Source organism: Camarhynchus parvulus, chromosome 1A (assembly GCF_901933205.1).
Source record: "Camarhynchus parvulus chromosome 1A, STF_HiC, whole genome shotgun sequence".
Classification (NCBI taxonomy): domain Eukaryota; kingdom Metazoa; phylum Chordata; class Aves; order Passeriformes; family Thraupidae; genus Camarhynchus; species Camarhynchus parvulus.
Window position 1 is genome coordinate 29,390,696 of NC_044586.1, and position 62,539 is coordinate 29,453,234.

Below are 62,539 nucleotides of genomic sequence, written 5' to 3' on the forward strand. Positions count from 1 at the left end.
TTGTCATATACTCAATTGCTGATATATAAATGACACTAAATCTAATTTCATTTCCAGGTAAGGACCAGCTCTTAAATCCTTGGCACCAGTGTGTTGCTCTCATTTCCAAGACCGTACATTTTTTCAATTGCCTCCACAAACTGTTTCTAAAATTATCTGAGCACAAGGTCTGGTAACAGGTCTTTGGACCATAATTTGGTTTTGGAGGCCTTTTTTTTTGAGGGAGGGGGGAGGAGGCTCGTTGGTTTTTTTTTGTTTTGTTTTTTGGGGGGTTTTTGAGCTGCTAGTGAACCTCTCTCTTATAATCTATTTCTGCTTATGTTGGCTGTTTTTGAAAACTGAGAACATTTTCTACCTCACACTCACTCATGTGTAAAAAATAAGAAAAAGCTGAAAAATTGTGTTTGTTCAAAGCAAGCATTAACTTAATGTATTTCTAATATCATATGCAAAACAATTAAAAAAGATTACAGACTTTCTGATCCCACCACTACTCTGAAGTGCCATCTAGTGTCACAGAGGGACAGTAACAAAGGTACTGTTAACTAGAGAAAACCAAAAGGAAAAAGGTTTATGAAGTTTATGAGAAGAGTGTACTCAAGTTCACATACTCTGTTGTTTTGGTTTTCTCTTTTTATTAAGTCAGAGATGCAGAGCTGTGAAATCAATAATCTTTTTGTACGCCCATAATCAAATACGTTGGCTTTGAACAAGGATAGGTTTTTTTCATTCTCTCTGTATGCACACATTGCTCTGAAGTCATTTTGCTTCAGAGACTTGCCTACGTCTGTGTTTTCTGGGTTGGTTTTCTTTTTTTTTGAAGAGTTGCCCTAATTTAGCTGAAAATAGTTCATTCAAGAAAAAGAAAATAAATTAAAGAGTCATGTTAGTGACAATTTGCAGAGCACTGAAGGGAAATATGGGCTGTGAGATAGAGGTTCCAATATTAACTGCCTCATCTTCAAAATGAAATTATGAGATTCAAAATAGTTGATAATTTTTAGCATAAAACTTTATCTTAAAAATGCTCCAGCAGCTCCATCTGCAAAAGAACAAAGTTTCTGTGGATGTCCTGAAAAGGCACAAAAACTGTTTAGCTGTTTGGATTACACTCAACACAAACACTCAAACAGCTAGACTCATCAATGGCTGCATTTTAAGTGACACAAACCAGCCTTTGGCCTCCTGCCCTGCTTCCTGCTCTGGAAGTTCAGGGCTGTTACTGTGCCATAAGAGGATCAGGCTGGATACAGGCACTACTGAAAGCTGTTTACCCTGCCTGTTAAACACCACACTTTCCTTTCTGAGATTTAAAGAGGTGGTTTCTTCATAACTGTTTTGTCAGGCAGTTTTCTTTCTCAGTGTGTACATCACACTGCTTGAAAGCTTTGGAGATTACCTCTGTGTGGGTGCCTTAAGTCAGCAGACCAGAAGAATGTTAATGCGCTGTTACTGCCTGCTTGAATTGGACTTAAGTCTGCAGGAGGAAGAGTGGGAAAAAAGCTATGAGAAATTTTATTGTTCTAATTATATATTTATTTATATATTTCACACATCTTTTTTAGACTACAGCAGAAAACTAATAACAAAATTATAACAGTGTGATGAGAAGCAGTGATGGTTGTGTTTCTATATCCACAAGTATTTCTGCAGCATGAAACACAGTGAAGAAGCTTTTGAAGAGCAGCAATAATTCTAGGCCTTGCATCTGCAAACACTTAGCCACACAAACAGTTTAACAGTTTCACTCAGAGGAGCTGAAAAAATAGAGATGGGCATCAATTTTGAAGGTAAACAAAAAAAGAAAAAAAAAGATGTCAACTCTTTAAATATAAAAGGCTCTTTTAAAACAAAAAAATCCAGAACTGTCTAAAACACCTCAATTCAGGAATTTTTCATGCCAGGAAATGTCCCAGGTACTTCCTTTGGCTCACTCCCAGAAGGAGAGAAGGTGAATACTTGAAAATTATGATTTCTAGTCATAAATGGCATGATATTTTGTTTAGATGCACAAATATTAATTCATAGATGGGATGGTGTTCCTAGCTTTTTGCAGAATGGACTGTGGAATACGTACTGCTTTATTCTGGATATTCGCTGGATGAAAAGATAGAATGTACCCTCAGAAATTTCACTGATGATACAAAACTGGGAGGGGGGGTTGCTGGCTGATCAGCTGAAGGGTGTGCTGCCATTCAGTGGGACCTTGATAGACTGGAGAACTGGGCAGAGAGAAACCAATGAGGCTCAACAAGGGCAAATTCAGGGTCCTGGACATGGGGAGGAATAGCTCAAAGTGCCAGCACAGACTGGGGCTGACCTGCTGGAGAGCTGCTCTGCAAGGACAGGCCTGGGAGTCCTGGCGGGTGACAAGGGAACCATGAGCCAGCAGCGCCCTTGCAGCCAGGAGGGTCAGGGATGTCCTGGGGTGCACTGGGAAGAGTGTGGCCAGCAGGTTGAGGGAGATGTCCCTGCCCCTCTGCTCAGCCCTGGTGAGGCCACTCCTGGTGCTGTGTCCAGTTCTGTGCTTCTCAGGACGAGAAAGAAAGGGAGCTACTGGAGAGGGTCCAGTGGTGGGCTGCAAAGGTGAGTAAGGGACTGGAGAATCCCTTTTATAAGGAGAAACTGGGGGTGCTGGGCCTGTTTAGTCTGGAGAGGAGAGACTGAGATGGGATCTCACCAACACCTGTAAATATCTCAAAGGTGGGTGTCAGGAGGACAGTGCCAGACTATTTTCAGTGGTGCCCAGTGGCAGAGAGAGGAACAGTGGCCGTAAATTAAACAACCAGAAGTTTCATTTCAACATGAGGAAAAACTTTACACTGAGGGTGGCAGAGCACTGGAACTGGTGGCCCAGTGAGGTTGTGGGATCTCCCTCTCTGGACACATTCACAACCTACCTGGACAAGTTCCTGTGCAACCTGCTCTAAATTGCCCTGGCAACTCTCAAGGTCCGTTCCAATTGTGATTCTGATACAAATTATTGCAATTTACAAAGCTTTCTATGTTCACATTTAACATGAAATCATGCAAAACTTTTCCAACTCTTTATGTTATTGTCTAACCAGCATTGCAGTATATATTTTGTGATAAATCTTATACCTTTTATTCATTTTCAACTAGTGTATTAAAGCATATATTATATTTGAATAAAAAAGCTTTAAGAATTTTGTTGCTATTTCTGAAACTACAAGTTTATACAAGTTACATTATTGTTTCCAGATGAAGACTTTAATTGAGATTAATTAGGCTAGTCCAGCTCTACAGAGTAATTTTTGAAAGTGTTCAAATCCCTAAAGTCATGGAAAATAGGGACCATGTGTCTGTTACTAAGCACATGTTAGAAAGCCCTTTCAGCAGGAAAACTCAGAACCAATTAAAGCTAATCATGTAGCATTCTGCTGCTGAATCCTTTAATCTTTTAATTTCAAGGTATTGAATCTTTGCAGGAATCAAAAGCTTGTAAAGAATAAACCAAATTCCAGAGTGCAGAAAAAAAAAGAAATTTCAAGATGCATAAAATAATATCAACATGAAAGACAGAATAATTCTAACTACTGCTTGCCTATGCTAGAAACTCTAGACGATTGAAATGCTTCAAAAGCATTTCATATTCTCTTCAGAGAATAAACCTTCAGAGGTTTGTCCCTACACATCATTCTAACGTGGAAGAAAAACATGGATACATTGCAATGAATTCCTGAAACAAAGCACTGACTTTGAAGTGTTGGCTAACAGAGAGAGATTGAGAGGTCCCAAACCTCCAGTGACTTAATATTCCATCATGCCATCAAGAAAATCAAGCAAAAAGATTAGCCGTTTGGCTATATTTTAGATTTCTATCCTTTACTGCTCATTTTCAGCACCAAATTCTTAAAAGACATGCCAGTCTTTTGTATACAGGGGAGCCTCTGCATGTGTAGATTACAGACAGATAGGGAAGACTGTGTGAATTTCTCTTTAACAGTTAGAGATAATTGGATTGTGATGGAAAAACTTAAATATATTAGCCCTTTAGTGCTGTCAAAGGACTAAATTACAATGAAGTGGCAATATTCCCTTTGAACTGCCTCGTTAGAATTCTGACACACAGGATTATCACATTTCCTACATCTTAGACTGTGAGAATGGTTTCACACTATGAAAAAGAAAAATGCAACAGCACAAGAATTTTAGATTATTCTGCAGATCTGAGAAAGAAATAGCATTAATAATATGAAATGAAGAAGACATGTGCCATTTACCAAAGCTCTGTCCTACAGAGGAGGAAGCTGGAGATGCTTCTAGCCCAGCTCCACGCTCCCTCACCTTTCAAGTGAGGAAGTTGAGATAAAAAGGCTTTCAAGTCTCTTGGTTAACTCATGGACAGCTTCTGGGCTGGTGTGAGAGCATGTAGTACCTGAACACATGCGAACCTCATGAGGATCAAAGCAATCCCAGCATTGGTACAGACTGGGTGATGAATGGTCTGAGACCAGTCCTGCAAAGAAGGATTTTGGGATACTGGTGGATGAATAATTGGATATGAACCAGCAGTGTGCACTTGTGGCCCAGAAAGCAAAACATATGCTGGGCTGCATCAAAAGCAGCATGGCCATCAGGGAATCCAGGGAGCTGATCCTGCTCCTCTTCTCCACGTTTCTGAAGAACCCCCCTGCAGTTTTGCCTACAGTGCTGGGGTCCTCAGCACAGGAAAGAGCTGATGCAGTGGGACTAGAGGAGAGCCACAAGAAGGGTCAGAGGGCTGGTCAGAGGGCAACTCTCATGCAAAGAAACTCTGTGAGTTGGAGTTGTTCTGAGGAAAAAAAGACTAAGGAGAGACATTATTGCAGCCTTTCACTATATAAAGAAAGCTTATAGGAAAGACAGAAGCTTTTTACCATGGCCTATAGTGACAGGATAAGGTGCAATGGTTTTAAGCTGAAAGATGGTAGAATTAGGTTGGACATGAGAAAGATTTTCCTCAAATTAAGGCAGATGAGACACTGGAACAGGTTGCTAAGAGAAGCTGTGGCTGTCTCATCATTGGCAGTGTTCAAGGCCAGGTGGGATTGGGTTTTGGGCAAGCTGGCCTCATAGAAAGTGTTGCTTATTACAGGGAGGTTGGACTACATGATCTCTAAAGGTCCCTTCTAAACCAAATCATTGTGTGATTCCAAATGCAATATCAGAGCCCTGAGTACACCAGTGGGCTCCTGCTGCCATGACCATCTCTTCCACAGCCTCTGTCCTAGACTTCCACCACTCATTGTCCAAGAGCTACATTTAAGCTCAATTCCTTGTCTTTTCCCTGAGCTTACAGCTGGGTTTCAGCAGGAGAGAGCAGCTGTGCAGGAGGAGAAGGCAAGCTGGGAGCCCGCAGTCACACAAGGCAGGGAGCAGCCTCAGCATTGAGGTAGCAGTGCCCCAGCATCCCATGAAGCACAGCAAAGCTGTTTGGGTGACTGTAACAGGTGTCCCCTGAGAGGGCAGGCTCAAGATCGAGCTCAGATTGCAAGTCAGTGATATAATGCCAGGTACAAACTAGGAACAGCATACCCAGAACAGAGCTGGGACTGGGATTCAGCTGGAATACAGCTGCTTGACAAGAGGTGGAGGCAGTGTGGCTGGAGAATGTTGATGAGGCTGGACTAAAATCTACATCACCTGACTTAATTAGCAACCCAAACTCTGTTCTCTAAAGCCTTGGAAGGCACTTCTCTAAAAATGTTTTGATGTATGTGACAAGTCATTAGCGGTGGCTTTCAAAAGAATGATTTCCTGCTAATTGGTAAAGCAAAGACCTTCCCTTCACCAAGATTTGAATCAAAATGTTGTGGGCTATCACCCACACATCTATTCCCTACTTGCTTGAAAGAGCAGCTCTCATGTGGGCTCCCTGGAAAAGTAACCATTCTGAGACAACACATACCTGATGGGTCTCAGGATTATTCAGTTATGGTTGTGTAAAAAGGTCCATAATAATGGCAAAGATTTAACTGCTAAAACACAGTGTAAAACCCTTTATGAGTGAAGTTATTACAAATATGTGATCCTAGGTCTCATTCTATTTTCATGAAATTGAATAGGAGCAATGGGTTTGCTATACCACAACTGAATAGTTATATTATCTGTGTCTATCTAGAAGTTATCTATGAGGTAAGAAAATCTACATTATAATGTTCCTCTGGTACTGGTACTGCTGTAGCTAAGTTTGTGTCAGCAGTTCTATGTGAAACCAGCTTTTCCACTTAAATATTATTCCTCTGCTAAATCTTGGAATCAGAACTTGTTTCTCAAGCATATTTGTTTCTCCTTTGAAAATTAAAAATAAGCCATAGTATCTTCTTTAAAACCTCAGTGTAAGGCAAAAGTGTATATAAATACAACCACGTACATGCAATCACACATAAACTTTGAGAAAATGGTGGAAATAATGAAATATTAATTTGATAAAATTCAAATTGTGGATCAGGGTATGTCAGCAAACCTTAGGACCTGAATGTCTACTTTCTTATTGATGGCTTAGGTTATGTTTTAGAGTTTAAAGCTACATTTATGTTATTAAGTGAAATCATGCCATTTTTGAAGCCTGGAACACGACTTAGTGTCATCTCTGTTGTAAGACTTTCTTGCCTCATGAAACACAGTGGCTTAATTTAAGTTCTCTGTTGAGAGTGATAACTCCCAAACTCTGGCTAGGAATTGTTTAGTTCAGACTAGAATCATGCAAAAAAGCCCATTCTGATATACCAATACTGCAAAGAATAACTTGCCAGTGTCGGGGACATTATGGGATTTACTAGTGTAAGTAAAGCCTAAAGAGGAGAGAAGTCATCAATTTCCTTTTATACAACTTTTTTTTTCCTAACATTAATATTTTTCATTTATCTACCCAAATATCGAAAATGCTGTTAATCTGCCTGTTATCTGAATGCTTTCCTTATTTTTTCTTAATCAGTTGTAATGCCTTCTGCAATCTTTCATGGTAAAGTTTATCTCTGGGTTTTTATATCTTTGAACAGCTGATAATATGGCATTCTGATCTGACTGAGACTTGGGAAAACTTACAGTATTTGACTGCAGTACTTTACTTTCCATACCTACAATGCAGAAGACATTCCAACCCAGTTGAGAAGAGAGAAGGGAAGGCATTCCCTCTGAGTTAGCTTTCTATCACTATTCCAAAAGATGCAGCATCTTTCAAAATGCTGTTCTGTTTTGTAGCATAATGTACTTATGTATTTATATATAATATATATATATATATAAAAATTAAAATATTATGGAAGCATTAAAAGGTCTACTGGGAAGCTACAGGGCCAGATGTTGATTCCAGTTTTGGTCCAATTCAGTTTACCATTTAACAAACAGACACACACATAAAAATTTACAGACACTGAATTATCCAAATACAATAACTAGGTGCTTGCTGAAGTCTGACAAAATACAAGATGAAGAAAAAAGGGTTAGTCTAAGTAGAGGTCTGAAATCTATGGGAGGTGAACAAGTTTAGTTGGCGAATGCTGTATCCTCCTTAAAACCTTGCAGGATGAGGGAAAAAGTGCAGCTGGGCCATGCTTGACTTGGATGAGATCAGCTTAGACCTTAAGCACATTTGTGTCCATTCAAAATAAGTTTATGAACACCTGTGACACAAAATGTCTTTAATAGTTTCTCTCCTTTCCAATGTATACAACTTATACAGTTATATATGAAAAGCTTTTCTTGACTGAAAAAAAGAAAACTGATCAGTGAGGCCTCAGGTGATGGTCTAATGGAATAAGAGAACTTTCTTCTAAGTTTTATTTGACCCTTCAGAGAATTGCTTATTTTAGCTTTTTTTACTATTGCGATTTTTAGAGGTGGTAAGAAAATGGAAAATACCTGTGGGTCATGGCTGCTTCCAGTCTCATACATCCCATTTTGCTTGGCTCTATTTTTGTGACATTTCATTGCAGATATTCTGCTGAATACACAGCTAAGAGAAGACTGTGGACAGAATGGTTGGAGAGTACTCTTCAGACAGTTTACACAAAGCGAGGCTATTACTTAGGAGACTGATTATTTCCTGGACTGGAGCTCCAAGGGCACAATTTAGTTTCCAAAAGATAAGGGTCTAATATCATTCTGGATTGCTTATATGTGCCTGGCATCCTGCTGCTACTTCAGGACAGGAGAGATCCCCTCAGAACCCCGAGTGACAGTAGCCAGACCCCCTTGGCTGTGCTGTGCAGCCCAGGCCATGTCAGAGAGCAGTTAGATGGTTTTGCACTACCTCACTGAAACCCCTTGACCACAGGCAACTGCCTAAATGCAGATGTCTTGCTATTAAGCAATGGGAGGTTTTTTGCTTTGCCATCAGCTACCCTTTGAAAAGTTAAAGTCCTCTTCCATAATCTATAAAGGTGAACACCTGAGAGACTCTCAAATAACTCTGGATGCCTACCTTGAGGTAAGTGAGTTCTGTTATAGTGTCTGTGTTGGACAATTGAATCACCCCCCAGGCCCCACAACTGTTTATTACATCCCCACTGATCTTGAGCAGTGCCTAGACTCTTATCACACATGTAGACACCTGTGTTTGCTGTCTCTCAGGACCAAAATGTCAGATACATCACATACATGACACTGTTTATAATAATAGATAGATTGCATCTTGCAGAGAAGTGGAAGCAATCTTGTGAGATACAAGGTGGAGTAACTTAAAAAAAAAGTAAGTTTTCAAATGGGAAACTTGATTTTGTGAGATGCTTTCAGCAATGCCATGTGGCCATGTAGTAAAGCATTTGTAGAGTTTCTCGACACTGCACAATTCCTAAGACAAAAGGCATTTCATACAGCATGAGGTTAATCCACTCTGGATCTCCTGATAAAAATAAAGACAATTAAATCACTGGATTGGAATCTGTGGTTGCCAAAGCTGACCATTTAATATGGCCAAAAACATGTTTCCAGCCAGCTCTGTCAGAGGAGGTCTATGTCTCCAAACAGGAAAAGCAAGAACAAATTTGTCTGGAAGGAAAAAATTGTAAGAAAAATAAAAATGCCTCTTCATATACCTCTTGTTTCTTGATATAATACCCAAAAAAGGCCAGGTTTAACCATAACTTGCTTTATTTCACTTGATAAGTAAAATGTAAGAAGAAAGGAGAAAAATGATGAGACATAAAGAAAAAAAAAAAAGAAAGGTTAAGATTAAGTGTGTCCCTGTACATATTATTAATAATGAAAAAATAAATCATTTGCATTGAATTTGTCAGTGACAGATCCACAGATAGCATGGCAGAAGATAGCTGGAAGAAGATGGAGATTTGATGAGGAAAAGAAATTCTAGTAATGTTATCTATAATAGTACATATTATACTCCTACTATACATATATATAGTAGATATATCTATCTTTAGTACAACTAAAAAGACGCAGGCCAATGGTTAGCAATAGAATATGAATAAAAAATAATCATTGTTTGCTGCATTTGGAAAGGAGTGGATCTGCTTTTTCAGACTGATGCATTTTTATTATATCATGTTCTTTCTAAAGGAAAAAAAAACCAACAAAAATATTTGGTAGTGAGAAATACTTTTAGATTTGGTTGTCCCAATAGTTTGTACTTAAACATCTCAGGAAGACTTGTAAGAGTTGTTTGGTTCATTCACAGTCATGAACCTGGGAATACCAGCACACTGATGTGGTGTTACTGTTCATGTATTTTAAAAAGGCAAAAGCTGTCTCTACCTCAAGGCTATTAATCTGCCACCAGTCCTAGGGAAAATAATGCAAAAATCTCATACACCATTCAGGGGGTAATGAACTAAGTGACAGCTAATGTCAAAATAGATACTAATAGGTAGCCAATGATATGATAGATATCTATCAAACTTTACTTGCTGATAAGGTTTTAATTTTTGTAAAAGCATCTTCTGTCGTTGCAGTATATTTGTCCAAGGTGCTTCATTTTAGAAATGACAATGGGCAGTGTTTTTAAAAGCTGCATGTTAAATGGCTCCTAAAACTGTCCTACCATCATGGCAAAGATGATTTATGACTTAGTGGATCTGTTTAAGTCCAGGGTTACATAAACTAGCAGAAGGCCAAACACTGTATTCTCATTGTACAGCAGAATCCAGATGATTTAACATCCCTTCTGACCTTAATCTGTAGTGATCTGAATGCAAACAGAGATTGATAATGCTTAGATTCTGGGAAGGTGTTTAGTACCCAATGATTTTTAAAGCAGGTCTATGTTGGTACAACATTAGCATATACAAATAATAGATGGTCAACTAACCAAGTTGGCCAAGTCCAACTCTTCCTTTTCCATAAATTATCTATACTGTTTACAATACAGAAATACAGAGATGCTGCTATATTTTTTACCTGTAACCACAATTTACTCACAAATATAACATCTCCTTGAGATACTCTTGGATTCTTGACATTAGGAATCATTTGAATTGTCTCATGCTCCAAGGCCACCTAATTTTCTTTTATACATGGATCAGCAGATTTTAAATCCTATGACAAAACATACAGGATATATTAAAGAGTCTGGTTTAAAAACAGACTCTTGCCTTCATGTTTAGCCCTCATCAAAAAAAAGCTTTGATCAGACTTTGGATCAACTCAAAGAAATTTTGCTGTTGACCATTTGAATCTAATCAAAAAGAGTCTGAAAAGCAACAGAGAGGAGGATAACAGTACAAGAATACCGACACTGTCAAGTTTGAAGCAAAACAGTGAGCAGTCTTTCAGAAGGACAAAAACAAAGATTTGTGCTCAACTAAAATATCTGTTGCGGTCTGCTAATAGGTTGTAACACTGTTACCATTTTTGTAAGTTTCCATAGCTGGCATTTCCTTTTTAGGAGAAAGGAAAAGAAGGATTTGGATCACCACAAATTTTGTAATGCTTATAGTATGTGGTCTAACACTTTCCATTTAACATGTAAGTCCAGTGTAGAGACTGAAAAAATAAAATTTCAATTAGGAGGAATGGAAGTTTTCAGATGAAAAAATAAGCACCTACAGCCTCCAGAACCTGGAACTGAATTGTTTGTAGTGGAACTCATTAAATATGAGTCAGCCTTCAGTAATATTTTCAAAATGCTGCAGAACTTTACAGAAATACTTAACTAATTATTCTTGGAGATTTGTGCCAATATCATATTTTTGTTTTTTCTCTCTATATAGGCTAACAGGCTGTATATTAACTGTTTAGAGACATAGAAAACATCATGTATAAACACTATGTTGCCTCTTTATAATTAAGTGGCTTGCTGCATGGTGCCCATGGAAGCCTGTTCCCTTGATGGAGGTTTCTTAACCCCTGCTGCAGGTAGCCAAATAAAATGAGCTAACCTTCCTTTCATCTTGAGAGTAATATTTAGTTTAAATTCTGAGTGACCAGAGGAGAAACCTCATTGTTCACTTCATATGACAGTGTGAAAAGTTCCATGATGAATTTTTCTGGAGCTATGTGTTCCCATGGCAGAAACACACTGCTCCTGATATTGGGCACTCAATTCTCTTTGCTCTGTGCACCAGATGTGTGCACAGGTTTGAGATGAAAACAAAGCAGCAGTTGGTTTAGATAGTATCTATTAATTTTCATTAACCTCAGTCTTTTGGAGAAAAGGATATTAAATCCAAATAGATTGGGAGGCTCTTCCATTTATGCAGAAGTGCATAGAAGCTATAAAGAAAGCAGTTTTACAAGAGAGTAAAAGCAGAGAGGATACCACTGATGAGTGTAGAAACAAAATGGTGACACTGTAACTCAAGAATATTTGACCGCTAGATCTCAGCCAGTGTAAATTGACTTGCAGTGAGCTGTGCTTTCAGATTCTTTCATTACAAGCCATTAGACTTGGCCATCTCCAGCTATTAAAATATGAATAAAATAAAAAAAAAAAAAAAAAAAAGGAGCTTTGTATCACATAAAAAATATTTCTATTCATATATCACAAGACAAAGAAAGATTATAACACGTTTTGATCATATTTCCCATCAAAGAAAGATGAAATATTAAGGTACAAAAGAAAAAAAATTGCAGAAAAACTGGACTACAGTAGTTGTAAACATGAAATACTAATATGTCCTGACATCATCAGTGTGAAGCATACTTATAACCAGTTTGCAACTTAGATGACATAGGTGAATTTGCATATTATTTTGTGTATTCCTTAGAAATTAGCTAGACTTCATTCACATACTGTTTAACAGCTTCTGAGACCTACCAAAAGAACCCCTGCACACAACATAAAATAGGACCAGGAACAAAGAAATCACCCCACCACAGTCCCACTCTCTGTTGCAGAAGAAGCAATACCTTCATTTGCTGGATAGTAGCACCTACCTGCTCTCCCAAACAGGTTTATGAGGTGACAGCTTCATGAGTTACAACTGTAAGATTAGGAAAAGCATAAAAAATATGCCAAAGGGCAGTATTAAATAACAGATTGGAGAAAAATCTTATTAAAAAGAGAGGAAAATCTTATTGTTTTTTATCTTAACCTCAGAAGGCACGTGATTCTTCATCTTGACTGCGCAATTTCCATAGCTAATTTAAAACAGTCAGCAAAACAGGAACTATATGAATGAACAAGTCTCAGCTGAACTTTATGTGACCCAAGATTTTACCATATGTTAATTTCAAAATATCATCAGTTTGCTTAATAAGATTTGTAAGCTAAAAAGATATGCATGTTTTGTATTTCTGTTATCAGAATGAGAAAAAGGATGTGTACTTGATGTATAGAAAAACTGGTTCATAAATACAACTGTGCCAAAAGCATATTAAGCCTGGATTATCCTGTACTTGCAGCCAATGTTTAATTCTATTTCTACTGCAAATGCAAAACTACACCTATTACTGAGGGTTCAAAATATACATTAATTTATCATATTTGGCTTGTCCATCAAAACAAATTTATAGCCAGAGAAAGCACAATTAATGCCTTTCCAGTGATTTTTAAAATTGTCTTTACAAATATTATGCTCCATGCTCACCTATATGTTGCTATAACCTTGATATTGCCTTAAAGGTTATCTCTTTCTGCTTGAAAAACACTTTTTTATTCCAACTGATCTCTTGCTGAGAGCTGTTTGTTGCTACATTTGCAGTCAAGTCACAGTTGAGGTTTCCTTGGTCAACTAAAGTTAATGAAGTAGTTTTCAGATAAATATCATTCTGTGCATGAGAAACTCCATCTGGTCTCCATTTGTCTACATGCAGAACAACAGCAGCTTTGTCCACTTCTACATTTCTCGTGCTGATACCATGCAGTTTTTCACTTAGATTAATTCACAATTGTAATCCCACTGCTGCACATTCACTTATTGGCACCATGCAAGCAGTAATGCAGTAACAATCTGTCACCAACGTGTTTCCCAGAGTGTAAATCGTTCTCCCACACCAGGGAGGCAGGCATGATGTCAGAACATCAAAAGCATAGCGCTCCCTCCCTGTGGGCTGCACTGGCACTTGGCACTCTGTGTTGAGCAAATTGTTTGCTAATTGGGGCATTGCAGAAGCACAAAGGTCTGGAAGTGTTGGTTGTCTTTCCTGTTCTTGGTGAAGGGCACTGGCTTTTCCTGGCTCCCTTCACTGCTGTGAAGACTGAGATGCATCAGCAGCAAATTTTGGGAGAAGCTCATATCTAGGCTTCTCTTCAGGAAACTGATAGGGTTCTCTAGTCCAGACACATTCTGTGCTACAACTTTTCATAAAGATAGTAAGTTGAAAATGGACAAAATCCCTGAATTTCTACCCCAACAATTACAGTGCAATTAAACACACAAGATACTTTAAAATGGCTTGTGCGTGCTTTCTATCAGCACATTTGACATTTTTCCCTACCCAAATCTATCAAAAAAATATGTTTCTCATAAAAAGGAAGTCATCCTCCATTTAGAGATAAGAGAAGGTTCTCATGGGAGCATTAAGATCCACTTTAAACTGTTACTTTCTTAATGTAATTTTTTTCGACATTGCCTGGTGAAAATAACATCTCATCCAAGCCTTAAGATGCATTCTTGAACTATATCCATGGAATAAAAAACAGACAACATAAAGCTGAGTAGTTCCAGATTCTGAAAAGCAGGAGAAAACTGTAAGTGCAAAATGAATGAATGTATGGAGTGAGTTTACAGTAACTGCTCAAAACCCATTCCTGGGATGTGTTTTTATTAAATAAACATACATTCAACTACCAAAGAAAATCTCCAGACCAAATCAATTCCTATGATTTGCAGAAGAGTCTTTGAACTTCAATATGTAATCTTTGAACTCAGTATGTAATGTGGAAAAGGGTATGATTCAAAGATAGTTTTGAATCTGATCCTTAGGCTAAAGTTTTCATTAAGGATATTTTGCTGTGGTCATAAGACAGTTAAAGAAAAAGGCAGAAAAATGAATGAGTCACTTGGCTGAAGAAGAACAGCAGCATTGAGGTCTGAGTGCTATGTGTTAGCTCATGTCTAGCAGTATAAAATAAGTTGGAAAACAAAAGCCTGTTTGCAATTTCTTTTACAATATAACAAGTTTTCCCTCTGAAATACAAAAAAAAAATCTTGTATAAACCCGTGGCTTTTTAACTTTCTCAGGTTTGTGAAATATCATTCTCTGATCCCACAGGAGGAACAGATGGGTTGTCCTTGTACAAAATATGGTATCCACCTGCACTTCATTAGAGAGCTGCATTTTTGTACATGCCACACCACAAGATCACCATGATGACATAGCAGCTTCAGAGAGCAGCGTGACTAGGGCTTTTTTTTTCCCTCTTGTAACACAGAGGATCTGGCAGACTTTTACCTCCTGACACTGTTTAGAGCATATATTGGTCGATACAGCCTCTTATTGCATCTGCTCTGGGAATTAAGGAAAGCAGCTTGAAGGCAGTAAGGTAAGTGCTGCTGCATGCTTTAACCATAATGTTCAGCTATTTAAATGTAGCTGCAATGGGAACATGAAAACATGACAGGATAAGTTTGCCAATTTGTAAATTGAGCACAAATCAACAGTTTCACTGTCGATTCACTTTCTCAGTTTCCCTAAAACAGCTTTGCATGTTTTGTACATCAGTGGTGCAATTTTTCACAGTCTGTTTTGTTCTACACTGGAATAAGTTTTGACATACAGTACAAAGAAGTGTGTAAGAGTACTCACTGTTTACTTTTTCATTCATAATATTAATGAGAGCTTTGTAAACCCCATTTGCTAAATCATTTTGCTCCATTCTACAAAAAGACAATGTATCCTGATATTTAAATAATTAATCACATAAACAGTGAGAGGGAAACACTAGATATTTTTAAATTTCTAATTAATTTTAAAGCACATTTTAAATATACTAGTGAAACTTAAAAAATATGGTCTTTTGCAAACTGTGTAAGAAGTTAAGCTACAGAATTAAGGTTGATTGACTGTTAATTTTATATTTATTTTGTTGCATAATACATTAATGATTAGGGAAATATAGACACGGTCAAACATAATTTGAATAGTATTTCTACATTAATGTCGGAAGCGTTTTCCCAAAATTATGGATTTATCATTTAGTGTGTTTTGGCAAGTTGCCTGAGCAACTTCACAAATATTTTCACAGGTATTTTGCAACACAACTGCTTAGAACAGGCACAGGTATTTAATTAAAACATGTTTATGTTGTAATATAAAAATGTAAAAATGTTTTTTGATTTTGTATTTTGGATTCATGCAGTTCAGTGCAACAAACAAGCATGATCTATTAACCTTTTACACTTCTGACAGTAAGACATTCAGATACCTGAATGAGAAATGCATTAATAAAACAAGTTAAATAAATTTCCTATTTACTTTGCAATTTTATGGTGCACGCAGGCTCATATGCCCCTGAACTATAGAATTGTCACATAAATGCTCAAATGTTTTGATAAATTAATTCAAAACACTTGCCATCTAACATTTTTAGTTACTTGAAGGGTCCTGCAGAGCAGTAAAATTTTTATTTAAAGGACTGTAAGACTATGATATCAATAATGAAACTTAGCATTACAAATATAATTTGAAACCAGAAAAAAAAAGAATTTGAATTTAAAAGGTCTATGTTATTTTAAAACTATAAAATTAAGGAGATGTGTAAAAAATGTCACCATAAGGCCAAAGAGTGTAGTTCAAGGAGTTCATTACACTCTTTTTGTACTTTGACTACAGAAGTACTTGATTTCCTTTCTTTAATATTTAGTACCTAAATAGGACTGGATTTTGAGATGAATTGTGTTGCTGCAATCTTTGCTTTCATATAAGCTGTACTTATTTATACCAGCAGGGGACTGAAGGTCGAGCTCATGTTCATGTTGCATGTTGTCATGAAGTAATGAAAGACAGGCAAAGAAAATTACACTGACAACTAATATTTCAATGATTATCCTAGGGTTTGTAATTGGATAAATGTGGTGGGACCAACACCATGGAGATGATATGTAATCAGATTCCTTTTCTGGGGGACAGCAATTTAATATCTAGCAGTGGGACTTTATGGGTTATTGAGTAGAGGTAACATAACATTTTTAAAAAATTCTTTGTGCTGTACTACATGACATCAATAGGCCCTGCCTAGAGACGTTTTAAATGAGATTGTTATCTCACTAGAATATAGTATGGCTTTTAAGAAGTCAATAGAAGGAAAGACATTTAGAATTAGGGAAAATTTTGTTGCTATGGCCCTGTACTTTAACATTAAGTCCTCTGTGTAACAATTCCAATAGCAAGACTAACTTACTCTGCTGGAAAATTGCCCAGATCTGAGATCAATGCCTTGTGGTCTGTTTACAGGCTTCACATACTTTCTGAAATTCCTTGAGAAAAAAAAAGGTTTTAAGGATTTTCTTAATCCTCTCAGTCTCTGAACAGTAGTTGAGTAGTTGGAGCCTTGTCTTTTACTAGAGAATATCAAAGCTCACTGACTTTATTGCTACTTTTCCAGCAGGACATCTATCTAGCCAGTTAGAGGTATAAACAAGATACTAGTCTTCACAGATTAATTGACATCTTGTGGAGTACCTGATGAGAAAACTATGGCCTTAAAGAGTAAAGTGACCCTATGTACACTAAATCACAAACACCTCCAAGGACACCGAATGTCCTTTTGCTGTATGTGAACTGAAAAACTAACTATGTAAAGCCAGTGTTTTATTGTTCAATTAATTTAGAATTAATTGAACACCTTTGTTGTATAGAGAATTTGCAAGGACATTTTCACTATCTGAAATTCAATCACTTCAGGTCCACTCTCAGATTCAATCATTTCAGATCCACTGCACACATATGCAATACTGGTTGTTTGGCATGTTAAAGATAATATGCTTTATATTCCTATTAGTTTGCTCTTTAGGTGACTATGAAACTTAGTGGACCATGCTTCACAGAATATAATCCATGAGAAAAAGAACTCTCAAACTACATACATCTTAACAACCCACTATGCATGACAGCATTACCCTCAGTTTTAACTTCCCTGTCTCTTTCAAACTGAAGTCAAATAGCCACATGTTTGGAAATGAAAAAAATCAGCACATTACAAATGCTTGGTAGAATTTAAATGGTGGAACTGTCTCTGAACATGGCTTTCAGCAAAACTGAAAACTTCTGTGGCAAGTTTAAAAACCTTGTACTTCATCATCTTTCTTGTGACTTAACCAATGAATGCAGAAAGATATAAAAAATTTTACTTACAACAGCGAAATGGCCAGAAATTTTGCATTGCAAAGGAAGATTATACAAGATGAGCAGTAATATAGTATTAACAATGTAATACTAACAACCCAATATATTTTTCTCTTAATTAATAACTTTAAATAGGAACCATAATTAGTTTTTAAATATAATCTTTATGTGGTAAAATTTCAAATATTGCTGAGAGAGATAAAAAACTAAAGTTATATCCTGTTTATTCTCTTTCATTATGCAGGAACAGGACACATTAGAAAGATGACTCTAAACTCCCTAGCTGTCTTTCTGCTGTTGATTAGTGGCATTTTTTGCCAGTATGACTACGGTCCTGGAGATGATTATGGCTATGATCCTTTTGGGCCATCTGCAGCAGTCTGTGCCCCAGAATGTAATTGTCCTTTAAGCTACCCTACTGCAATGTATTGTGACAATCTTAAGCTGAAAACCATTCCAATTGTACCAAGTGGAATAAAATATCTTTATCTCCGAAACAATATGATTGAGGGAATTGAAGAGAACACATTTGACAATGTAACAGACCTACAGTGGCTGATCCTGGATCACAACCATTTGGAAAATTCAAAAATTAAGGGAAGAGTCTTCTCCAAACTAAAGAACCTGAAGAAACTTCACATTAACTACAACAATTTGACTGAAGCTGTTGGACCACTTCCCAAAACTCTAGATGACCTGCAATTGAGTCACAACAAGATCACAAAAGTCAATCCTGGCGCATTTGAGGGGCTGATGAATCTGACTGTCATTCACCTCCAGAACAACCAGCTGAAAGCAGATTCTATTTCTGGGGCTTTTAAAGGCCTGAATTCACTTTTGTATCTTGACTTAAGCTTCAATCAACTTACAAAGCTACCAACAGGACTGCCTCACTCCCTGCTCATGCTGTATTTTGATAATAACCAGATTTCCAATGTTCCTGATGAGTACTTCCAAGGTTTTAAAGCCCTTCAATATTTACGTTTATCCCACAATAAATTAACAGATTCTGGAATACCAGGTAATGTCTTCAACATCACATCACTAGTTGAGTTGGATCTCTCCTTCAATCAGCTGAAGAGTATTCCAATTGTCAGTGAGAACCTGGAAAACTTCTACCTCCAAGTCAACAAAATTAACAGTAAGTTAAATTTGCACACATCCGTTAATGTTTACCACTAGATAGACTAGATACTGATGGCCAATTCAAGTATCTGAAATAACACATGAACCAATCTGAAAAAATAGTACTGTTTAGACTGTTAGCACACTGACATTTACCTAACAGTTGTCCACATTCATGTTAAAAGACAGATATTTACTGAATCGCCACTCAATATATCCTTAAAATGAGAAATTTCTGCTTTCATGCTGAAGTGGATTTTTTCCTCAAACTCCCATCTTTTGTAAATTGGAGTAACTACATAGAACCAAGAAGTTGTCTTGTACAATTCAGGAGAAAAATGAAAAGTTTGATCAGTGCAAAAAGATGTTCAGAATTCTTAAGTTAACAAAAAAGAGAGATGTCAGGTGAGGATATGACTATAGTAACCTTACAGGAGCTGGTAATCCAAGTGCTGGAGGCAGGAGAAAGGGAGAAAACAACAAATTCATAAGAGAGCAGGCACAAGATGTAGTGGAAAAGGATACATCAGAGTAACTGCATTTGTTTCTTCCCTCCCTTGCCTCATGCAGTATTCCTCCAAACCTCTCTTGAAATCCAGAGAGCTGCCCCTGTTTTTCTTTTCATTCCAGTTCTGCTCATCACATGATCAGGTGGCAAATTTGTCTCCATTCACTTATAATGTGAAAAATGTTCCTTGTGAAGTCAAGAAATGCCACACCTTGCACGAGACCATGAAGGTTTCTGCAGAGACAGGGCTTTCACAAGGCTGTCCCCTTCCTGGGTTGACAAGGAGGTGCTGCAGAGCTGGAGAGGCCTCACCACCATGCCAGAAGTTCCCCAGCTGCGCCTCTATCAGCGGTAGTCCCTGATGGAGAGGGAGATATTCCAAATATGACTGTGGTTCTTCAGGAGGATTTACATCATCTTGCTTGTTGATATAAAGTAAGCCATTAAATCCTCCCTTCTGTTTGCCTGCTTGTATCCATCAAGGATTAAGAGTATCAGTGCTAGCTACCCCATACATAGCTAACTCCATGGAGACGTAGCCTTTAAAACCAAACATTTTTAGTGCAGATCTTACCAGATTTAGGGTAAGATATTTTGAAATGTTTTGTATTAACTCTGTTTCATTTTTCTCAGTGGCTTTTTTTTTTCCTAGAGCATCTTGGTTTCTTGTTTTGATGAGGGAAAACGAGTTAATGCTTCCCACCCAAGGCACCACATACAGAAACCTGTGGAACTCTACCAGATACTCTGCCACTCCTAAAATAGCTAAAAATTATTATTTTTAACTTTTCACGAGATATAAGCACTTTCCCCTACTTAGGATGATCTGAGCCTTCTGCAAGGTAACCAGGTACCAAGCTTGGCTGCCATTCACTTCTCAAAGGATGTCAGAGTCAGGGGCTATAACAATTTTAGCTTTTCAGGGCAAGCTGCATTTTCAGGGGGTTGGTGTGGGGAGTGGATGTTCACCAGCTACTGCTACACTGCCATCACTACCCTATGGACTGATGCAACAGAATTATGATTTACTGATTTTTTTTCTTTATCATAAAATCTAGCAGACTTCAACAATCAATTTTCTCAGCTATATAATTTTATAGGCATATTATATAGTTCCCTAAGATGCTGACTGACAATGTGGTATAAAAATTAATTAAAAATAATCATTAACATAGGGCAAACAAAGCCCTTGGATTTCACCATTCATGACACCTGACCTACAGCTGTGAGTGCTTGGTCTTTTGGGAAATTGAGTTGATTGGTCTGTGATTATTTAAGCCTCAAATCAATGATGAGTTCCTTTGTTTAATAAATTGTTATGATTTACCAGTGATTTATGAAAGTAGATTAGGCCAGCTTCCATTCCACGTGATGGTCTATGGCATCCCTATGCTGTGAGAGACTTCTGTCTAAGGAGTAATAATTTGTCCTCAGATGCACAAAAGGTATAATCTTTCAATTTGTGCTAACATCATTGTGTATTGTCATTCATGAAAAATAATCAGTTTGAGAAATGCCCTTATTTGAGTGACTGAGTTTTTTGAACAAGAACTGATGAATAAACACATCTAAATATATAGCAGAATTGGCTTTGCCTTAGTATGTGCTGTTTCCCCCTGTGTTGCAAGAAGCAGTGGGTGAAGCAGATAGCAAACTGTTGAGAAATCAAATTCAGAGTAACTCCTCTGATTTCTAACTAATAAATTGAAGCACATCCATTATATTGATTGTAGGCATCAAATCTACACTTTTATCTACTGTACTTGGTGCTCATTGGATCTCCAAGCCAGAACAGGACAATGGAAGACAGAAAAGCTTTCACTTTCTCCATAGCTCAGACCTAAACTGTAGTTTCTAAACTGAAATGCCTTTAAGATGCCATTATTATTATATACACACACACATGAATGTACACAAACACACACACACAGACACAGAGACTTGTGTTACAGACTCCTCAAGGCAAAAATAAACTCTGCAGGATGGAAAAAACCCCCCAAGAACCAAAGAGTTTCAGTGAAACAAGAAGAGGGTCCAAAGATGGCCTTCCCCATATATCATCTGTACTTGTAAGGGATTAAGGAGGAAATTGTTGCTTCCACATGAAACCTCAGGAAGTAATGGGGTTACTCCACATAAATGGAGTATGAAAGGGGAAATATGAAAATGTGCCAGAGGACAATTAAGAGACTATATATCAAATTGTGGAGGTGCTTTATGGTCTTTTATCTGGTTCACTCCAACAATTCCCAAAGGAGGTTTTTAACATGGCCTATCTAAAAATGTTTCACCTGTGATTAGTGGACAACAGACCAACAATAGTGGCTATGGAACTTCAGATCCTGTTAGGATTGCCCACTGTACTCTTAGATGAAAATCCAATTTTCATCCAATACTTCTTATTCTCTCAGTGTCTGGCTTATGCAAGAATTCTGTGTTGGGAAAATATGTGGGACAAAATTCCAGCTACCCTAGCTCTGAACCTGAATTTTATAAATTCAGGAAGACAATTTTTCACCTGCAGCATCAATAAGTGTAACAAAAGAGGAAGTAAACTACAGAGATATTTGATGCCACAGAACTCCAGTCTAAAGGATTGCAATTCCCCATACAGATCATACAGGTAACAGCTCATCAAGTGCGCTCACAATAACCACTGGTCTTCTGCTAGTAGAGACTGCAATTAAAATGAAACATTTTTTAATATGTTTTTAACAACTGAAAATTATATGAAGAGTATAAAAAATTGATACCCACATATAAAAGGTATGGACCAAATACTGGAACAAAATCCCACTGAGGTCCAGGAGTGAGTTCATTTGACTTCTGTGAGGCCAAGATCTCCATCCATTTCCCAAGTTGTTTTAGTCAGCACAGATCAGAGTTTTGTTATCACAGCTAAATTTTGTGATTTACATGTATGAAATTTATGTTCTTTGAGTAGTTAACCATAAGCATATCTTCTTCTGCAACCAAATGTTGTGCTCAAAAGTAACAATATGAAAAAAAACCCTAAAATTTAAAATTATAAAGTTTTTAAATGTTTGTAATCAGCAAAAATGTACTTATTATGTCATTCCTGAATGACAACAAGATGGAAAAAATTGATATTATAATTCATGTTTATTTTAAATTTTACAAAATAAATCCAAGTTATCTGAAGAAAATTGGAACTAAATACTCAATGACATAGCCTATAGCCCAAGAAAATGAGTTAAAATCTCAGGAATTTATGTTTTCATTCAGCAAAATTCCACCCAGACATTATCCTATAAAAATCTCTCTGATCATATGATCTTGATGAACAAGAATTATTAGTTTGCTTCTGCTGGTACATTCTGAACCAGAAGGGTATCAGAATTGGTCTGAAGTCTTAAAATTTTACTGTATTAAAACATGGACTGCCCAAAGGATGTCATTCACCTCTCATACTTCCAAAAGAAGGCTGCACTCTACACAACATTTAGGAAATGTCTTTGATTTGCTTTAATCAAATTGGTGATCAAGATATGACTTTTAAATTATATTTCCTTAACTCCTACTCAAAACAATTTATTTTGTTGATGGTACTTGAGTCTTTACCCACTCTTAACATCATATCTCTGTCCAAAATATTACCTAAGCTCTTATGCTCTAAAGAGCTGCCTGTGCATTTATACTTAGCATACAAAAGCAATGTTTCATTAGTGATAGAAAATTATTGTAAAGCATGTCCTGGAAGAATCCAATTAGAAGAATGTTAATCCAAAATTTTATGAGAAGGTATGAAAGGTACTTCCTCCACTTTCTTTAGTATTACAATTTGATAGTACTTTCTTAAATGAGTTAAGTAGCCATGTAGAAAAGATACATAAGGTGGCCTATGAAAGGTAATTCAAATGGCATTTGATTTTGACAATACTAACTTGATGTCTCAGAAATTACAAGATGCATGGGTTCATTGAAGGAGTCCCTTTAACCTTTTAAAGTATTTTCTGTGTGAATTCATCCAAAGTCAGTGTTCTGAAAAAGAACAAGTCTCTCAGACTGTTTCTTTAGTACTTATAGAGCTTTTCAATAGACTAATCCTCTGTCTGACTTAAAGGAAACAGTGAATGAAGACCCTCTTTGCAAAATTACACAATGTGGTATGCAGGGGACATCAGATTTATTCACCTATATTCTCTCCTGAGGATAGATCTTCTCTGCATGAAAGAGGTCTATAATATGGGTGGGTGTGTGCTCTTCATACTGAGCAGAGAACCTCAGTAATTAATGTAATTTCTACCTTACAGTTAATAGTGATCATGGGACACAAGAGAAATTTCCGTTCAAGGTCTATCTGGTGTTACGTGAACAAAATAATCCCCCAACTGAATAGAGACCATATATAAATGATATATAAATTACAATAAATATATATATTTTATCAGTAATTTTTGCATTCATACTCACCTATTTCTGATGTGAAAAGGTTCAAAAGCACAGTTTAAGTGTACAACTCTTCTCCAACCCTAGACCCAAATTTCATTCTGAAACATATAAATCAAAATGGCACATATAAAATACATACAAAATGCACAGACACCCATTGGACTGCCTGTTCTTTAGGGTAAAGCTGTATCATGATTTCAATTTCTCCAGAAACTTTTTATTTCCTTCAATATCTTATAAAACAGTTTTACCCTTTCATTGTAATGTAGACAAACTGACTGATTTCTCTCTTTGCATCTCTAGTTTTTTTAAGAGTGGTTTTTCCCTTTATCTAAATGTCAGATTAGACCTCTATATAAAATTTGAAGTCTAAATGTCAAACTTGTACTGGAAGAAAATGGCACTTGAAAAACTCAGTCTTGAAATTCTGAACCTCTCACAACTAACAGAAAGAACCTCTCCCAACACAAGTCCCTCAGGTTCCAATAAATTTACAGGGGTTTACATCAGTGTAAATGGAAAATATTGAAAATAGTATAATGAATTAAAGTCACAATTTTCAACTGAAATCCAAAAAAAAACAAAGGAGAAATATAATGGTTTTGTCGAATTTATCCTAATTATTCATGTTTTCCTCTTTTTTCTGTTCTCTTTGCTCCAGAGTTCCCACTGAGCAGCTTCTGTAAGGTGGTTGGGCCAACGACCTACTCCAAGATCACACATCTGCGCCTGGATGGAAACAACCTCACGCGGGCTGACCTGCCGCAGGAGATGTACAACTGCCTGCGGGTGGCCGCTGAGATCTCACTGGAGTGACACACCTGGCACCATCCAGCTCCCCTCCAGGGGCACTTGCTGCAGGAATAACACACCATGGTAGTGCTTTAAAATTAGGGTATGCCTTAAAGCAAGTGTCAATCTGCATATTATCCATTCTGTTTGTGAATATTTAGCAAGGACTTGGCAAACTTAAGGAAATGTGTGCATATTTTTACAAATCGTTCTATTTAGAAAGCACAAGAATTACTAAATCTGATGCAAAATATGTCTTTATCTGGCTAAATGAGTTGATTTAAAAGATTCAACTTCATAAAAATCTATATTCATGCATGCAATACGTGCCAGAAAGTTCCAGACTCACAGGGAAGTTAGGTGGGAATCACTGAGTTATAGTGAGCAGTAAGGGCTGGCCTGTGTCCATACAAGATTCCTGTCCAACTTTCCTAATCATCATGCCTTTTATATATTGTTACCCACAGCAAAGGAAAAAGTGATTTAACAATATACAAACAATTTAAAATTTGTGAAAATATGTGTTCAGAGTCTATGACATTGTTATATTAATGGAATACATGAAAGATAAGGAAAAAATATTCAGGTTAAAGAATTGTTTACTCTTCTTTTTGTCATACTTTCATTTAACTGTCATGGAAGATTTTTATTCATTGCTTGTATAATTGTTATTTCAAAATAAATCATATATACAAATATTTTTATTCAATTACTTGCATGCTATTTTTAACCAGACTGTAGAAAATAAAACATATCAAATAGTGTCCTTTTGTCCATATCATTGACAACTATGTTTCTTTCTTTTATAAAGTGAAAAAATAAAAACAGATTAGGACAAGACAATCTAAGCTATTCTATCATTATAAAAAATTATTGTAGGGTTAAATAAACTGTTTTCTCTACTTTGACATTTCAATATTTTGTACACATAATTTAACATGTGCCACTACACTTGCGTTGGCCAATAAATCGATGCCTTATGAAGTTTGCAGTATGGGAATCATGGCACTATGAAAACGTGCAAACTAATGTTTCAGTATTGTCAAAAGAACAGTGAAATCTCTCAGAAACCACAGGTGGTGAGTAAAACGCAGCTACACATGGTGAAGACATGGTAGTATGTTCCACCCAGGACTAAATAGTCCAAATATTGTCAGCATCTTGGAACACACTAAAATAAATGTATTAGTAACTGAGAGCTGTAAGTGGCTTGCTTGCAAGTACAGATCATCCCATGGGTACTGTTTTCTTTTCAACTACTAGACTATTAAACACTGAAACAGAAACTTTGCTAGTTTCTATAGCAAAAGCAGAAACTATCACCTCTGAAAAAAAACCCAAACCAATTCAAACCAAACCATTTAGTCAGCACAATGCCAGTTCCAGATGTTCAAAATCAAAACACAAATTCACAAAGAAACCTGGGACTAAAACAAAAGGCGAGATTGAGAAAACAACAGAAATATTTCCCTCTTTTATTTTTTTTCATTTTGAAATTCATAAATGTTGCTGTTCTTTTACCCATGTACAGGAAGGATTGACAGTAAAATTTGTTACAAGTTGGCTAGAATTTTCATTGCAGAATGAAGTGTAAATCTGGTGCTTTCTGAACACATCAGGGTGGGAATCCCTGTAGAATAGCACCCAGGCATTGTTACACAGAAAAAGAAGAAAGAAGTGCATGTAAAACACCCCAAAGAAAAGAAAATTGAATGAGAAATGGTATTTAACCATTTCCTAATTCTTCCCTTAATGTAAAAATATACTAAACACTAAGATCTCTAGAGCACAAACTGATGAGATATGCCAGCTGATTGCTCTAATCTAACAACACAACAGAAAAGCATTATTCTTTTCAGCTTGCTTCAGTACACTGATTACTTTTATGCAAAATGAAGGAGTGGGAACAGTGAGACTGAGAACAGTCCAACTCATGATAGAGTAGAACCAGTTAAGAGAACTTCCCTCAACCTTCTTCTTTCCAGGTAATGCCAAGGTGCTTCCCTTAGCCTCCCTGAATATACCATACGTCTCAGTCCATGTCTTACTGCAGTCTGCCACTGCCTAAAAGAGTGATACAGAAAAAGCACCCAGTTTCAGGGTGAATGGTGAAAGGGAATGGTGGTAAAGAGAAAGTTCCAGAAGGAGAAATTTCAGCTGGGCGTATAAAAAATTCTTCACAGAGAGTTCATAAAGTACTGTCACAGATTGCTCAAGGAAGCTGTGGACTCTGCATCCTCAGAAAATTTCATAGCATGCACGGGCAATGCCCTAAGGAACAGATTTGTCTTTGAAGCTAGTCTTAGTTTTAGAAGGAGGTTGAACTAAACAACCTTCAGATGTTTCCTCATGATTCTGTGAATCTGTGATTCTAAGAATACTAGTAACCAATGGTGAAAAATATCGGTTTTGCTAACCAGTTCTACAGCTGAAGAGTTTAGCATGAAATTCATGTGGAAAATTTCTTGTTTCAGGTTCCAGTCCATAATTCCAACTCCTATGATACTCACAAAATCTTAACTTAGCTGACATTTGGGTATAGATTCCACAGGCAGGAACTGTGGAATCTTTCAATACCTTTGCTGGCTTGTGCCAATCTGCTCCCATTTTGACTCTTGTGATTCACTGAGTAGTGGCAGTGAAATCAGAGATCCATCCCTTCTTACTCTCCCACGTGGGACAGCACTAGCAAACATGCCACCATCCTAATGGACAGAGTGCTCACGGAGGACATTTTGGGGATGATTTTTTTTCAGATTCTGATATTGGTTAAAAGGCTTTCCATCCGTAAGAAAAAGAACTTAATTTGCAGGCCTTAAGGCTTTCACGCAGAAATAACTCTCTTTTCTACTTAGTCTGAAAAGTTCAGCATCAGCTGAAATAAGAAAGGAGTGCTAGCTGCACTTTGGGAAACTCACCTTGAATGTAGAAAGGTCAGGTTCAAGTACCAGGGCAAATTATCACTTCATTGTGTAAAGAAAAGCAGCTTTAGAGGCTGTGGCACTTTTTATCACACTGTTCTGAGAGAAGATTGTGATTGTGGGCTAAAATGTACATATTGCTACTCTTTAGTGCTATAAACATGATGCTTTGTGGGTGAAACCCCTTCTACCTGTTTTAAGAGGTGAATCATCTTCATTTTCATAATTTGAATTCTTAATCTACAGATCAAATAACACAATATTTTTAACAAGTTTTAATTACTAGAAAAATTTCTTTTTAAAAGTATAATCCTTCTTTTGTGGTACATCTCTGCTACAGCTACCTTTTAATTCTTAAATTATTAAAGAAAAGCAGAAAATATAGTCTAATTAAGAAGGAATTGAAGAAATTAGGTAAATACATGAGAAGAGAAATATTATTTATGTTCTGCATATGACAGTGTAGAAACAAAGGGATTTGGTCAAATGCACCTGACTTCTGAAGATGAGAAAACTGCTGCACTGTGCAAAAAAAAAAGCAGCTTTGTCTTTGCTCTGTGAATCCCAGTGTGGGGCAATGCATACAAGTCTGTCACGGTATTTGGTCAACCTGACCAGAGCACATATTCAAAGAACTATGAAGACACTTTGGAACTCATTAAATAATACTTGTAAAAATATATTTCCATTGATGATAACACTTTCATTGAAACATGCAAAATATTTCAGACAGAAGTACTGGAAGTACTTACATAATTATAAATTATGTAAGTTATAAACCAATTTAATAATAAGCTGTCTTGAAGATAAACAAGTTTTTCAAAATCCCTATTGCCACCATCTTTCTGTAGGACATCACATGACTTTGCCATCCATCTTACTACACACACTGATTTCTAAACTACATGAACAAAAGTTTCCTTAACTTCATTTTTGGATTTCATCATTACAGACATTTTGCTGTCAAAAAAATAAACAGTAAGACCAGCAAGTTCTCAAAGTTATGTGCAATGCTTTATTGACTTGAAGAAGAGTTGTGATTACCTGTGTATAAAAATGAAGCATTTTTTTGTACCGGTTCCTAAGTTTGGATAAGAAGAACTATCTCCTGCACTATTATTTTTCCCACCCTCAATTCAGAAGAAGGAAAGGTGTGTTGCTCCTAATGGAAATCACAGCCTTGAGCTGAGGTATGTATTACACAGAAAATGCAGAAGGGAACGAGGCATTTATTGCTGGGATTCCCAGCTGCTACCATGAAGAGCACAGCATTATCTAAGAAAAGGGCAGGTAGTGTTGAAGAACACCCCTTTGATTATTTAGGGTTATTTTGGTCATTATTTAGAGCTCTGGAGCACTGCATGATGTTTGGACAGGGATAGGTGATGAATTCTCCCTGGAGCTGGGTTCCAGAGCTTTCTTCAAAGAAAAAGGTGGTGTCAGTTTGCATCAAAGTGCTGGGTGTTGAGGAATTTCATCTACACAGTAAAGACTAAGTTTCAACATGTTCCATATGAAAGGATAATCAGTGACTGGAGTAGTCATGGTGAGTGAGATTTGAGCTTGCAGTTGGGACTCTGGAAGAAAACTCAAGTGCTTTGGGAAATGCCAGCTCTCGAAAGCGATGACTGATATTGCAATTTAAGAAAATAAAAATCACATAGTCTAATGTTTAATTTCAGTATTTCCCAAGAGCATCTGCATTAAAAATTTAGAGCAAAAATTACTACAATTAATGGAAAATAAGAGCTGAGTTTTCATATAGCTTATGTCATTTGACTTTTCTTTCTAAACACTAAAAAAGCCCCTGAACCTTGAATTTCTCATGTGGCAAAATCACTGTAGCAGATCATTACTGTAAAGGATATAAAATATTTTTTCATTAAGTTGTGGGCATTCACTTTTATGCAACTCTTGTCACTCATTTTAGAGGACAGAACTTTGTGTGAGTTTAAACTTCTTGAAATCTATTGTCTTACTGTGGGGATCTAAAATGAAGATGAATTAAAATATTTTTGGGCTTCTTTAACAACAGAAGAAAATAAGAAAACAGAAGTTAACATTAAGGATAAGGATATAATTAAAGGATAGTAAAACCAGTTTGTTTTCACTATCCTGATGTTATCTCGGAATATTAAATCCTTGATGGTCTGTAGTTCAAAACTTCTGCAGGTTTACAGAATGGGCATCAGATCACTAATTCATATTTTCATTTACCATTAGTCTGGAAAATATAAATCATCTAAATAACTACACGTTGTCCCAGTAACTCAATATGTGTGTAATTGATAAATGCATGTTAGATATTTTAATTTGAGTTACAGTTAGCATTTTAAAAATAGAGTCCCAGGGTGGGATAGATTTGTTTCAGTGTTGAAGTTGTTGAAATCATGAAAACAAAGTAAAGTAAGACATTGACAGTAACATTTCCATAGTAATTAAAGTAAACCTAGCAAGCCAAGACAAATACCAGATTTTGGCATTGTGTCATGGAACCTTTTTGGTGTCGCTGTGGTAAAGAGTTCAAACCAGAGAGAAAGCAAATAGAGTGCCAAAAAATTATTTAATGAAGCATATTCAGGAGACCAATATATTTCCCATAAAAGCTGAGCCCTTTTCCATAGCTGTTCTTTTCTGAAATAATGTGTTGCTCTGCAATGATCTCTTTCAGCTAAGCTACTCGGTTCCCATTGTAGTTTTGATAAGGAAGTTGTGCAGAAAGTAAACTGCTAAAGTTTTGTTTCTGGACTTTTAGAATGGAATCTTATCTTCCTAAATCCTTTATAAACAAGTTAGGTGACATCTCCTTTTAACAAATTAAGGCAGTCAAACTGTTCCCCAGGGTTTCTTTAACCAATGTATTCTGATTTAAAGTGAGAGCTCCCCACATAAACTCCCTATACTTCAGCTGCCTGCATATGCACAAAAAATGCCTAATTAAATATGAAATGCAATTTCTTCCACTGCAAGGTCTAAGCATGTAATTCTAGACTTCTGGTAGAGGTGCAGCACTCCTGCTCCTAAATCTGTTTTGTTTTAATTTCTTTTGTTCACTAGGAATGATGTAGAGTAAAATGTATCCATAGGAGCAGGGTCTGGAACATCTGGGCTGTTCCTTTGATCTGTCTGCAGTGTCCCTTGGGCTAGCCTGAAGGGCTCTGTCATCTGCTTTCTTTTAAACTCTTTGATCTTGCTGACCTTTGGCTGTTTTTAAAAGGAGCAGCAGATATTATTAATTGAGCTATATCACTGTCTGCTGGTCAGGGAACTGTTTGGAAATAGAAGTTTTGTCTTTTTGACTCTGGGTAAAACACAGAGCAGCAATGCAGAAAGAGAGAGATCACTACATGCCTGTTATCAGAAGTGAAAGAGGCCAAATGAAGCCTGAGTAAAAGTCAGCAACCCCATGAAGATGTCTGGAGCTACCATTAGGAGTATAGGATGAAGGATACACAAACTGGACTTATTGTCTTCAGCTTTTGAAGCACTAGCTTCTCTCTAGTAACCATGAAGACAATTCAAGAGCCTGTTTCAGAAGAACTGATTGTCCTGTGGAGCAAGGCACATAGTTTTTAGCAAAGTACTGCCCAAATTGAGGCACCCTGGACTGCAGCCTTTGCTAAGTGGAGCAATGCACAGGGCTAATGAGTAAGCTCTGCTTGCAGTACACTCCTGGGTTTGCTGGTGATGAACTATACACATGCTTGATGCTTAACAGATCTTGCTTCAAATTCAATCTGAGACATATGGCAGCCATTACTGAAAGAAAGTAATGCATTTTTTCACTGTCAGCAGCTCTGATGCTAAAACAGAACAGCTCCAAACAGCAGTCCCAGTTGTCCATTTCTCCTCCCAATGGGTCTTTCTAGTTTGTCTTTTTTACTCTTCTAGTCTTTCTCAATTTTGTGAGCTGTTTTAGTTTCAAGCATGTACATTACTTCTCTCAAGGAGATGTTACCACCCCCTGCAATTGTTGATGCTCTTCACTTTATACTTTTTTACTTCAAATTCTCTTGATTAACAGTGTGGATTGAAAGGAGACATGCACAGTAAAAATCCTGTAATAGCTTCAGACATCTTTCTCAAACTAGAGCAAATCCAACAGCATCTCTTAGGAATTATCTCCAAAATTCAGGGTGGGTATCTACAGTATTTTTACTGTAATATTTTTTTCCACTTCCTTTTATTGTTGCGCAAATACCTTTCATGCTGTTACTTTTTGAGAGATTGTTCATGGTCTCAGGAGCACTTTGAGTTTCACTGATATTTGCCTTTGATCACTCAGCTTCTCAAGTTAAAAATTACCTCATTAACACAAAATTCTTAGCCCTTACTGAAAATAAGGTTCTGGAAAGAGTTTCAGGTTGGATCCACAAAACAAAAAGTCTCCCAAACCATTCGTCATTTTTGAAAACCTTGGCCACAGACTTTTATTAGCCTGTAAAACTTTATCACCATAAAGTGCAACCCTTAAATAAGAAATATTTTACACCAGATGATGAAGGACTCAACACAACAAATGCATGATATGTGCATAATCTTGAAGGCTTCATGGGAAGAAGGCTTTCTGCAAAGTCTGCTGAGACACCCAGAGATCACTCGTCTCTGCACAGATATTTCAAAAATTTTTGGGACCATGTAAAAAATACGTATGACAGTCATAAACTCTCTTGCTTTGTGATTTTGAAGACGTTTCTTGTCATTTTTTTTGTTTGTATCAGAAGAAATGGAAATTCACATTATTGAGAAAGTCTTAGAAAATATATTTTGCTATATTCTTCTCCTAGTGAAGGACTCCTCCTTTGAATAGAAATGTGTATTTGGTAAGGGCCAAATACCTGGTCTCTAAATCCACAAAGGGCAGATTGTCACCCCTTGCTGAATAACATTTCATACAAATAGTACCACTGCCTGCCACAAGGTAAACAGCAAGTCCTTTTGCCAGGGACTTCTGTGATAACATAATGAATATCTGAACATAATTAGCAGGTAAAAATAGCAGATAAATTCAGACCACCATGAAGCATAAGATAAATCAATCTTTTTTGCTGTTGCTAAATGTAAACATCTGGCAAGATGCATTTAGGTGTGTCACAGCAGATATCTGCCATGAGGACTTGCAATTTCAGTACAACATTCAGGATGGACTCGTCTTTTTCTTTAGTGGCAAAGAAGCTTCCACATTCTCTCTTCACACTTTGTGAAGATTTATCATAAAAAACCAAAGCAGTTTTATACTGCACAGCTTGCTGTTTACAAGAATCATAGATGCAATTTTCATGGTGAAACCTCCTTAAATGGAGGACGCTTGGACATGCAACTATTTTAAATTTCACACAGTGATGCCTCTGCCCCTCCCTATCTCCCTTGGATGGACTCCAGCCGACAAGCATCCTTATCACTAATGTGGGGGCCAGCTCTGCTGCAGGGGGTCCAAGTGTTAAACATTTTAAGTTATAGGTGTTCAAAGTGAAATCCACAATGAAAATTGGGGGTTTTATGGCTTTTGTCCTATAATTAGTACATCTGCTTAAAACTAGAACCTTTGTTTAAGGCATAGATGTAAATTAATTTAATCTAATTTAAATTATTAAAATATTCAGTATGCATGAAGGAATCAGTTTTACACCTGCTTTGTGAGAAATCCCTGATAATCTTTAAGAGGTGTTGAAGGGCCTGGAGTGCTGGTAGAGTGAAACACTTAAGCACTTGTTTTATTTTTAAGCTCATAAACAATGCGAGAATTACTGATGGTAAGGATGGATTTTTCATAAACAAGAAACATGGCGGTACAAACAAAAGTAATGAAAAAAGTTTATGACATGTTTAACATTAGCCTTACTGAAGTCAGTGAAAGCTGCCCATGTATTTAAGGTTTGCTTTCTTTTTTTTTTAACTACTTTTTGTCTTTTCTGCTTCTAAACTTCTTTTGAGACATTCTGAGTTTAAGAAGCAAGGGATTAAAATTATGAAATAGGCTGTTATAGGTTTAATGGTTAAAATCCAACAGATTAAAGATAATTAAAATAATTATACAACTAAGTTTTAAAACTAATAGAAATAATTTAAAGTACCAGAATATATTATATGTTTTCAATATTTTTCATTAACTTTTCCCTTAAAATATTTATGTCATTGTTCTGGCTTTGAACATGAATAGTTTTTCTGATATGAAGTTGTTACTTTAAGTTTGGACTAAAAAGGAAAACAAAAATCTTCCAAAATACATAATGTGAGAAATATGTGTCTATCTTTGGAGAGCAAGTTGTCTGCAAAGAGTTTGCTTTAGATCAATGATGAAAGAAAATTGCAGGAGACACTGAGGAATATTATAACTTTGTAGAAATACATGTAAATATCTCTCTGAACAAAAAGGAAAAGGTAAGATCTAATATTTAAAGAACTGAAAATATTAAAAAATTCTTAGCAAATGCATTTGCTCTCTTCTTCTAATCAAGAATTTTGTCTTTAAATGGCACGACAGCATCTGCATTTAATAAAAATCAAATAAAATATTTCCGTAGAAACAGATGGCACTGGTTTTAATCCTTTGTGGCCAAGTCAGGTATTATGAGAATGAGTTATGATGTAAGTCAGCTTTGCGTGTAAAGTATCTTGTAACAAAAATCTTGAATAAATGTACACTTTGGGCTACCTGTTTCATCTAGACCAGCTCCCCTCATCTGATAGAACATAAAAAATCAAATGCCTTCAGCTCAGTGGCTGGTTGATATTAAGGCCAGGTTTTCCTTCTTTCCCTGCCTAGGTGCTGAGGTGCCTGAGCTGTATCAGGGGTTAAAAGCTGTAAGCACTGATGCGTATATATGAGGCTGTATTCCTAGAACACGGCTTGTAGCCTGACTCAAGCTATTACAGTCTAACAACAGGGACCAATAGAAAGAGAAGAAGATCCAAGAAAGCTGAGGTAAGCCCAAACTCTGAAACAATGTCAAACTAGAAGCAATAGCTAATAAGGTGTGCATGGAAATACATCTGGGAATACTAGTACGTACTTCCAGTTTTATGTGCTGCTAATTCTTAGGAGGACAGGAAACAAACACAGCGGTTAGCAGCCAAAAGCGGTGAATTTACAGAGATTTCTAACTGGCTTCAGATAGCTCCAGGAACTTGACTAACAAGGTAAACTGCTTTATATTTATTTTTTAAAGTGTTATTAAGGTTATGAATATTTACAGAGTAAAAAGGTTGCAAATTCACTGTGTGAAATAGAAGCGTTATTCTCTAAAAATACTTTATTTGTCCCTTTCTTTGGAACACCTCCAGATAGCAGTTTCTGGGGCTGGAAAAGCTACAGCATTCTGCACTTGTTACTAATAACAATGTTGAATAATCACAATGTTGAAAACTATTAAATTACTACATATCATATGCAGCAACTGAACTGAGCTCTTAACCTTACTGATGCATTAATCCTATGAGAGAACTTACTTTTATTTAAATACTATTTTTGTCACAGCTAACCTCCTAATTTTTCCCAGAAATTTCAGCTATCAGTCTTTTGCCTCTACATTGCAAAATGCTTGTTAATCTTCATGAGCCAGTAAGCAAGATAACAGAGTTTATAAGGCACTGTTTTCATGCTACACAAATATTTCCTTTCTGAGAAAATTATCAGTGATAATTTTGTTCACAATTATAATTGTGGAAGAGGCTAAAAAAACCATATAATTAAGTAGGAAAAATAGTTAAAATGTGCATAAAGCAATATGAACAGTTAGGTCAGGATTTACTTATTGTGGATATAATTTGGTTAGGGCTTAATTTTTGTGTCATTTAGAGCAGGTATTTGTTTTGTCTGTTTGCTTTATGGAAGGAAATTTGTAACTTTGGATATGAGAGAGTGAGTGAGGCAGGGAATGGATTAGTCAAACATATTCCCTCCAAGCTTTTAAGAACATGCCCAACAAACAGCTGTTAAAACACTATTTGATCTTCCACTTTTAAATGAAGACAAAAGACCCTGGAAAATCTGATCCAGATGTCATTATAATTTAAGAGAGAGCAAAAACAGAAAAGAGGGGATGATTAATTTTAAAAGGAGGAACACTGAGTACAATAGTATAATACAAATACTACTTATATCATCATGGTAATGACATCTTTTCTGAAAATTAACCATTTTATAATGTAGGTTATAGGTCTGTACAGGAAAGCTTACACAAATGTACAAGAGGTACTGATTTATTGTCTGAAAATGATCCATATTTTCATATTTTTTGAAATGATACTTGCATGAACATCAGTCAAACTGGTAGCCAATGTGGCTAAGCTGAATCAGGGATATGTTTATCAATATACAGGACAGAATTGTTTATATTGTTTGTATTACTTTTCAGTTTTTCTTAACAGGCCATGGATATCACCCTAGAGGAAAGAATTTGGCTGTTTATAAAGGAAATATTATTTTATATGCAAAATTGTATTGTTAATCTAGTATACTACTAGGGAGTTTTATTGAGAAACAGCTAATTGTTTTTTTCCCCTTCCAAGGCAAACACCATGATTTTAAAAGTCTATACAAGCCTTTTGCTCTTATTCTTGGTCAATTCTGTGTGGACTCGAACTGTGAGACAAGTTTATGATGATCTGGATCCTGGCCACTGGTCTCACTATACTTCTGAGTGTCCACAGGAGTGCTTTTGTCCTCCTAGTTTCCCCAATGCATTATACTGTGATAACAAAGGACTTAAAGAAATACCTCCAATTCCAGCCAGAATTTGGTACCTCTATCTTCAAAACAATCAAATTGAAACAATTTCAGAGAAGCCTTTTGCAAATGCCACTCATCTGAGATGGATAAATCTGAACAAGAATAAGATCACAAACAGTGGGATTGAGAATGGTGTGCTGAGCAAGCTGAAAAGGCTGCTTTACTTATTCCTTGAAGATAATGAGTTGGAAGAGGTTCCTGCTCCATTACCAGTGGGTCTGGAACAGCTAAGACTAGCTAGAAACAAAATCTCCAAAATCCCAGAAGGAGTCTTCAGCCACTTGGAAAACCTTACTATGTTAGACCTGCACCAGAACAGTTTGTTGGACAGCGCTCTTCAAAGTGACACCTTCCAAGGACTCAACAACCTCATGCAGCTCAACATAGCAAAAAATTCACTCAAGAAAATGCCTTTAAGCATTCCAGCTAATACACTGCAGCTGTTTTTGGACAACAACTCCATCGAAGTTATACCAGAAAACTACTTCAGTGCAATACCCAAAGTGACTTTCCTTAGGCTGAACTACAATAAACTATCTGATGATGGTATCCCTTCAAATGGGTTTAATGTGTCATCTATTCTAGACCTACAGCTGTCTCACAATCAGCTCACTAAAATTCCACCAATCAATGCTCATCTTGAGCACCTTCATCTTGATCACAACAAAATCAAAAGTAAGTGTGTATTACCAGTGTGAAACCCTTCAAAGTCATGTCCATTTTAAATGTCTACTTAACTATAAAAATGGTCTTTGAGACAAATTGATTAAAATTATGGAATCATTTAATAATTTGGAAGGAAGGGATTTCTAGAGGTCATTTATTCCAACCTTCCTGCAATAAGCAGGGACATTTGATGAGGTTTCTCAGAGCCCTGTCCAGCCTGACCTTGAAATTTGCCAGTCATGGGGCATCCACCACCTCTCTGAGCAAACTGTTTTTGTGTTTTACTATTTTACAGCATATTTGTTCTATTAAGGTTTATGTACTTAAAAGTTTTCCGTGAGGTTTTCTGAGACGAGGTTTTCTGTACCCAAGGCAACAGAAGCCTGCTTGTTTTAAGTTTCATTTCCAGGACTGTTTCCAAATTCATCCAGGTATAGAGGGAGTGTGGTGGTTAGGGATATTACATACTCTATATAATGAGAGTATCTAATCAGTAAGTACTTCATTTCATGCTAAAAGCCAAAATAAAAATGATGACTTTTTATTTGCCACTGCACAGAAGGAAGCCAAGTTTCTATATTTATCTTCTCATCATGGTGATTTAATTGAATACATGGTCCTTTACTACTTTTTTTGTCCCACTGTAGTCCAAAAATATACTAAAAATAATGGTTTGGCTTTTGCACAAAACAAGGACCTATGAAATGAAGATACTTCTTGATAATTTATATTTATTCATTGCATTTGGCAAAATAAAAATGTGAAATCATATAAATAAAAAAAATTGTGCAACTGGCACATATTTAAGTGGCAAGAATTCTGTTAATTGGAGTTAAAGCTTATGACAGATGTTGTTTCTGAACATATTTCATTGCCCCTTGGTTACTAAGGGATTCATTTTAATTGCTTCACTGCAAGGCCTCAGGTGCAGACTTTGTTCCCTCACTTCAAGTGGACACAAAATTGAAATCAATGGAATGTAGTCTTTCCAGTTTAAGAATAGCTTTGTCTAGGTAGTATTTAAAGAGCTGTCCAGTCCTCTTCCTTCCCTGAATAAGTTTGACAAAGCTTAAGACCATGAAAATTAACTTTTGCAGTATGTACAAAATTAAATCTCATGTTCCAATGACACATAACCTGTGAACTGAATCATGATGCTTTTCTACAAATCTTGTATTCCTTAATGCCTTTACCACTTTTCAAAAATCATTGTCAACTTAAGCACAAGTTGGCTTGTGGCTTACTGATTTTAGACAAAAAAGCAAACCAAAAAAAACCCAAAAAACCCCACAAAAAATACCAAAAAAAAAAAAAAAAAAAAAAAAAGAAAAGGAATTCTTAGTAACTGAATATAAAATAGTTGCAACCTGATGCCTTAAATGAAACTTGTGTATCATGTAAGGGTATTTTACTACATAGAATAATTGTTCAAGAAGTAAGGGATAATGACATAGTGTCCATGAGACTTTGCTCTGATAGATAGTATCTTAAAGGGCCTTTAGGATTGCAAACAAGGAATGTAATTCCATCAGGCCAGAGTAGTAAGAGCTGACACTAATTCTACAGATTGGTTTTGTCTTCTTAAGCCCAGGTCAGTCATTATTTTGAGATAATCAATGTGAAAGGTTTGAAAGAAAAACAGCTGTAAAGTCCTGATCTGGTTCCTTCACAAAGGAGTTGTGCTGAAGGTTTACTTTTATGTGTGCAGTACGAGCCCTTTTTATAACATTAATTCTCAGGCATTCCTTCACAACTGCAAATCACTGCTTTATCTTCTCTTGGTGAATCATAGTTACACTGTTGTCATTGCAAGAGTTCAGACATCAACATTTCTACGTAAATACCATTTGACTATGTTTTATTATATGCTATTTTGGAATATTAATTCTTCATATAAGTGTGTGGCCTTATTTCTCCAGAGATCATTTATGAAGATACAAGGCCTTCTTCTGAAGCCCAGGAAAGCCAATGATAGCCTCATCATTTGTCTCAGTGGAACAAGAATTTCACCTGTAATCCCTTCCCTAAGGATCTCTATGCACAAGAGGGAAAAAACTATTCTAATTTTGGAAGTAAAATCAACTTAAATCTGAAACTAATTATGGCTCCAACAGATTTGCAGCACATTTGTTCTATGGCATTATAAAACACACATGGCTACATATTTATGTGGGAGATACACTTGTGAGGCTCTGGGGAATTGTTAAATAATGGAAAAGAGAATGTTAGAGTAAATGAAGAGAAGGTATGAAACGATGTACCAAGTGAGCAAGGGTTAGCAGGTGGTATTATTCCAGTGCTATCAAAGGGCAAATGAAAGGGAGTAAACAGTTAAGTTCCCCTGGGAGAACACCAGGAGGACGAGATAGATATTCTGAGCTAATATTATTCCACATTTAGAGAAAGGAAGAAATCCCTGGGCCATGTAAATTTTGTTCCTAAATTGTAAGTTTTACAGGGAAAAGGTCTTCTGCATTTCTTCAGCAGACATACAGTATTAGCCATTAATGAGAACTTTGGCAGTTTTCCCTTACAGCAGCTCTAGGTTTCATGTTTAAATATTCAAGCACATAACAATTCTGTTGACAAGTGGTGGAATTCATCTTTGAATAAACTATCCTGGATTTTTTTATCTAATTTGCAGAAGTCATACAGACCTCCTACTCAATGGAAAGGGATACACAATTGTATGGGGAAATTTATCCCATCTTAAGGAGCTGTCAGTCCCCTTTTGGAAGTATTCATCTCTCTCTAGAGTTTATACAAAGAGTTTAAATGGTTTACATAGGCTGACACAACTTCTACATGGATCACGGAAAGGTGAATTGTACCTTTGGAAGGAACAACCTCTTCCTCCTACTTAAACAAAACTCAGCCATATATCCATGAAGAGTATTGAAAGAGAGAAAAAAATAGAGAAGCTTTTACTCCCCTGTTAGTTTGGGTAGGATTTACTGTTTATGGGAAGAGAACAATAAAACCCAAACCAATTCATACCACACATCATCAGGAAATTACTTCTTCCTAGGTGGCCTGTGGTTAGATAACTGCTGCCTCACTTCAAGGCTGGAGTAATTAACTCAGTGAAAATGAGTGCAGTGAGATAGTTTTTAGTCAGAGAAGACAGAGATTTAGGATACACTTGAAGCCATCTTGTCTCTATGAACAGTAGTGCTGATAAAACAAAGCAGATATTTTCTGCTAGATAGTGTTGATTCACCTAAAACTTTAAATAGCTGCCTTCATAATGAAAAGTCTTAAGCTTTCTGTGTTGTAAATTCACACGTCAAGATAAGCTGTAGCTTTTTTCTTCCAAAAATAGCAAAAGCTTTGCCAACATTAATCAAATTTCACAACATTAACAAACACACTTTCCTATCACGGATATAACAAAAGCTTCGGTCCTTGGCCAACTAGATGTATTTATCTAGTTTCCATGACAAAGATAGAGTCCACTTCCAAGATGTTGCAAACATCTGGGCAGCTTTTCAAAACAGAGTGGAGGGAAAAAAAATGTAAGTGATGGGAAAAAAAAGTAAGTTATGTTGTTATTTTTACTTCATAACATTTCTCTGACTTTGGAGATTGTAGTCAGAATATTTGCTCATGGTATCATTACTAAATACAAAGGGAGAATTTTTTTCCTATCTCTTTGCTAATAAAGAAATTTGTTCAAAAAAATCTGTTACATGCATGTTCTCCAGTCACTTTTTTTTTCAGTTAGTCTAGGGCCAAGATCTTCAAGCAGTTAGATCAATCAAAAAATATCATAATTTGGTTGAAGGAATTTGATATCTTTGATAAACAAACACCACTTCAGTGTTTTCTAGAGGCCATTTTGAGGCTGCCTGACTATTTAACAACTAAAGACAAAATATAAAAAGCATTTTAGCCAAGTGACAGTGCAAAGGTCATCTAGAGGACACAAAAAGCCCAAGCTATTCAACACTTCAGAATATGGGTAATGATTGAAGCCATAGTTTCAAATTTTATCTGTACAGAAACAAATTATGCTTGATATATGTAGAATTTTGTGGATTGTTAGCTTTCAGATTAGGAAGAAAAATATCACATTGCACAAGTTATAGTCTTGCAATTAGAACCAAATCCACTTAATAATGTCAGAGAACAGAAAAGTACAGATGTTAAAAATTAAAAACACTATACAAAAATTCCTCTGATTCAATACTGCTATTGTTTTGAATGCAAGATCTTCATTAGGGAATATTATCAGCCTAAAACTAATGTACTGTCATTGAAATAAGATGTTCAAAACCCCTCAGAAGTAATCTTGCCTTGCTCACTCAGAGTGTAAAGAGCTATTTCTCAATGCTTACCATGTAGTTGTATAACTTAGTGTCCCCTTTGTCCAAGGATAAATTATGCATCTAATGGCCTTTTTTCATCATTGTACCACAGTAAATATGTGATTCACTGATCCAGATCGCATTATATGAAGATGCTTGTTTTCAATCAACAAAGTATTTAAATGGAAACAAAAGCAACAGTCTCCCATGCTAACATCAGTGGAAGTTTACTTTATTTTTGTCCCAGGTGAATTTTATCTTCATGGATTCTTCCCATGGAAATAACTTAACATGTTGATCTACACTTTCAGGTGTTAATGGTACTCAGATGTGCCCAGTTTCCATTGCCCTAGAAGAAGATTATGGTTATTATGGCAACATCCCTCGCCTCCGATACCTTCGTCTGGATGGGAATGAAATTCAGCCTCCAATCCCACTGGATATCATGATCTGTTTCCGACTACTTCAAGCTGTTGTCATATAAAGATAATGCAATGTCACTCTTGTACTGTGAGAGTGCTAAGATACAAGTTTTGCTGGAATGAAACTTGTTCTAACTCAAATCAAGAAGTAACAGCTTTATTTGACTTTAATTTTCTTCTTTGCTTGTATCTTTTCTACAACTGAAAAGGTTGTTCTTTCAGAAGGGATTTTGTATGGACCTGAAACATGTGCTTAACCCCTTATCCTATAAATTCATAATGTGAATATATTGAAAATCATCTGTGTAAGATCCCAAATATTCCAAAGAAAATCCTTACTTGCTCCATCTTTCTTCTCAAATGTGACAATGCCTACCCTGCTAACATAATTCCTATAGACAAGTTATGTGTCCTCATTTAGTTATATAATAAATAACACCATGAATTTGGGTGCACTTGGCCAAATACATATGCTAATAAAATCATGAGCCGCATGATTACTAGTTATCAGAACTGCCACTGACATTTCAGATAGTGACTCATGGTGAACAACCACTTAACATGCAATTAACCCATCAGCTGCTGTCATCCTTTGAAGATTAATATTTTAAGGTGAAAAGTACATGAGGCTTAGCATACAAAGTATACTGAATATATATCATTGTAGGGATTCATTCAGTGAATTTCAGAACTGGAACACACTGATCGAACTCAAATCCAGGGATAAGATGTAATCTCATCTTCTCTCGAAGCCCTAGTTTTCTGCTGCTTTATTCCATTTCTAATTTTGACACCATTTCTTTCTGCAACTTTGGGATCATCGTTGAATATTTGGGTTATTTTAGTTTGCAGAGAGATACAACCAAGAATAGGAATGATTACATATTTCATGGACTAGGTACTTTATAAAAATTTGAATGGCTAGTTAATGCAATGGTGATGAAGAAAAAATTAAGAAATTCAGAGATACAAGAAATTTGTATCTCCCTCCTAATTATTTGCTGAACTAGGAAAACACTTGCATAGAGACTGTATCATTTAAGCAAATACATTCAATTCAGAGCAGTATTCAGCTATCTGCTAACTCACACACATGCACACAATAATACTGGATTTTAGAGAAATACAGATTATTAGAATACAATACACTAACAATTCACTAACAAGGGAGATATCAAAAGGTAACTTTTAATGAAATATGACTGATTTTATCAAATCTAGTTGATTTTTTTTCCATTTTATCATATTGGCTTTCAATAAATGACTTGAATATTAGAGTCAACTATTCACTGACAGAGTATGCCTTTCTTATTTCTGCTAGCCAGCACAACAGACTATACATCAGTCATTATTTTACTCTTCTTGCATTTCTAGATAGAAGCAATTAGTTGCATCTATTGCTAACATTTTAAGACTGGTCTCAGTACCAAGTATTTAAAGACTATGCACATGGTATAATTTTACTTTGCTGTATTTTCTTAAAAGTAGATTTTTGAAAGTGTTGAGAACTGTAATTTCTGACAATCAATCCTTTTTATCTGAAAATCAGGCCTTATTCTGATCCAGAGAACTTGTGGAAACAACCTAGTATAGAAACCCAGCATAGGAATAACCCATTCAGAAATCTGATCACTCAAACCATTTATTTTTGCTGTTCTTTTTATGTGATTGCTGAGAAACTCCTGCCCTTCTAACAAAAGTATTTTCTGTACCTCTGTGTTCACCCTATATGAAAAAATATAGATTTAAAAAGTCTTTACAATATGTATGCATGTTTAGTTATGTTCTTTACTCAATAATAGCATAGTAATTTATTTTTTGGAAAAAGAATTATGTGACAATACTACTAATTAAATTATAACTAATTATGTCCTTGAACTTGGAAATTAATTTCTACCTTAAACAAAGAACAAATACAGGTACTTCAAAGTGAATATTCACAGGTATACATGCACTTATTAATCTTATTTACAGTTCTAATTGTACAGAAAGGATCTTGACGATCCAGTACAAAATTACCCTTTTAGGTAGCATATACACATTGAAGAAAAGACTAAACCTTCCCAAAGAGATATTAAGCTTAAATATGGCAAAGGTTGGTATGTAAAATCATAAAGGGATACTAGAGCATCAAAGTATTCCATTTGCCTGGATAGGGGCATTATGGGATGGAATCAAGAGCACAATTTGTGATGAAATAATTTTTAACAGTTATTTTCACCAGCTGTACTGCTATTTTTCCAACACAGTGTAATGTGGAAATCCTTATAAAGTGGTCCTTCAAATAGTCAGTACTATCCTATGCAGCAATTCTAGAACGCATGCAGATTGATGCTCAAGATTTGTTTCTGTCAAATCCCAGTTAATCTGAGTGAAGTGAAAATTCGTGATACATCCTTGGACAAACTTCTGTTGGGCTGAAGAGCTGCTGCTGCCAAGTGCTCTATATTCTACACATTTGATGCAATGCACTGACTCCACATCTGAGAATTACTTAATAAAGAGAAAATCTTAAGTATTCTCACTTAGGATAATTTGTTCCATCTTGAAGCTCTCTCCCAGAGCCAGCTCTTTGAAGCAGAATAAAAACCAGTTATGTTGCTGCAGTGACCTTCACAAAATAAATCAGTACTGATTGGGGGTTAAGCTTCATTACTGCATGTACGAGACCATTTGCAATAATTTTAATATTTTTAAATGTCCTGGGAAAGTTGGTGAAATTTCCTTTCAGGCCTAAATTGCATTATTGTGTGGTACTAAACAATGTAGGCTTTTAGCCACTACACAGTCAGTTCATTGATTGTGCCAGAAGACTATAAAGGAATATGTAAAACCCATTGTCTTTTTCCTAATGTTGAGATGCAGTAATACAATGCAAAAAGCATCACTGTGCTTAAATTCTGATGTTAATTCTTCCTAATCCAAGATTTCTCTAAGATTTCCCACAGATATTTCCTGGTTCAGAAACAATTGTGTTCTTTTCCTCTGAAAGAAGGGAGGAGCACACCTCTCAGCTGTCCTGTCTGAAAGTGCAGCTGGCATCATAGAGCAGTCATTTGCTTCCCTTACTTGTCAGAACACATTGCAATCAGTTTTGAATGGAATGACATGGAAACAAAGACATTTACAAGTATGACAAGCTGAGAAGAGGTCATCATAAGCGTACTGCAGCCGTGGTCCATCACTAATCAAACCACAAACATCCAGTGCTTTTTGCAGAAATCCATCCTACATAGTAGGTAATTTTGAAATTAGGGTTGTTAATACAGATGTGCTATCATCTCAGCCCAGGGTACAGACAGTTGCACTGTAAAGAAAAGTATTAAAGCAAAGAGAGAGACTCAAGAACTGAAAAATACCCAGACGTTTCTGACAAGTCTGCCAGCATGATTGGAGGCTGGAATCCTGGATCTATCAAAAGGCTGTGGGGTTTTATAACACAGCTGGCTCTGCAGGAAGAAAAGGTCTTTTCAGATGCTGCCAGCATAGTTAAAAATTTAGCCACATGTGTGGTTCTCCCTGCTCCATGTTCTCTGGCATTTTCTGTTTCTTTCTCAATAGTCCAGTGTGCTACCACTATTCTTCAACATTCTGAAGGAAAAACACCACCATAGCAATCATGCATAGATGCCAGTGACTGCAGCAGCCTGTATGACAACTGAACACAAACAGTGAGGTAAAAATTCAGAAGACAACTAGAACTAGTTTGCATTTTTGCAATTACTAACTCCAGCACATATCATGTGTCATTGGAGGGATTTCCAGTGACCCTTGCTGCACCCAAATGTTTTCCAATGTTTGCTACAAGTAGTTGCTGTTCATTTTTCCAGCCTAGAAAAATATTTGCTGATATCAAATTGCAGCCATTTTAATTACCTACTTGGAATCAGGTTACTGTAACATCTACATTTCTGTGTTGATTGTTAAAGAGCTAATATCTTCTGCCAAGCATGGCTGACTTTAACAGCACCAAGGATTCTCAGCCATTAGTGTCTTTCTCTTGACTGAAGGTCTCTTCCATAATTGCATTTTTTTACCCAGACTTGCTTACCCATTTAAACATGACAAAAGGCTCTACGGGGCACCACACTGTGTGTGTAGTGGTACTGAGGAATAGCAATAACCACTTCAGGTCAAGTGTATGAAATAATATCCATAATTCACATCATGTTCTGCCCTAGCTAACTTGCTATCTCACCCACTAGTAGAAGTGATATTGTTTCTAAGCCCTGTGCTTGCTCTAGTAGTGCTAGTTCCAGCAAATCTACACTTTAATGAATTCAAAACCTTTCCCAAAACAGTTTTTTCTTATACTCCCTGCACTGCTGCCAACAGCCTGTATATTCTTCTTACTGGTTTTGTTTTGATTTCTATAGCAGTGGGATGAGTCAAGAGAGGGGTCACTAAGTTTATCAGAAGGCTGGAACACCTCTCCTGTGAAGACAGAGTGGGCTGTTCAGCCTGCAGAAGAGAAAGCTGCAGAGAAGTGGTAGGTACCCTATGCTTGGAAGTGTTCAAGGCCAGGTTGGATGAGGCTCTAAGCAACCTGGTGTAGTGGAAGGTTCCGTGCCCATGACAGTGCTCTTGGAATTAGATGATCCTAAAGGTCTGTTCCAATCTAAATCACTTTATGATTCTACATCCATTTGACCCAACTATCTGACTAGCAGCTTTATTTAGCTTCTTCCATGTTTTTTTAGCTTAGGCATCATTATGCATGTGATGTTAATGTTTGTCCTGATGTCCTGCCCTTTCCTGGTCGTTCAGCTCCAACTGGAATTCCCCAGGGAAAGGGTTGCCCTGACTGCACACAGCCGTGGCAGCAGAACAGCCCCACTGCTCACAGTGCTCACACCTCCCCCAGTGTCTCTGTGCAGACCCAGGCTGGTGCTGCCTTGTAGGTAGAGTATATCTGGAAATCTATTTCCAAGACTGTGTCTCCCCACTCTCTTTCTTGTAGGAAAATTTATGAAGAAACTAGAACCACATCTTCCACAAAGAAAAGCTGTTCTTAATTACAGACAGGGGCAATGAAAGCGACATTTGGACTCAGCAGCTCTCAGTGAATCTAGGTTTTTTCAATAATTTTTATTCATTAAAATGGTTTATAAGCATTTTTATGAAATCTTAGCGGATTCAAAAAAAAACAAAAAGCAAATATTTTCAGCCAGAGGAAAGAAAAAAAATAATAATGTTCGTGTATCTTAATATTCTTGTTTCTAGGATGTCCATGCAGCATGATGTGCCCTTCACCAGTTACTGAAATCCTTAAATTTGTCTGAAATCATCCTCCCACTGCTAGGAAGCCTATTTTGAGGACGGTAATCTCCTTGTGATGCTCTACTTTGTTACAGGACTTCAAATAATCACCAATTCTCTCTCCTGGCAGTAAGGATAGGCTTCATGGTATTATAGGATCTAGGCTCAAGACCCTGTCTGAATCAGAAACAGATTGAATTGGAGTGCAGATGTTTTGTTTTTTTTTTTTTCTCTGAGGAGGCTGTTTTCAGCACCAGACTAGAGGTTCACGCTCTTTTGTGAATCCTAAGATTTGCTCCTTTCAGTGACTGGAACTGCTTCTAAATGAAGAAGACTGATAGCAAGCCTTCTCAACTCTGCTTAGCAGCAGAATAGAAGTGAGTTACACTTAAAATTTGCCAGAAACAAGGTACCCAAATTCCCTTCCTCTCAATTGCTGACCAATTTGGGAAGAGAAAGCTGTGTGTGAAAATTTTCTCTAAAACTCTCACTGGTTTGGATCTTTTAAAAAGCTAATTATTTATGTGTTTAGTTTGGTTTGGTGCAAGTTTTTTAACATTAAATTTAAAATACCACATATGAACATGGTGTGAGGTTTATTTTTCATTTTTATATGAAGAAGAAGACTAAAATAATTAATTCCTCCTCAAATAAATATAAATAATTTTACACTGGACTGACCATCAAATAAACAAACCATCAGAAAAGCAAATTTTCTGTTCTCAAGCCGAAATTTCCATGCTTTCCTCTTTTTCTCCATTGTTCTTTGTTTACATCTGCATTCTGTCTGGGATCAGTGTAGCAGAATTATTAGGTATTGAGGAACATTGAGAATTATTTCAGCTGCAGTATTATCCATGCTTCCCATTTCCCTCAAAGCACTAATAAGACTTAGGCCTGTGTTTTCCTACTTTTGGAAACCCTGCACTACAGCCCCCATTTTTTTTATTCAGGAAAAAGTGCTTCCAGAGATTCAAGGCTTTCTGTGGTGTCTGCTTTCCCCATGTTTAGACATCCTCTGCTTACGTCCCAACACTCAGGTGGTTTGATTTCCTGCTGGTTTAATACTAGCTCCATACTGGGATTTTTCCCAATGTTAGCCCTGTAAGGCATGGAGGGGGATAAGTCCTGTTGCTGGTGGGCTGCTTCTGACATGGGTCACCTGGGCTTGGTGAGGCAATGACAGACAGGGTCTCTTGTGTCTGAGGAGCTGAAGCAAATAACAAGCAGCTCATGAATTATATGGTAGGAATCAATGTAAAAATGGGTTCAACAACTATTTGAAGTCTATTTCACCACAAACATACAGAGCAGAAAATCATCCAGAGTGTTGATGCAGTTGGAGCAAACTGTCAAACTTAAAAGTATGTGCAACTACTTGTACAGGTCTTTGGAAACCTATCATGAAGCTTGGGCAGTTTGCTGCTATGGCATAAACCCAGAGGGACTTCAGAGAGAAGAAACAGTGGAAAGCTGTGAATGCAGAAATGGAAACACTTTTATCCCCTCTAACTGCCTCTTTTGATTGCACTGGCTGAATCAACACTCACAGAGCTTTCTAATAATGTGTAAGGATTTGTCTCTTGTTTACCTTCTCACAGGTAAACAGTAGGCTGTCAGTATGGCTGGTTTGAAACATTGTTTTCCTATACTGATCACTGAGATTGGGTCTAAACAGTCATCAGGCAACATTTCTAGATCTTCAGAAACTGTTTAAAACACACCAGTTTAGGAAGAGCCCAGCAGTCATATGTGTTGCTGAAAGCTCATGTAAATATTTAGTTTGTTTAAAACAACCCAGGAAACTAAAAAGAGTGCCTCTCCTTTGAAAGCTGCTATTGTTTACAGGGAGAATATACTAAGTACTTCTGCAGTTTGCATTAAGTTTTCATTATTTCAGAAACTATTTTCAGAGGAATTCATGTGCCTTATTTAGAAGAAAATAAACTTAGAACAAGTATATCTTGTCATTAGTGGACAATTTGAAATGTTTTAGATAAACTTTTTTGTGTTGATTTGAAGACACATTTTGTGGAATATCTGCCTCCCATTGAAGTGCAAACATTTAATATTTCTAAATTTTCCTGCTCTGTGTGTGTGTAGTGACGTATATAAAAATTTTAAGATTCTTTTAAAATTTAACAAAATGCCTGAGGTACTGGGAATTACTGGAGCTATTAACTCCAGTTAACTTCCTTGTTGGGAATATAAATTCCTATTCTTTCAAGAGACTTAGCCCTCAGACTGATGCCTTTTGATGTCTAACTTGTCTAAAGATGAGCTGAATATTCTGAAGCCTTTTCCCTTTTACAGCTGAAAAGAAAAGCTGAAATAAAATTAGGTAGTTTGTACTAATCCCGGACCAGGATTAGGTGAGACTTCCTCCTCTGCATCACAAAATCACAGAGTTATTTTGTCAGTTGTAGAACCAGGAGCAGATAGAAACTGTGATGAAGAGGAAGTGATGTGATATGAAGAAATCAGAAATCAGTTAACAGATCACAGTCAAAATAGCTGGAATGGCATTCTTTACTTAGTAAGGTATATCAAATTTAGGCCTATAGATGGCCTTTTTCCACTTGTAAAAAAAGTGCCCTTTCACAGTATTGTAACAATTTTTTGTAGAAAAACTGCCTTTTTAGGAGTAAATCCTAGAGATCTCAAACATATGTGCAGGAGCCTTAGTTGTTACCACTTTTACTCAGTACTTCCAGATATAGGAAAAGGCTCTTGTGGTCTGTGTCTGAAAAAGTAACAAAATAACTTTATCCTTCATTTTTCATGTAACCAATATAACCACACCTTGATAAGGATGAAGAAAAAAGAAGTCAAATACTAGAAGAGAGAAAATAAAAGACATGAAAAGGATGACTAGGAAGGGAAGAGGAAAAACTTGTGATGAGGGGATAAAAGAGGAAGAAGGAAAGACATTTGGAAAAGAAGGAAGCTTGAGAGCATTACTGGGCATCTCTTTTCGTGAGAGTAAAAGAATGGGCAAGCAGACACAAGATATGTGCTTTTAGGGAGAAAAACTGGGAGTTGGAAATCTTGGAAAATATCAGTCCACAAAGGTGCTTATAGTCTGAGATTTATAATCCTTCAACCTGGTCTAGAGTCTGGGAACTGGCATGACAGCAACAACTAAGAGAAGGGCTCAATATTTGTAATGCTGACTAAAGCACTGATTATTGCACAGTCCAAACACATAGGAAGTGTGCAGATGCGTGAATAACACCCCTGAGCTTTCTTCAGATCATGCATTGCTGTATTCTGTGTATTTCATGCTTTTTTTCATGCCTTTTAGAATGAATTCCAAAAGGAATATGGTAATAGGCCACAACCATCAATTTCATTAGTTGGAAACCACATGAAGAGGTAAAGTCAGTAACGTCAGAGGCAAATTAGCTCTGGCAGCTTCTCAGGTTTAGTCTTCACGCTGTAAAACATATGCTTCTCCATTTTTTATCAGCTTATATACTTAGTTTTATCAGCTGACATATCAGACACTGGCAGATGTAAGACCCAAGGTCTATGAATTTTCAGAGGCATGTTTACTTGTTGGGCTTTACAGAAGTGCTATGGCCCCCTAAATACTTACAGGTGCTGAATCATAGCTCAGATGTAGTACAAGATCAAAAGCAAAGTTCTGCTTCTTGCTGGCCTCCATTTCTCATCATGCAATGAAACAGTACTATTTTTGTCTAGGAATACTGGAAACAAATTGTCCATGCTGAAGCAGAAAAGTCAATATTTGATGGTTATAGAAAAAATATTTAAAGAAATTCAAAGAACTGTCCAAACACTGCTTAATATAAAATCTTTGGCCATCTAAATGGGATGGCTTTGTAAAGTCATCTTACTCCTGATGGAAAAACAACTGAATACTTAATGTTGATTGATATGGACCAAATTTAAATTTAAATTAATATTTCAGAATGTCAGAAATCCAACTTGATTTTTTTTTCACTGAAGAACAGGTTACCTGTCAAGATAAACATTTTTCAGTTGTTTGGTTTTTTTTATTTTTTAAGGCAGATAAATGTCTGATCTTACATCCTCTAGGGTTCCAGGAATGCAAAAGTGAATTTCTTACTATATAGATAGATTGGGTTACATTGTTCCTAAATGGCTTCTGGTCAACAATTTCACAGTGAGAACAGCAGCACTGTTTTGAAATGGCCATGACAGCAATAGCAACAAAATTCAGCTGTTCCCTCATTTGGGAAAATTAAGTCAGTGAAGCAGCCGTTCCCAGACAGGGAGAGTGATCTTATGGGTTCCTTTAAAAAAAAAAACAGGGGGAAGGAAGGGCCAAAAGGTAAACTGCAGATTTCCCTAAGCTCTTTTTTACCTTAATCATATATAGAACATTTTAAAAAAGATATTAATTTTGAAAGTGAATTTCAAAGGAAAGGGAAAGCTGAGAAGAAAATACTCAACAGCTCTACCACCAAATCCCTGTACCCCCAGAACTGCTTTTTTGGCTCAGCCTTAACACAACATATTTTTGTTTCAATACAAAATCTAATTAGGGAATAAAATGTTGGTTTGGATCATTCATTCCCTCTCCACAGTGACTCATCTTCTTGCCAGAATTCCACAGTGGCAAGGTTGTTCTTTGTGTCAATAGCTCCCAACTGAGTGATACATATGCTCATTTCAAGATGATTTTTTCCAACTAAATATGTGCAGCGCACAAAAGAAACATACTGCACGCACGTAAAAGACACAGGATAGAGGAAGAGGCACAAGAGTGAATAAAAGATACCATGAAATGAAGACTTTTATGAAACTGGTTTTAGTTAGAGGAAAATGAAGCTTTTAACCATAATCAATGCTTCAAGCTATTCTGGAAATAATCCAAGAGAAATGAAATGAGAATGAGGTACATGAAAGCTTCTGGGTTTGCAAAAGTAACAGCTGTGTCTAGAGAAGCTGGACAAGAGGGCTTCTTATTCAAATATGTCTATTTTAATAGTATTTCTAATTCAAGCATACATCTCAATCCATTAAAACAAATTAAAAAAACAGGGTAAGCGCACAGGACAAACACCATATTATTTTCAATAAATAGCCTTATAATCAAACACCGTGTAGTTATTTCAAGAATTGAGTGCCAAAATAATGTTGTGATTCCATGAAATGTACCCTTAAGGATTTGTGAAAAAGAATAGATATTCTAGGATCTGTGCCCATTTATCCCCTTTTGTTCCACATGAAAGAAATTATATTAAATCAACTGAATATCTGGAAAGAATTAAATCATCATCTCTCATTGGCAAACCTAAAGGAAAAATTCAGAAGAAAGCACAGTTTTATATAATGAAAGTTCTCATGTTTCATGGAGTAAAAGGGAAAAAACTAACTGCCAAAGGGAAAGTTTTTGCTGCCTTTAGTTATTCTTCTCAGACTATATATTATGGATTTCTCCTCTGCTCCCTTTATTATCTTTATTCAATGATATAAAATTCCAGACATAATGAAATGAAACCATTTCAAATGCTCTTGCATTAAGTCCTTCAGGAACAAACTTTTCTCTTCAGCAGCTGATAGACTGACAGTCACTGGCACTACAGAGTAGCAACCAAGGCTGAGTGGTCCCCTCAGCAGGATTCTTTTTAATGATAGACATGTCTGACTTACTAAATCACCCTGAATTCTATTTAAAGTAGCACATGGGCCAAAATCTGCCTTTGTTAATGGGGTTTCAGAGGTGTAAATGAAAGCAATGACTTTTGCCAGCAGACTAATCTCGCCACAGGCTCCAAGTGATTTACCTCAGAGATGGCTTTACTTCAGTAATGTGTTTTACAAGTCACTCTGCACTGTTCTTTAATTAGTTTTGGCCTATCATGCTTATGTATTAGCTATCATTAAACCACCATAAAATGTTCAGGCCTCAACTTTCATTAATCTGCACTCTGACAGGAAAATCTAATGGTTTTCACCAGCTGCAGCTGTGTCCCTCAAAATTTACTAAGGTAAAGAAAATCTAGGAATGCTAGAAATTACAAACGAGATGAACACTTTCATTTTGCATGCATAAAATTTCCTTCCAGGAAACGCTCATGTGAAAAGGTGGTGGTTCTGCATTTTATTTATGGGTTAAATAGCAACATCAGTAACTGGGTATGCTCTTAATTCTCAGGTCATTCTTCAGTAGCTCTTAGTCCTTCCCTCAATCTCTTCCACTCCTTGCTGATCTCCCTTTGCTCATTTTCCTTGGACGGGTTTATTGATTCACAGTACTCGATCTTTAACCTCTGTGGTAGGGATTCATTCTCCAGTCTCCTGCTGACAACTATATTAAAGAAACTGGAATTTTAGATGGGGGAAATGGAGCTTACTCTTTTTCTTCACAATTCTCCACAATGTCATCTATGTGTCTTCCTTACTGATACTAATATCTCACCCACTCTTCTTTTGGATACCACAATTCTGTGGTGTGAATATTTGCACTACATGGTATGCTGTTTCATATACCTGAACTGTTATTCCAATGCATGATTCCTGTCAGTGTTTTTATAAAGCTCTGTTATTAAAATATCTTCCTTCTGATCTCCAGGACAGCAATTTTTTCTTCCTTCTCTCCTTGTGCATGGCCATTCAGATACACTTCATACATTGTAAACACCCAGTTTCAAATACTCCTCCTTGCCTGCCATTTTGACTATGACAGGCTATGGCTGAATATTCCCATTTACTCCTTTTCCCCAAATGCTAAAAGAACCCATTCCGATCTTCATGTACAACTTTTTCATTTGGAGAAAAAATCTCCATTATTTGTTATCACATAATCTAATTAACACATTTTTGTGATTTTACACTAAAATGACCAAAGGCTTTTAACCATCATAGGACAATTGACCAAAGGCTTTTAGCCTTCATAGGACAATTCCTCTACTGCTTTTACAGTTAGGAAACTTTAAAGTTTCCACCTGAATTTTTATATGGCTGACAGAAGGCCTTTTGCCATGGTGCCAGCAGATAATTTTTCCCCAGTTACTTACAGTGGACCAACTGACTACCAAAGGAATCAGCAAAATAACTGCGGGCATCTGGGCAAACAACACTATAATCACTGCACTGCTCATCAAAGGGCAGAAACAAAAAGAAAGCACCATTTATACAATGAAATTTAACACTGTTTCCCGTGTGCCTGGATGTAGAATTTTTCTCTGTACAGAGTTGGAGTTATTCCCTTAGTCTAAAACTGGATGAATCTGGATTGCTCTGGGTTTACAGACTTCAGGAAACTTGCACAGGCTGTAAGTTCCCCATTAGTGATTCCTTCACTCACTCGTCAGCACAGCTTTGTATGAAACCAGGTATTGAGCGTGCTGGATAAAAGGCCTTCCCTCACCCTGTTCTGGTCCTGTTCCTGTTAAGAGCAACAGGGAAATGACTGAGTTTGCAGAGCAGAGACACGTGGTAACTTGATGCAGATGGTGAGCTGAGTAAGAAAACTCACAACAAACAAACAAACCCCCTAAAAGACAATGCCACTAATCAACAGTTTAATGACTATTTGATCACACTATCTTGAGATCTTTTGTAGCTACCAGGATCTCTGTGTGTGTGACTCTGTGTGTGTATGTGTATAAATTGGAAAAACACTTTTAGAAAACGTCACCTATATTCCAAATACAGCTGAAAAGCAATGTTTTAATACTTCAGTTCAACCACACACAGAATATTAACTTCAGTATTTTTATTGGATATCTGCATTTTAAAAATATGACTGTCTGATCTGTAAAATAGCAGAGAAATTCACATGCTGCTCATTAACAAATTATAGTTTCCTTCATTGTTATGCTCATAGCAACCTGCACTTTTGCTGGACTGCTATCTGCGTTTGTATTTTCTCCAAACTTTTAAACATGTTTTCCAAACATTTAATTTGCATAAATGATGGTTTGATAAAAAATATCTTTAATTCTCATTCACAGCCACATTATTTTATTGGTAATAAATAAGTCCATCGTCATTCTAAGAACTAAAGCTAATTAATAGTTTTCCTTAAAGCCTATGAAAAAAACCCAAGATTTTCACATTCTTTGTGCATTAGTGTCTCAAAGGACATGTTCCCACATCTACTCAGAAAAGAAACAGTTTAAAGCAGAAATTCAAACCAAATAAACAGAACTGTTGGCTGAAGGGTGATGTGTCTTTGGCACTTATTTACAGTGCCAGAGGCCCTGCAGTCAGGCTGTGGTTAGCCCTGGCCCACACCAGCTGCGTCTGTCTCACTCTGTGCAACAGGCTCCTTCACTTCTGCCCCCTGTTTTCTGACCACAGCACCCACTTCCCATGCACCCACTGTGTGCCACCGCTCCTTCTGTACCTTCAGCCTGAAATTCTGTGTTATAGTCAGGGCTGGATCATGTAACAGGACCAATACTCAATCATTGATTCCATAACAGATTAAGAGAATTAATATATTTCAAATATACTAGGTCCGAGCAACATGAATTAAGGTCAGTAGAGCTTCCCCTGAGATCCAAGCCCTCACAGCCACTACCCTGGCTCCCGCTAGATGAAACAATCAAAAGGAGATAATTCATATATGGCATTGAAGGGTGCAACTGATATTTTGAGAACCTGAAAATGGCATGTCTGACACGCTGGTGACTAAGCAAAGTTTTAACATGACTGGCTTATACACTGCACTAATAATTTCCAGATTGTATTCTACGGTCTGGAGGAATTATAACTTTTTGGGATCACAATGTTTGATAATTACTTGCTGGTGGGTTCTAAGACTTAAGATGCTACAACTTATTATTATCCATGAATAGTGCAACAAATTCAGTAACAGCAGAGAACTCCTTTATGTTGCAAATGTTGAAGGCTGTCAAAAGCAAATTATCATGCCAACTTCTTTATAAACATTTTTTAAACATTTTGGAAACACACATAGAGGGTATAAACCACTGCAATCTCTGTAATATAAAATGCAAACCTAAGAGTACACATAAAATTTCATAATCAAACTTCGCAGGAAACTGGAAAATATTTATGCCAAAGAGAAAATCAACTTTAATTTATTTCATCAATTTCAATTTTTCTCAGGATATTGAGGACACTATGCTACATAAAATCTTTTCTATTCTCTATCCATGAAATGTGTAGTATAATAGTATTCACAGTTTCATTTGAATAAATGGGTGTATGAACATATAACACAAAGCTCTGAATTCCAAATCCTTGTCTCATTGAACTTTGTTTCTGGTTTATTTTTCAACCCCAAGCAAAATATCATTTGTCTTCTAGAGATAAATATGATAACCCAGCTCTGAACTGTACTTGTTTAGCTAAGCAAAAAAACACTGAAATTTTCCATCTCTGGGGCCAGGAACTGCATTTTCCTGAAAGGGTCTAACACCACCAGTCCACAGGCTGGGTTGGAACAGCAGACAATACTCTGTATGCTAATAAAAACCATTTTGCAACACCACATGCTTGCATACTCAGCAGTACTATCTTATATTCAACCATGATTAAAGAAAGAACAGCAATTTCTTTCCCTGCTCCTTCTCAAAACTGATGTAAATTATACCTCTTAAACAGCAAATTGTAAATTTGGTTTCAGAAGAATGACAGTCTGTCTAATGTGAGTGGAATAGAATCCAAGTATGTGAGCCTAAAACTCTGACTCCTGCCTTTGGCCTCACAGGGAATTCCTGAAACTTCCTTCATGAAGGAGCTCTGGTATAACCTGCAAAGGTCTGCATGCATGCACATACCCGACAGCCCAGCCCAGGTGTGTTGCAACACAAGTAATTTCAAAAGTATGAAAGGAGTAGTAACAAGGTAGAAAAAATTGACCCATTAAGATTAGTCCAGCAAAATCCTCATAAAAAAATCATCTTTCCTTCTCTCATATATATATTTGCATGGAACAGGGAAAATTTTTATCTTAGGCACAAACATCAATTTAAGTTATATTTCAGTATTACCTCCCAGCTGTTTCAAAACCAAAATTACTAAATACCCTTCAAAAAATATATTTCTTGATACTTTTTAATCAAATAAAAAGAAGTGCAAAGAACATAATTTATTATAAACTGTATTTCAGACTTGTTTTAGCAGAGTTTGAATAATTGGACTTCTCTGATTTCCAAAGTGCTTTTCTAGGCTAACAATATAGTTTATTCATATACAATATGTAGTGGCAATCTCACAAGTTTTTAATCTGCTTTAAAATTCATATCATCCAGAAAGAGTGACTAGCATGCTATGATGGATTTAACTTGTGGGCTTATCATATAAACAAATGTTAGAGATGTAAAATTAGCAATGCATTTAAGGAGGATCTTTGAATTTTATATCAAGCCTGGCTTAAGGCAATTGAAAGTAATAAGTTTTGGATCTTGCTCACAGTTTGCCACAAAGTTTAGTAATTTCAGAAGTAGATATTGAAGGTTCTAAATCACGCTTTCTGAAAGTAAAGTGAGAGCTATCCATTCCTGTTGCTATAACTATGGATTTTTTGATTTGACTGTAAATGGGCATGGTCTCTGTTGAAACGAATGCTTTTTCTTAACAATTAAGAAGTTCCAAGCATATTGAATGCAATGATGTATCAGAGACTATATAGATATGTTCTTTCCATATGCAAAGAAATGATACTCTGAATGCTCATTTAGAAAGTCATCAGTCTGGTAGACCAGACTGCACGAAAATATCCTGAGATTTTATTGCTAGTAAGCAGTATTAGATGGATCTAGCATACACCTGACAAATTTAAAATTGTCATGTTATTTTTTTTTTTCTGAAAGATTTAAAAAACCCTGACGAAACAAAAAAAACAACTGAAAAACTCCCAAATCCAAAACCAAACAGCTGGACGGGCAGTACAAAAAAAGCAGCAAAATATATTTGAAGGACAGGGAAAAAGTCATATGCTATCTGCCTGCATCAGCCATGGAAGCAAGAGGTGACAATTAAAGTGAACATAGAGGAAGAGAATAACAGAGTTTAAGAGTATGCGAATTGAAAAAGAATCTGCCATCAAGAACAAAAATCAGGCAAACATGAGAAATAAGACACTTGAGTAGATCTGTATGTAAAGGGTAGTTTTTTCTGTGACTCATTAAAAAGATTCTTTTTATTGTTTGCATCCACTGTTTATGCAGAAATAATTAAATCTAAACAAGACTTTGCTAACAAAAACAGTTGTAGCTATCTCACATTTTCTGTTTAACTCTCTTTTCCCTGCTGTTTATGCTAATTTGCACAGGGGATGGAACAGTTGGAGCACTCTAAATCCTTCTTTTGTACTTTTAACTTTGATGAGCAAAATGGAAATGCTAATCCCTTCTGCAGACACATGATTTCCTTCCTTTCTCCTGCTCTCTGAGATATTTGTTTTTCTGTTATCCAGCCTTTGTTCGCTAGTCCCAGCGAGCTTCATAGGATGCTCTCCTTTTCCCAGGACCCTAGGGTGAACAAAATTCCACAACCAGCAATTCATGAAATGCAACTGGTACTGAGACAGGCAAGGGATCTATCAAAGCAGATTCCTACCTCTCCATCCTCTTCCTATGCCTACAGAACAAACAAACAAGCAAACAAACAAAAGACTCAAGAGTGTTCCGTACTGCAGAAGGAATCAGTCTAAAATACTGGCCTGAATTTTAGCCCTGGAACTGATTGTAGTATCTTCAGTGATTCCAGAATTTCACATCATTCTTTTCCTTTGTTCAGTAGAATTCTGACCACATATTTAAGATTGGAAAATGAATTATAAATAATGATGCAGGAAATAATAAAGTCATTAAAAACAAGGTGAGAAAAGCTTTTATTTGGACATGAAGCAGACACACTGGTACATCATATAACATCTGTGAAAATGTTGGAGGATTTTCATATTAAATGACTGGGAGAAGTGGGATGTCAAAGATGTTTGATCCAGTGTTCTTTGATATGTACTGTAAAATTCTTCATTCAGTGGGCCTAATCTGGAATACTAAATACTTTTATTTAGAAAACCAAAACAAATCAATTTGAATTAGGTAAAGGTATGTATATGTAGGTAAAAGGATATAGTTTGAAAAGTCATATTTTAAATCCTAATTTTTTTTTTAATGCACAATAATACATGTCTTTCCAAATAATTTAAAGTGTCTGTAGATGCAGTTACACCTACTTTGCAGTTACTTGTGTACAGTAAGCTCAAAGTAAACATCCATTTGCTTCCTCATACTAACATTACCAAGCTCATGAGTCATAGCATAGGTTGAGAAATGAATATTCATGGACCTCCCACTTCTGACCAAAACACAATTGTTTCTGTCACACGATATGAATGACCCAATTTTGTTTATCTGACAGGTGCTTTTGTGGTTACAGTATATGAAAAAATTGGAGGAAACTGAATGTGACATTCTAAGAGACTGCATAACCCAGCAGTTGAACTTACTGTCACCACTACAGGAACACTCAGGTATTACCTCCCCTCTTATGTAGGACTGGTCCCTGCCCCAGGAAAAGGTGATCTTTTATTTTGTTACTATTGTTCTAGATGAGAATACATCAACATGTTAACTTAGTTTGCTTTATTACTCTTACACTATAGCTTCAGACCAGGAGACTCTTTTAGCCAGGTGCCAAGGTGAAACAACAAACTGAATAAGTTATTTTGGGATTCTCCTGTTACTCTTAAATGCGGGACATACCTTTCTCCTCTTGTTAAAAATCAGTACTAACGTTTTCCAGAGCTGACATTGTAGACTGAAGACCTCTGCTTCTGTTCAGACTGGCAGGCCAAGAAGCTGACAAGAGGGAAATTACCCAAATTACCCAAGCTCTTTCTGAGATTCAGACAGGATTTTTCATTTTATGGAAAAGATAACTTTTTTCCCACACATTTTTTCTTATCATAAGTTTCTGGGGATGAATCTGTGAGTACTGAAAGGAAAGAAAGCAAAGAAAAAATTATAATGAGTGAATGTTGACAGTCTGAATCAAAGGCTCAGTGCTTTATAATCAAAGCTTTGGAAAAACAAGAATAGGACGACCCTGAGGCTTTGGCACTGAGTTCAAGAACACCCCTAGGAGTCATTGCACCTCCAAGAACTGGGAGAACTGAAATGGAAACAAAGGCCTCTCAAAAAAACAGGGGAATAAGTTAATCCATTTACTACTGCCAGAAATTATGCTGTGGGAATACATTCTTCCTAGGAATGTGTTAGGCAATGGTCACAGCTGGGTATGCTTCCAGTTTAAGCAGTGCCCCAAAAACCACTGAATGGGATGGAACTCTCTATTAACTTCAGTGAGTTTTTAATCAAGCCCAACTAAGTCAAACAGCAAGATTTAAAGACAGCTGAGGAAGTTCACAAGACAGTAACTTAGACTGCACAAGGCCAGAGGATCTGGAAAAAACCTAAATGTCACTGAAGGGACTAATTAGAGGACATGAAAAGTTCACTCCCAAGTCTCGGGAATTTCATTATCTTCTGTGATAACAGGACTCAGAAAATGCAAGCAATGATCTGAATCTGTTTCTAACTCATGTGCAAATTTACTGTGAGCTTTTAAAAAAGCTTGGGGTTTTGCTCAGTGATGCCACAAGATCTCTAAGTAGTCTTTTTTTTCTTTTATCTTTTTTTTTTTTTGGGTGTCTTGGCTTTCTAGCTGGTCTAGAATTGCTAGCATCAGGACTTCTGTCATCCAAGCTCAAACAAATTGCCAAACATTAATTTTGGCATCAACTAAAGCATGTCCCCTACAGATACAGAACTCAATCTCCACATTCTTGTTCTTTAAAGCATAAAGCAAAACAAACAAAACTGTTTTCTTATTTGTCTGCTTAGAAACTATCTTTCTCATAAGCTTGTAAAATTCTTTATATAAAATATACTCTTTTGCGGATAAGTTTCCCTATCTCCAACAAAAAATAGAAATCCAACATTTGTAAGTTAACATTTTCAATTAGTTTTACTTGCTTAGTGTTTCTGGAAAACAAGGTCAGCAAAGCATATTGTATTCTGACAAGAGTACAGTATACCACTAAAATCAAAGTTAAGATCCAGACACAAAGTAGTTTGAACTTCATTGGTATTGTAAAACTAAAAAAGCAAACCTACAGATACAAAGGTTTCAGGCCCTGGGTCTCAGTATGCCTAAATCTACTTAGTTGTGTAAGAAGGAAGATAAACATTAATAATTATATTAATAACTTGTTACAGATAAGAATTTTCCTTCAATTTTCCTTCAATAAAAAATAAAAAATTGGGATCTTTTGCACAAGTGAAAGCAATGATTATTGGACCTGCCTAGAGAGAATATGTTTTGTAAATGAAAGAGACACATCAGAAGTGAGGATTTAGCAGAACAAATCTTAAATTACCAAGCACAGCAGAAAATATTACATTGAAAAGTGAAATAATGTAAACTACTTGCAAATGGAGCAGCATAAAAATTATCAGTAGCGCTAAGAAGGTGAATAGAATGTTTGCTTTGTTTTCAGGAAGGAGCATACACAGGTATGTATTGCAAGCAACTAGATCACTAAATTAAGGAGTAAACTGAGGCTACTGATCTGAAGAGAGAGAAGAGCAACAGGACACAATAGTGTAGTGTTTTCACTCTACTTACTGCCCTGATTCTTCATGGAAGAAGACGCTTTTGCCATGGGAAAGACAGTGAAAAAGAAATTAAAAATACCTGAGTTAATGATTCAAGACCTCTATTTTCATAGAAGCAATTCAAGCTAAACTTTCCTAAGAAAGAAGTCTGTTATCCAAGACTGGTCATATTCTAAAAGCCACTGCAGACTTGACCCAATTGCCAAAAGAGCACATGATACCTTGAGCTATTTGTCCCACAACACCCTAATCTCTAGTATCTGCTAACAGAGCTACTGCTCTTCTACCGCTTGGCCTATTGGCCAAACATCTTGGATTCTTGCCACAAGGCACGTGGCTTAAAACTCTTGATGTGCTTTCATGGCTCATGCAAATTTTGTCCACTAGGGTGGCCTTATTGGGAAAAAAAATTGCTGTGGAAGTTACATAAAGCAAAGTGAATAAATTTTCCTTAGGACATTGGAGCCTTATACATGAATCTTACATCCCTCCAGGGATACAGGAGAGGTTCTGTTGTTAATATTGTATGTTGACAGTATTAGAAGGCATATTTCATTGAAGAGTTGGAAAAATTATGAAAATATTCAGAGGAATAGGTGGATGTTTTACAAATACTGATAATACAAAAGTAAAGAATTAAGTAGAAACTGATAATAAAGAAAACAATCAATTAAGAAAACACGCAGCTTGACATGCTAATATAGTAAAACTTTTTTCCGGTGTAAGAGAGCACATTATACTAGAGTATATGACCATTATTTGCAGCCTATGATAGAGATTTATATCAATTAAGAAAGTGGCATTTCCTCTTGGAAGGAAAACACTTGAAGTAGTGTATTTTATGAGCATTGCTCCATAAGTACTTACAGAAAAGTAAGGGGGGTGGGAGGAAAGTACCTCTGAATAAATACCAAACAATACCTGCAGTAGATGGAAATTTGTTAAACATTATCACATATAATAAGCCGCAAAATAGAGATGTTACATACAGAGAAAATATTAATATATAACTCAATTTGCTGAAGGCTTGATTTTGGACAAATTTGTATTTGTAGGTTATCAGGTAATACAAAAAAAGTTGTTTCCAGAACACAACTTATTGCTATATTGGTA

The 62,539-nt window shown here is 36.4% G+C and overlaps 2 protein-coding genes across 4 annotated transcripts; both read left to right on the forward strand.

The window, feature by feature from the left end:
• The first annotated feature begins 14,576 nt into the window (after window positions 1-14,576).
• LUM (lumican) lies at window positions 14,577-25,428 on the forward strand. Its single transcript, XM_030959356.1, has 3 exons — window positions 14,577-14,887; window positions 17,933-18,829; window positions 24,396-25,428. Exons 2-3 carry the CDS (start codon window positions 17,953-17,955, stop codon window positions 24,548-24,550), a joined length of 1,032 nt encoding a protein of 343 aa, XP_030815216.1. The 5' UTR covers window positions 14,577-14,887; window positions 17,933-17,952; the 3' UTR covers window positions 24,551-25,428.
• An 8,731-nt stretch (window positions 25,429-34,159) lies between these two features.
• On the forward strand, window positions 34,160-42,040 carry KERA (keratocan). 3 transcript variants are annotated; one of them, XM_030959354.1, is made up of 4 exons: window positions 34,160-34,372; window positions 34,490-34,587; window positions 35,959-36,853; window positions 41,463-42,040. In XM_030959354.1, the coding sequence occupies exons 3-4, from the start codon at window positions 35,968-35,970 to the stop codon at window positions 41,633-41,635; spliced, it is 1,059 nt and encodes a 352-aa protein (XP_030815214.1). In that variant the 5' UTR covers window positions 34,160-34,372; window positions 34,490-34,587; window positions 35,959-35,967; the 3' UTR covers window positions 41,636-42,040. The 3 variants fall into 3 exon arrangements, with proteins under 3 accessions (XP_030815214.1, XP_030815215.1, XP_030815213.1); XM_030959355.1 differs by lacking the exon at window positions 34,490-34,587; XM_030959353.1 differs by lacking the exon at window positions 34,160-34,372 and having other exon boundaries at window positions 34,383-34,587.
• Window positions 42,041-62,539: the final 20,499 nt, after the last annotated feature.

Excerpts from the sequence above, each read along its gene's own strand:
- LUM (XM_030959356.1), top strand. The coding sequence starts at position 17,953 with ATGACTCTAAACTCCCTAGCTGTCTTTCTGCTGTTGATTAGTGGCATT. Across the intron at positions 18,830-24,395 it reads CCAAGTCAACAAAATTAACA|AGTTCCCACTGAGCAGCTTC; the intron begins GTAAGTTAAATT and ends TCTTTGCTCCAG.
- KERA (XM_030959354.1), top strand. The coding sequence starts at position 35,968 with ATGATTTTAAAAGTCTATACAAGCCTTTTGCTCTTATTCTTGGTCAAT. Across the intron at positions 36,854-41,462 it reads TGATCACAACAAAATCAAAA|GTGTTAATGGTACTCAGATG; the intron begins GTAAGTGTGTAT and ends CTACACTTTCAG.